This window comes from Haliotis cracherodii, unplaced genomic scaffold (assembly GCF_022045235.1).
Source record: "Haliotis cracherodii isolate W230 unplaced genomic scaffold, xgHalCrac1.p SCAF_7, whole genome shotgun sequence".
Classification (NCBI taxonomy): domain Eukaryota; kingdom Metazoa; phylum Mollusca; class Gastropoda; order Lepetellida; family Haliotidae; genus Haliotis; species Haliotis cracherodii.
Window position 1 is genome coordinate 10,023,068 of NW_027266330.1, and position 72,089 is coordinate 10,095,156.

The 72,089-nt window shown below is 42.6% G+C and overlaps 3 protein-coding genes across 3 annotated transcripts; 1 reads left to right on the forward strand and 2 right to left on the reverse strand.

Moving 5' to 3' along the window:
- Positions 1 to 7,440: 7,440 nt before the first annotated feature.
- Positions 7,441 to 15,894, reverse strand: LOC139447394 (uncharacterized). The gene is made up of 8 exons (XM_071228722.1): positions 15,834 to 15,894; positions 14,849 to 14,959; positions 14,123 to 14,296; positions 13,494 to 13,761; positions 10,989 to 11,160; positions 9,538 to 9,715; positions 7,683 to 7,787; positions 7,441 to 7,571 (listed from the first exon to the last, which is right to left on the reverse strand). The coding sequence occupies exons 1-8, from the start codon at positions 15,892 to 15,894 to the stop codon at positions 7,459 to 7,461; spliced, it is 1,182 nt and encodes a 393-aa protein (XP_071084823.1). The 3' UTR covers positions 7,441 to 7,458.
- A 7,429-nt stretch (positions 15,895 to 23,323) lies between these two features.
- Positions 23,324 to 38,272, reverse strand: LOC139448197 (uncharacterized). The gene is made up of 10 exons (XM_071229717.1): positions 38,172 to 38,272; positions 35,674 to 35,784; positions 32,524 to 32,697; positions 31,593 to 31,860; positions 28,515 to 28,686; positions 27,564 to 27,741; positions 27,149 to 27,277; positions 26,907 to 27,086; positions 26,689 to 26,802; positions 23,324 to 23,456 (listed from the first exon to the last, which is right to left on the reverse strand). The coding sequence occupies exons 1-10, from the start codon at positions 38,254 to 38,256 to the stop codon at positions 23,341 to 23,343; spliced, it is 1,527 nt and encodes a 508-aa protein (XP_071085818.1). The 5' UTR covers positions 38,257 to 38,272; the 3' UTR covers positions 23,324 to 23,340.
- Positions 38,273 to 55,579: 17,307 nt separating this feature from the next.
- On the forward strand, positions 55,580 to 65,643 carry LOC139448655 (COUP transcription factor 2-like). The gene is made up of 7 exons (XM_071230214.1): positions 55,580 to 55,670; positions 56,062 to 56,202; positions 57,356 to 57,448; positions 60,815 to 61,117; positions 63,949 to 64,172; positions 64,892 to 65,006; positions 65,364 to 65,643. Exons 1-7 carry the CDS (start codon positions 55,580 to 55,582, stop codon positions 65,594 to 65,596), a joined length of 1,200 nt encoding a protein of 399 aa, XP_071086315.1. The 3' UTR covers positions 65,597 to 65,643.
- The last annotated feature ends 6,446 nt before the right edge of the window (positions 65,644 to 72,089 follow it).

The following is a 72,089-nucleotide window of genomic DNA, read 5'->3' on the forward strand; positions in this document are numbered from 1 at the left end:
GAGTATGAGTGTACTTGGTGCAGGTGTTTGAGTGGACTTGATGCGGGAGTATGGGTGTACTTAGAGCGGAAGTATGAGTGGACTTGATGCTGGAGTATGGGTGGACTTGATGCGGGGGTATGAGTGGACTTAGAGTGGGAGTATGAGTGGACTTGATGCGGGAGTATGAGTGGACTTGATGCGGGAGTATGGGTATACTTAGAGTGGGAGTATGGGTAGACTTGATGCTGGAGTATGGGTGGACTTGATGCTGGAGTATGAGGGGACTTAGAGTGGGAGTATGGGTGGACTTGATGCGGGAGTATGAGTGGACTTGATGCGGGAGTATGGGTGGACTTGATGCGGGAGTATGAGTGGACTTGATGCGGGAGTATGGGTGGACTTGATGCGGGAGTATGGGTGGACTTGATGCTGGAGTATGAGGGGACTTAGAGTGGGAGTATGGGTGGACTTGATGCGGGAGTATGAGTGGACTTCATGCGGGAGTATGGGTGGACTTGATGCGGGAGTATGAGTGGACTTGATGCGGGAGTATGAGTGGACTTGATGCGGGAGTATGGGTGGAGTTGATGCGGGAGTATGAGTGTACTTGGTGCAGGTGTTTGAGTGGACTTGATGCGGGAGTATGGGTGTACTTAGAGCGGAAGTATGGGTGGACTTGATGCGGGAGTATGGGTGGACTTGATGCAGGGGTATGAGTGGACTTAGAGTGGGAGTATGAGTGGACTTGATGCGGGAGTATGAGTGGACTTGATGCGGGAGTATGGGTATACTTAGAGTGGGAGTATGGGTAGACTTGATGCTGGAGTATGGGTGGACTTGATGCTGGAGTATGAGGGGACTTAGAGTGGGAGTATGGGTGGACTTGATGCGGGAGTATGAGTGGACTTGATGCGGGAGTATGGGTGGACTTGATGCGGGAGTATGAGTGGACTTGATGCGGGAGTATGGGTGGACTTGATGCGGGAGTATGGGTGGACTTGATGCGGGAGTATGAGTGGATTTGATGCAGGAGTATGAGTGGACTTGATGCGGGAGTATGGGTGGACTTGATGCGGAAGTATGGGTGGACTTGATGCGGGAGTATGGGTGTACTTAGAACGGGAGTATGGGTGTACTTAGAGCGGGAGTATGAGTGGACTTGATGCAGGAGTATGAGTGGACTTGATGCTGGAGTATGAGTGGACTTGATGCTGGAGTATGAGTGGACTTGATGCGGGAGTATGGGTGTACTTAGAGCGGGAGTATGAGTGGACTTGATGCGGGAGTATAGGTGTACTTGGAGCGGGAGTATGAGTGGACTTGATGCGGGAGTATGAGTGGACTTGATGCGGGAGTATGAGTGGACTTAGAGTAGGAGTATGAGTGGACTTGATGCTGGAGTATGAGTGGACTTGATGCGGGAGTATGGATGGACTTGATGCGGGAGTATGGGTGGACTTGATGCGGGAGTATGGGTGGACTTGATGCGGGAGTATGAGTGGATTTGATGCGGGAGTATGAGTGGACTTGATTCGGTAGTATGGGTGGACTTGATGCGTGAGTATGGGTGTACTTAGAACGGGAGTATGGGTGTACTTAGAACGGGAGATTGGGTGGACTTGATGCGGGAGCAAGAGTGGACTTGATGCGGGAGTATGAGTGGACTTGATGCGGGAGTATGGGTGGACTTGATGCGGAAGTATGGGTGGACTTGATGCGGGAGTATGGGTGTACTTAGAACGGGAGTATGGGTGTACTTAGAGCGGGAGTATGAGTGGACTTGATGCAGGAGTATGAGTGGACTTGATGCTGGAGTATGAGTGGACTTGATGCTGGAGTATGAGTGGACTTGATGCGGGAGTATGGGTGTACTTAGAGCGGGAGTATGAGTGGACTTGATGCGGGAGTATAGGTGTACTTGGAGCGGGAGTATGAGTGGACTTGATGCGGGAGTATGAGTGGACTTGATGCGGGAGTATGAGTGGACTTAGAGTAGGAGTATGAGTGGACTTGATGCTGGAGTATGGGTGGACTTGATGCGGGAGTATGGGTGGACTTGATGCGGGAGTATGAGTGGATTTGATGCGGGAGTATGAGTGGACTTGATGCGGTAGTATGGGTGGACTTGATGCGGGAGTATGGGTGGACTTGATGCGGGAGTATGGGTGTACTTAGAACGGGAGTATGGGTGTACTTAGAACGGGAGATTGGGTGGACTTGATGCGGGAGTAAGAGTGGACTTGATGCGGGAGTATGAGTGGACTTGATGCGGGAGTATGGGTGCACTTGATGCGGAAGTATGGGTGTACTTGATGCGGGAGTATGGGTGTACTTAGAACGGGAGATTGGGTGGACTTGATGCGGGAGTAAGAGTGGACTTGATGCGGGAGTATGAGTGGACTTGATGCGGGAGTATGGGTGGACTTGATGCGGAAGTATGGGTGTACTTGATGCGGGAGTATTGGTGTACTTAGAACGGGAGTATGGGTGTACTTAGAGCGGGAGTATGAGTGGACTTGATGCGGGAGTATGATGTGACTTAGAGTGGGAGTATGGGTGGACTTGATGCGGGAGTATGGGAAGACTTGATGCGGCAGTATGGGTGTAGTTGATGCGATAATATGGGTGTATTTCGTTCGGTAGTATGGGTGTACTTGGTGCGGGAGTATGGGTGTACTTGGTGCGGGAGTATGGGTGTACTTAGAACGGGAGTATGGGTGGACTTGATGCGGGAGTATGAGTGGACTTGATGCGGGAGTATGGGTGGAGTTGATGCGGGAGTATGAGTGTACTTGGTGCAGGTGTTTGAGTGGACTTGATGCGGGAGTATGGGTGTACTTAGAGCGGAAGTATGGGTGGACTTGATGCGGGAGTATGGGTGGACTTGATGCGGGGGTATGAGTGGACTTAGAGTGGGAGTATGAGTGGACTTGATGCGGGAGTATGAGTGGACTTGATGCGGGAGTATGGGTATACTTAGAGTGGGAGTATGGGTAGACTTGATGCTGGAGTATGGGTGGACTTGATGCTGGAGTATGAGGGGACTTAGAGTGGGAGTATGGGTGGACTTGATGCGGGAGTATGAGTGGACTTGATGCGGGAGTATGGGTGGACTTGATGCGGGAGTATGAGTGGACTTGATGCGGGAGTATGGGTGGACTTGATGCGGGAGTATGGGTGGACTTGATGCGGGAGTATGAGTGGACTTGATGCGGGAGTATGGGTGGACTTGATGCGGGAGTATGAGTGGACTTGATGCGGGAGTATGAGTGGACTTGATGCGGGAGTATGGGTGGACTTGATGCGTGAGTATGGGTTGACTTGATGCGAGAGTATGAGTGGACTTGATGCGGGAGTATGGGTGGACTTAGAGCGGGAGTATGGGTGTACTTAGAGCGGGAGTATGAGTGGACTTGATGCAGGGGTAAGAGTGGACTTGATGCGGGAGTATGAGTGGACTTGATGCGGGGGTGTGAGTGGACTTGGTGCGGGAGTATGGGTGGACTTGATGCGGGAGTATGATTGGACTTGATGCGGGAGTATGTGTGGACTTGATGCGGGAGTATGAGTGGACTTGATGCGGGAGTATGAGTGGACTTGATGCAGGAGTATGAATGGACTTGATGCGGGAGTATGGGTGTACTTGATGAGGGAGTATGGGTGTACTTAGGGCGGGAGTATGGGTGTACTTAGAGCGGGAGTATGAGTGGACTTAGAGTGGGAGTATGGGTGGACTTGATCCGGAGTATGAGTGGACTTTATGCGGGAGTATGAGTGGACTTGATGCGGGAGTATGAGTGGACTTGATGCGGGAGTATGAGTGGACTTAGAGTAGGAGTATGAGTGGACTTGATGCTGGAGTATGGGTGGACTTGATGCGGGAGTATGGGTGGACTTGATGCGGGAGTATGAGTGGATTTGATGCGGGAGTATGAGTGGACTTGATGCGGTAGTATGGGTGGACTTGATGCGGGAGTATGGGTGGACTTGATGCGGGAGTATGGGTGTACTTAGAACGGGAGTATGGGTGTACTTAGAACGGGAGATTGGGTGGACTTGATGCGGGAGTAAGAGTGGACTTGATGCGGGAGTATGAGTGGACTTGATGCAGGAGTATGGGTGGACCTTATGCGGAAGTATGGGTGTACTTGATGCGGGAGTATGGGTGTACTTAGAACGGGAGTATGGGTGTACTTAGAGCGGAAGTATGAGTGGACTTGATGCGGGAGTATGATGTGACTTAGAGTGGGAGTATGGGTGGACTTGATGCGGGAGTATGGGAAGACTTGATGCGGCAGTATGGGTGTAGTTGATGCGATAATATGGGTGTATTTGGTTCGGTAGTATGGGTGTACTTGGTGCGGGAGTATGGGTGTACTTGGTGCGGGAGTATGGGTGTACTTAGAACGGGAGTATGGGTGGACTTGATGCGGGAGTATGAGTGGACTTGATGCGGGAGTATGGGTGGAGTTGATGCGGGAGTATGAGTGTACTTGGTGCAGGTGTTTGAGTGGACTTGATGCGGGAGTATGGGTGTACTTAGAGCGGAAGTATGGGTGGACTTGATGCGGGAGTATGGGTGGACTTGATGCGGGGGTATGAGTGGACTTAGAGTGGGAGTATGAGTGGACTTGATGCGGGAGTATGAGTGGACTTGATGCGGGAGTATGGGTATACTTAGAGTGGGAGTATGGGTAGACTTGATGCTGGAGTATGGGTGGACTTGATGCTGGAGTATGAGGGGACTTAGAGTGGGAGTATGGGTGGACTTGATGCGGGAGTATGAGTGGATTTGATGCGGGAGTATGGGTGGACTTGATGCGGGAGTATGAGTGGACTTGATGCGGGAGTATGGGTGGACTTGATGCGGGAGTATGGGTGGACTTGATGCGGGAGTATGAGTGGACTTGATGCGGGAGTATGGGTGGACTTGATGCGGGAGTATGAGTGGACTTGATGCGGGAGTATGAGTGGACTTGATGCGGGAGTATGGGTGTACTTGGTGCGGGAGTATGGGTGTACTTAGAGCGGGAGTATGAGTGGACTTGATGCGGGGGTAAGAGTGGACTTGATGCGGGAGTATGAGTGGACTTGATGCGGGGGTGTGAGTGGACTTGGTGCGGGAGTATGGGTGGACTTGATGCGGGAGTATGATTGGACTTGATGCGGGAGTATGTGTGGACTTGATGCGGGAGTATGAGTGGACTTGATGCGGGAGTATGAGTGGACTTGATGCAGGAGTATGAATGGACTTGATGCGGGAGTATGGGTGTACTTGATGCGGGAGTATGGGTGTACTTAGGGCGGGAGTATGGGTGTACTTAGAGCGGGAGTATGAGTGGACTTAGAGTGGGAGTATGGGTGGACTTGATCCGGAGTATGAGTGGACTTTATGCGGGAGTATGAGTGGACTTGATGCGGGAGTATGGGTGGACTTGGTTCGGATGTATGGGTGTACTTGGTGCGGGTGTATGAGTGTACTTGATGCGGGAGTATGGGTGTAAATGATTTTGGAGTATGGGCGGGAGTATGGGTGTACTTGGTGCTGGAGTTTGGGTGTACTTGCTGTGGGGGTATGGTTGTACTTGGTGCGGAAGTATGGGTGTACTTGATGCGGGTGTATGAGTGAACCTTGCGCGGGTGTATTGTTGTACTAAATGCGTAATGCGGAAGTATAGGTGTACTTGGTGCGGGAGTATGGTTGTACTTGGCGCGGGTGTATGGTTGTACTTGGCGCGGGTGTATGAGTGTACTTGGAGCGGAAGTATGGGTGTACTTGGAGCGGAAGTATGGGTGTACTTGATGCGGGTGTATGAGTGAACCTTGCGCGGCTGTATGGTTGTACTTAATGCGTAATGCGGAAGTATGGGTGTACTTGGTGCGGTAGTATGGGTGTACTTGGCGCGGGTGTATGGTTGTACTTGGTGCGGGTGTATGAGTGTACTTGGAGCGGAAGTATGGGTGTACTTGGCACGGGTGTATGGTTGTACTTGGTGCGGGTGTATGAGTGAACTTGGTGTGGAAGTATGAGTGTACTTGGTGCGGAAGTATGGCTGTACTTTGTGCGGGTGTATGGGTGTACTTGGTGCGGGTGTATGGGTGTACTTGATGCGGTAGTATGGGTGTAAATGATTTTGGAGTATGGGCGGGAGTATGGGTGTACTTGGTTCTGGAGTTTGGGTGTACTTGCTGTGGGTGTATGGGTGTACTTGTTTCGGGTGTATGGGTGTACTTTCTGCGAGAGTATGGGTGTACTTGGTGTGGGTGTAAGGGTGTGCTTGGTGCGGAAGTATGAGTGTACTTGGTGCGGGAGTATGGGTGTACTTGGCGCGAGTGTATAGGTGTACTTGGTTCGGGAGTATGGGTGTACTTGGCGCGGGTGTATGGTTGTACTTTGTGCGGGTATATGAGTGTACTTGCTGCGGAAGTATGGGTGTACTTGGTGCGGAAGTATGGGTGTACTTCGCGCGGGTGTATGGTTGTACTTGGTGTGGGTGTATGAGTGAACTTGGTGCGGAAGTATGAGTGTACTTTGTGCGGGAGTATGGGTGTACTTGGCGCGGGTGTATGGTTGTACTTGGTGCGGGTGTATGAGTGAACTTGGTGCGGAAGTATGGGTGTACTTTGTGCGGGAGTATGGTTGTACTTGGTGCGGGTGTATGAGTGTACGTTGTGCGGAAGTATGGGTGTACTTGGTGCGGAAATATGGTTGTACTTGGCGCGGGTGTATGGTTGTACTTTGCGCGGAAGTATGGTTGTACTTGGTGCGGGTGTATGAGTGTACTTGGTGCGGAAGTATGGGTGTACTTGGCGCGGGTGTATGGTTGTACTTGGTGCGGGTGTATGGGTGTACTTGGCGCGGGTGTATGGGTGTACTTGGTGCGGGTGTATGAGTGTACGTTGTGCGGAAGTATGGGTGTACTTGGTGCGGGAGTATGGTTGTACTTGGTGCGGGTGTATGAGTGTACGTTGTGCGGAAGTATGGGTGTACTTGGTGCGGAAGTATGGGTGTACTTGGCGCGGGTGTATGGTTGTACTTTGTGCGGGTATATGAGTGAACTTGGTGCGGAAGTATGAGTGTACTTGGTGCGGAAGTATGGGTGTACTTGGTGCGTGTCTATGGGTGTACTTGCTGCGGGTGTTGAGTGTATTAGGTGCGGGAGTATGGGGGAACGTGAGTAAATGGGATGTGGAAGCGTCGCAGATACGGTTAGAGTGTGATTTACGGGGTGCGAGGGTATGAGTTAATCCGGTACTGTAGGCATAACGTTATTTGTAACGTTACATATAGCACATTAACACCTTCAGATTGGAAGCTATAACCATATTGGAAATATGTCTACCTCCAATTTTAACGAAACATGTTGTGAGAGAGATTCGGGATTGAAACTAGCCTGCAAAGTCTGCAAATGACAAATGTAATGTCATAAAAGGACAACTAAACTGCATGTTGTTTGGTTTATTGCGTGGACACGATCAGCACTGGCCGCAGCTGCGTCTACACGAGGTCAACATGTAGTCGGGGTTCCCTTCACACTCTCCTTGCGACGCCCACGACCTGCAGTTGGAGTTGCTGTCCTCACACGTGCCTGGAATAGAGACATCTGGTATTTACTCAGGACAGATAATCTATCTAAATGTCTTGTAGCTTGTTACCTGCTCTTGAATTATAAACGCATCCTATTGGGTACTTTCCATACCTGAACCAGTTCCAGTTCCAGTTCCGGTTCCAGTTCCGGTTCCAGCTCCGGCTTCGGTGCCCCCGGGGTTACAATCCATCCTCAGTTGCTGGTTTTTCTCAGCACCTGCAACATCAGCAGCACATACGTCACAGCACACTACCAAACACCGTGGTAAGGGAAGAACTTGGAAACGCCTAGACATTAGCAGCACATACGTCACAGCACACTACCAAACACCGTGGTAAGGGAAGAACTTGAAAACGCCTAAACATTAGCAGCACATACGTCACAGCACACTACCAAACACTGTGGTAAGGGAAAAACTTGGAAACGTCTAAACATTAGCAGCACATACGTCACAGCACACTACCAAACACTGTGGTAAGGGAAAAACTTGGAAACGTCTAAACATTAGCAGCACATACGTCACAGCACACTACCAAACACTGTGGTAAGGGAAAAACTTGGAAACGCCTAGACATTAGCAGCACATACGTCACAGCACACTACCAAACACTGTGGTAAGGGAAAAACTTGGAAACGTCTAAACATTAGCAGCACATACGTCACAGCACACTACCAAACACTGTGGTAAGGGAAATACTTGGAAACGTCTAAACATTAGCAGCACATACGTCACAGCACACTACCAAACACCGTGGTGAGGGAAGAACTTGGAAACGTCTAAACATTAGCAGCACATACGTCACAGCACACTACCAAACACCTTGGTAAGGGAAAAACTTGGAAACGCCTAAACATTAGCAGCACATACGTCACAGCACACTACCAAACACTGTGGTAAGGGAAATACTTGGAAACGTCTAAACATTAGCAGCACATACGTCACAGCACACTACCAAACACCGTGGTAAGGGAAAAACTTGGAAACGCCTAAACATTAGCAGCACATACGTCACAGCACACTACCAAACACTGTGGTAAGGGAAAAACTTGGAAACGCCTAAACATTAGCAGCACATACGTCACAGCACACTACCAAACACTGTGGTAAGGGAAAAACTTGGAAACGTCTAAACATTAGCAGCACATACGTCACAGCACACTACCAAACACCGTGGTAAGGAAAGAACTTGGAAACGTCTAAACATTAGCAGCACATACGTCACAGCACACTACCAAACACTGTGGTAAGGGAAAAACTTGGAAACGCCTAAACATTAGCAGCACATACGTCACAGAACACTACCAAACACCGTGGTGAGGGAAAAACTTGGAAACGCCTAGACATTAGCAGCACATACGTCACAGCACACTACCAAACACCGTGGTGAGGGAAGAACTTGGAAACGTCTAAACATTAGCAGCACATACGTCACAGCACACTACCAAACACCGTGGTGAGGGAAGAACTTGGAAACGCCTAAACATTAGCAGCACATACGTCACAGCACACTACCAAACACCGTGGCTACGGAGGGACTTGGGAACAGCTGAAAAAAGACACACTATGTTATGTCCTGTTCACGTTTCGAACCGACGATCATAGGCTTCGGGCTCGCCTAATGGACGCAGCTCGACTTGTGGCGCCGAGGGCGGGTTTTGAATATACAAATCGGGTAGACAGTCTCTGTGATCTAATTGATTGCTTATCAGTTTGACAGATGGCGGAGAAAGCTGTTCATGATTTCAATATCTGGTTTACCTGGCCAAGATACGACTTGGCCAGGCCATCATATATTATGTGTGAGCAAAACTGAAGTATTGATGAAAACACAGGTACGGTGCGAACTATGCCGATCCGGGATCGTAAATAATGACCACCGGATCCTGGCAACTCTACGGCTTTTAAAACAACCAGACCAGTCGCACCCCATATACAAAAACACAATCAATATCACACGCTGCTTACGTCTGTTTGTACTGCATCGCTTCAGATACGTGTTCCCGCACGGGAATACCTCCTGTATGAGAGAGAACAGCTGGAGGTCGTACTGCTGCAGTTTGTCGTTGGTGTTCACGTCGTTGTGGACGCCGTTAGGGGTGACGGAGTAAGCGTTGACGTTGAAGTAGCTTTGTGTCCCTTCCGCCTGAGGAGAAAGGGTATCACATTGCCTACTCACGTGTTCTTTCTAGTTCTTTCCGTTGTTCTAGCCATAACCTAATGTTTGAAGAAAGTAGAAAAATGGTCTTTCTAGGGATGAACGCTTGTATCCATTTTGTTTAGTACGTGTAATTGAAACTGAGTATCATTTCTGCATTGAATGTCAATTTTACTCAGATCTAAGAAATAGTCTTATACCTAAGTATTACCATTTACAACCTTCATTTGATAAATTTTGCACTCTAATGTCTTGCCAAAATAAACATGTTATTAATAAATTAGCTAAATATATTTTTCTTGCTTTTAAGAAGCGACAACAGTTTTTCCAATGTATGCAATAATTCAATTGTTTCACTATGTATATCACTTATATTATCTGACGCCTGCTATTGGTGTAATCCGTTGTATCCATATTGTATAATGGACCGCTGGCCTGTTTACTGAAATAAACTCACTCACTCACTCACGTGTCAATATAAAAGAGAGAAGCCAGAGAACAACCAGTCTCGATTATCTGCCGAAATAGATTCCATTGAGACAGAAGGCATAATAGTGGTGAAAAATATGTAAATGGATGACTGAAAATCACTTGATATGACAGACTATCAAATTAACACCACAGAAAAATATACCGTCACTGGAAAGCCTTCTTTGGCCCTAAGGTGCGGTCGGGTAGCCTAGTGGTTAAAGCGTTCTCTCGTCACGCCGAAGACCCGGGTTCGATTCCCGACATGGGTACAATGTGTGAAGCCCATTTCTGGTGTCCCCCGGCGTGATATTGCTGGAATATTGCTAAAAGCGGCGTAAAACCATACTCACTCACTCACTCACTCTTTGGTCTTAAAATTGCACGGTTTACAATATGTGTCATGACAGCAGAGCCACAATCATATCCTAGTCACAATCATAACCTAGTCACAGTCACATGCACATTCAGGACTGTCCTAGTCACACACACCTCCCTCTTCACATTTCAATATCAGCATTCAATCAGAGTTGCTACATTATGAGAATTTATTGTCATAAAATGGTGTGCCATGGTCGCAGTGTGTGCAGTGATGCGCAATGACAGTGGTGCCTTAAAGATGACATGAGTAATACAAGCTCGATGACTGGCTGAGATTAGTTTACTTGGGTGTTCAGGGTCATCTACCCATGCTTGTGAGAACTGACTGACATGATTATAAGGTGGCCGATGTAGCAGTCCGCAAGCACGCATGCGCGCAGGCACGCACACATACTTTTCTGTTTCTACTTACAAAGTATTCCTCCACAGTACTCATGGCGTATGTATTGTTCCACCTTCCGGCAGCTTTGGCCTGGTCGTAGAGCGACTGTAGGCGACTCTGCCAGCCTGGAATGGCGTACTTGGCGCCCAGCAGATGGATGCCATGGGCGAATTCGTGCAGGAAGATGTCCTCGTTCCTATACCTGAAGGTATTTTATGTACATACATTTCCCTTGGTTTAAACTCATAGCTCTCGTCAGAATCTATTTTTCAAAGTGATCCCATAATAGTTTGAGGGATAGCCCGTTTTTTAGTTTGTATGGGAGTCTTCATATTGTTTGTTTTTGTCCTTATAACGTTTCAAAAGCATAGTTCTCATGGCAGTTAAAATTCCGGAATCTGAATTTTCTCAAAGTGATGCAATAAATGTTTGATCGATAGCGCCCATTCTTATTACATGAAACGCTCAGCGTCAAAACAATTCCTTGAGGAACACATCAACAGTTACCTCCCTTCCACAAATATCTTCTTGGGGTGGAGCGGTTATTTTATTGATAAAAGCTTTAAAGCAGATTTACCGATGGTAAAAACAAATAATGTTGATCTTTAAACATCTTTGTCAAATGTCGAGTTATCAGATCTGTATCCATGTGATTACAAACAAAATCTAACTCCTGCTGCAGATGAAGATATTGACGGCAAAGTGACGTTACTGATAACGTTGCTAGTATAGCTGGATTAGTAGTGGTGGTGTTGGTGGTAGTAGTAGTAGTAGTAGTAGTAGTAGTAGTAGTAGTAGTAGACAGACAGACTTTTATTTCAGTAACAGGCCACTGGCTCATAATACCTTAATATAGCATGCTAAATCAAAATCACGCATGCTAGAGTAAAATACTACATATTTGTGTGTGTGTGTGTGTATACATTCATGACAAGGTATTCGGAATTTCTTAATTAGTAGTGTTTTGCTTAGTAGATGACAATGTTTGCAGAAGCTGTGTGAATTTTATCAGACATGTGTACTCAGTGTTATGGCGAGAGATACTTTCTTGTTATAGTGACCTATCATTCACATTTAAACAGTACATGGTATTCATCTTCAATACATTTACAGTTCTTAGACAAACAGAAATCGAAAAAATTATGTGGAGTGTAATTGTGTCTTCCCAGATCCAGATTAAAGATAAATTATTACATCAAAATTTCGAAATACATATATACATACTCAACGAAAGTTCCTGTGACACCAATATATTAGTGTATTAGTTTGGTTTTCAATATTGTAGTAAATGTATGGAATCAAGTCACAAAAACGCAACTGCCATAGAAAAGCATGCATTCCATGCAAAAGTTGACGTTTATGCAAGCCCCATGCATTTCACTACCCAAGAATGGGTATAAAAACACGTGCTTTAACGGGATTCCATATGCATTGTTTAGCATCGTGCTGACAACAACCACTCAGAAAAACAACAAAATTACGCAATTATTCAACATTACGAAATGCCACGCCTGTCCGAAAATGAGCGTATGAGAGCCATTGGTATGCTTGAAGCAGGATCGAGTCAACGTGATGTTGCAAGGCAATTTAACGTCCACAGAAACACCATTTGGTGTTTATGGCAACGTTGGCAACAGACGAATGCAAGTCAGAGACCATCCATGGAGTGGCAGGCCACTCGTAACCAATAATCGACAAGATAACTGGATTCGAACAACACACCTATGCAATCGATTCCAGCCAGCAACAGTGACTTCAAGAAGCATCCCTGGCCTTCGACGAATATCTTCATAAACCGTACGTCGCCGCCTCAGAAGTGAAGGGATTGTCGCCAGAAGACACGCCAGACGTCCCATTTTGACAGGAAACCACCGTCAAGCACGTCTACAGTGGTGCAGACAGCGTCAACGCTGGACAGATATGAACAGATATCTCGCAGGACTTCGTGCGACGCCTGGTCCATTCCATGAGACGAAGATGTGTTGCTTGCATCGCAACCAGAGGTGGACACACACGCTATTGATTTGTAAATTGACATTTTGGCATGTTCATGTTTTTTTTTATGAAATCACGCATTTTCTGAAGTCAGTATGGCAAATTAAACCATTTGAACACTTACAGGAGTCTTTTATCTGTTGCAAACCGAAAATGTTTCAGATTTGGTAAAAAACATAACTTTGCATTAAACCTTATTCAATGTCACAGGATCTTTTGTTGTTCAGTATATATATATATTTCAATGTAATGTAGCCATTTGTTAAATAACGTTCTGTGTTCAACATAGATTTGTACTGAACATAGTAATTACATTTGGAAGATAATTCCATTGAGGAATGCCAGTTTTGATACAGGTTATCTGATAGGATTTACTGAAATACATTTTAGCATAATGTAACATTGCCGATTTCTTGTTGTAACCAGAACAGCCCCAAACCTAAACTGAACAAAATATTTTTAATTGATGCAGCCAATGTCCATGTAGTAGTAGTAGTAGTAGTAGTAGTAGTAGTAGTAGTAGTAGTAGTAGTGTCATACCTGTCCTCAGTGTAACACAGGATGTTCTCTTCGCTTCCCGTTGATACTGGGGCGTTTTCCGTTGCCCCAAGTCCACGTGCTCGGTCGTTCCAGGCGGGCCCCAGCCAAGCGTGTTCTGGAATAGACACTGTCCCTTCCCGAGCCCCGATCACTGCCACCCTCCCCGACAGTCGGAAGTAGGACTGTCGCACACCGCTGTGGTCGGCGAGGAGGAAGCGAAGGATGTAACAGGCGCGGCGGAGAGCTTTGTTGGGGACATTACCGGAAGCTGAGATACAGACGGGTATGTTTTTATTCTTTGACCTTTTTACAAAACTATAAACAATTATTAAAACAGAAATGGAAAATAAAATTGTGAAAAACACAAATCTCTTAAAAGTTGCATAAAAAGGTAAGTGTCAGTTTTTTTTGCTGTATGCCTGTACTGCTGCCATGCGACGGGGACCGGTAAAGAAACCAAACAATCAGGTGAAGGACCAGAAAACCAATCGACAAAACACACCCACTGTAAACGACACTGAGAAATGTGATGTTTTCAGTCACAAAAGTCGCCTCTTACGACAAGCGATAACCTATTCTTATAATGGTTTCTGTGGAGTAGTTAGATCTTCTAGTACATATTGCATCACCTAACACGGGTATCCCATACGCCTCTGTATACTTTTGGTAGAAATTCGACAATCCACTCGGCCCGATGTTGCTTGCGCTTCTCAGCTGCGCAGGAACTCCCCGGATGTTACTGCACGTGTTGGTGGAAGTGGAATGACCTGGCCGCCCGCCAGCTGCCCTCCTACGTCGAAAAGCTAAAGAAAAATCAGGTCAACGTAAATAAAAGCTTCAATGTCACAAAGGAATTATGTATCAAACTGGAAAAAGTGCAATAGCCAGTACCTTGCCTCTACAGTGACAGAATGGATTTTGACCGCAACATTACAAAGATTTCCAAAACAGTTACACATAAACGATCTAAAACAAAACAATAAGTAAGGATAAGATATAGGGATGAAAAACTTATTACTATTAGTGGTGAAGTTTTGGTGTAGGATCTAACACCGTTTTCAAGCAGGTGTTGTTAGAGCCTATACTCAGACGTGATTTTTCCTATTCGAATATATTATGCTATACGCGCAAACATTTATTTCCTGTGCAGGAAAATATGCTTCTAAACTACAAATTCTAACAAATACACCCACTCCACTTAGACTTCGCTTTGACCTTTTGCCCGGATTTTTCCTGTTATGCCCAAATATGTATAACCATCTGAAAACGACATTATTTACCCTAAAAATATTTCACATAAATAATGTCAAAGACAATATAAGAGACAACGGTGGCATGGAATAAAACAATCTTACCAGCGCCTTCTGTGGATTGATAATAATCAGCTTCCATTGAAGGTCCCCGAGGGTCCTCCCACTCAAAGGTCAAGGTCAGATTACTGCCCGGTACCTGGCGTCTGATCCGACCTTGGTTAAAAGTGAAACTGCCATTACATCACAGTTAAAGTGAAACATCTAAGTGCCTCGTTAAAAACAAGCGCGTCTCTTTCTTGTATGTTTGTTAAAGTGTTTTGGGAGAGTGTTGGTGTTGTATCGGCTTATTCCTTAAAATAAATAGCACGCCACTTAAAATTATGTCTTGTTTTTCTAACGTTCGAGGGGTCGGGGGGGGGGGGGGGCGGGGGGACGGGTGGCCCAGTCGTCTAAGGCGCCGCGATGAGCTGTGCAGAGTTGCGTCCCTTGGGCACGCCAGAAACCTACGATTGTGGGTTCGAATCCCGGTTCGCTGGATTATGTTTCTAGGTTTGTCAGCACCATACCCGTGCTCGTGGGTTTCACCGAAGTGGTAAACTTCTGAGACCTGCATCACTTCTGGCTTTCCTCCCACATTAAGCTGACACGCTGTAATATAAATGGAATACTGTTAAAAGCGGCGTTAAACCCAACTCACTCACTCACAGGGGCGGTCGGGTAGCCCCTGGAATATTGCTAAAAGCGGCAGAAAACCATACTCATTCACTCACTCACTCACAGACGTGTTTCACTCACAGACGTGTTGTATGAGTGGACTCGCGATTCCGAGGCTTGTAACTCAAAGCGAGTTTAGCGCCAAGACTGTGCGTCGAATATTGTAACGTGAAAGTCGTTTAGACCTGAGATTTTTTGAGAAATCGAAGTCAAATTCTGGATAAATGGGAAAAGGCGAAAATGGCACCACAGCAAAACGGAACCTTTTTCGGTTGACTAAACGACACCAAATTGGTTATAACGGAACCAAACTGGCTTGCTAAATGTCATGTCAAAAGACAAATTTTCAAACCATCTGATTATATGAACATACCCGAATGTGCAATCTGGACTCCAGCGAAGAAAATAACCAACATGCCTATGTGTAGATTCATGATGACTGTTATTCACATCCAAATGTTATGAGAATATATAGTACCCACAGGTGACGTGACAGATGTTTAAAATCCATATGTCACACGTGTGTCGTACAAGGATGATCTCGTTAAGTCGTTTTGATTGGATAACCGTGACCTCACTAAGGTGACACTGAAACTTTTTTCCTTCAAAAACAATAACGGGATTGGCACTTTATTAAACCTAACAAGCTCGCCACACGCATCAAATTGGATTTGCGTTCGATAGTAAGCCAATGACACACGAGGCAATTTTTATCACTCAACTTTCTTCGGTAAAATTAATTGAGGCGTGCATCACCCTTAAGGACTTTAATTTCACCTCATAGCAACTGTATGCGAGGACATTTTCAAGGAGTTTTAAAACTGTATTGACCGTGTGTCAATAATTGACAACGTGTCTGCATGAAAAGTTATTGCTTATTCTATTTTCATGATTTTCGCCTTATTGCCCAAATAAAAACTCTTCTTCTCCAATACATTCGGAAATATTCATTCTCTCACTCCTTGTTGATTTGCAAAAGTGACGTAATTAGCGTTTCCTGGCCGCCAAACTATATGGCGGGAATGTTTGAGGCTTTTGCCGCCTGAGAACCATAATGTCCTGTCACCACTTTTACAAGTTTTGAGTAAATGATATTATACAATTTGAAGTGTTGTAAAATATTAACTTATATATTAAAAAACAATATGCATTTATTTCAGATGAAATAAACAAATACAAAATATTTATATGTTTTTAAGTAAAAGTACTTATCCATCTTCTCGTTCACACATACATGTTATTTTGATGTAAGAGCACCAAAGAAGTTAGAATACATTGTTTTCAGATCCATACTGTTCTATCTCCATTAGTAAATTCAAATAGTGTATCCTGATTATTCTTGACCAAAGGTTTCACCCAAAGGAGAGATCACACACTTGAGACAGTTTATTGTGATGACGTCATGCTCTTTTATTCAGTATTTCAGCTGACAGATCACAAAATTCACTCCCAATGTTCACATTCTACAGTTGATAAATGATAACCAAATGGTTCTATCTTCAAATGATATGGAACTATGCAGTCCTCTCTCCTTGTCACGTGATCTGTGTCAAGAATTTGATTGGACACATGAATATTGACATGGACATAGAACAGGCTGGTTCTAGAAACTTATGAGTTTTAGGTCATCGAATCACTGAAGAACTACTTTCCAGCAACGGGGGCTTAATGAAATTTACATCAATGCTAGAAAAGCACCAATTTGGAAAGAAATGCAAAAACATCCTTGTTGGTCAAATGTTGACATAGAAATTTATATGCGCGACGGGTTTGTCGGCAGACTTTCTGGTGTCCTCTGACCAATGTAGCATGACATAAATTGTCTCGAGTGTCATGGACTTTAGTTGTGCATTGTTCTACGACAGATATTACATAGTCGAGCTGTATCGATGTATCATGTACCACAACAGTCAGATCGAGGTCGCCCCGTGAAGATCCGGGTTAGAAATGGTCTTCAGCAACCCATGCTTGTCGTAAGAGGCAACTGATAGGATCGGCTTGTCAGGTTCGCTGGTGCATGTCATCGTATCCAAATTGAGTGGATCAATGGATTATCTGGTCCAGACTCGATTATTGACTGACCGCCGTCATATATCTGCACTTTATCTGTGGGTGTTGTTAAACAACAAACAAACAAGTAGATCGGGGTCCCTATGATTTTGATGCACCAGACCACTGTCGTGACTTTCAATTTAATGTAAAACGTCCAGCGTGGCGAAATGAAGTCAGTTTAAAATATTTGAACTGATATTAAGATTTTTGTGGCACTGTTTCGGAAAGTCTTTGTTTATGAATGCTCAATCAAACTGAAGATTCCCGACACAGATTATACGAAAACTCCTTCTGAAATGAGAACAATAATATTCCGTATTGATGTCTAGTGTGAAAGCAGCCATAGCTAACGCAATGCATTAACATCCGGGTATAATGATCGGCTTGTCGACATCCGATGGGATCAGGGTGTGCGGTGATGTATTTCAAAATGTTGCTGTGTCGAGTGATAGCTACAGCGGCGGTTCTCGGAACTCGGATTTATGAATCGAATGATCGGATCCTGGTACAGACGAACCTTAGTTTCGGATGACGGAAGTGTAGCAATAGTGAGGATGAGTTGATGAGTCTAGATTTTTTGCAATGAATATATGCATGTGTGTTAGTTTAGGACTTCAAAGCCGTAAAAGTCGAGAGTGCGTCGGGATGCAAGGTAATTGACGTGTGTCGTGCGGGAATGTGGGTGAACGGTGGATTGGAGTAGAATAGAGCAGTGTAGTGTTTTAGTGTGGGAGTGATGGTGTGCTTAGTGGGGATGAATGGGTAAACCTGATGTGGGAGTATGGATGTACATGATGAGGATGGTGAGGGAGTCTTGTGCTGGAAGGAATATCCTCGGTGTGGACCTATTGACCTCATTATGACCAGATAACCGTGAAGATCCGGGTAGAAAAGGTCTTCAGCAACCCATGCTTGCCCTAAAAGGCGACTATGCTTGTGGTACGAGGCGACTAACGGGATCGGGTTGTCAGGCTCGCTGACTTGGTTGATGCATGTCATCGTATCCTGATTGCGTGGATCGATGGTCATGATGTCAATCACTTGATTGTCTGGTCCAGACTCGATCATTTACAGACCACCGTCATATAGCCAGAATATTGCTGAGTGCGGCGTTAAACAACAAACAAACAGTATGACCAGAAAAGATTGGATCGCGATTTTATCCAATTGAGCAGTCAACTTACTGTATTACTGTATATAATATTTATATATGTTTGTCCTGACGATGTAGAATGATCAAGACACCACATTTTAAAGCTTTATTTAGGTCCGTGCTTCAGGTACTCAGTCCACAGTAGATGTGGTAACAATGAAGACCACAGACAATCCTTGGCTGTAGATTAACACCAGCTATCTTTGTTACAAATGGAACTCATACCCCTTGTCTCCAGACTATAGTTATCCTATTTAAGTATATATTATTTTATGTGCAAAATATAAAATAGAATCCAAATGGAACCCAGGACAATGCTTAATTTCAGACTTGATGTGCCAAATCACAAGAGACAGGAGTTGGATTCGTTTTTTAATTGGTTCTTTAGTGTCTGGGAGACAGACTTTCCTTGTGTGTAGATGTTTCTACCAATAAAGATTCGTGTAAAAAACGTTTAAGAATCATATCTGGAAAATTATGTCGGTATGAACTGCATGCCGCATAGATATTTGTCAATATATTTGTCAAGTTTGATGTGCGTATATAGGTAAAGTAACAATACAACAGGCAGGAATTACGCATTAAGATTATTTTGCAGTTTTCCACGATGGAGATAGACATATTATACGTAAAATCAGTCAGGCGTGGTGAAGGGTTCACAATAGGGATACAGAGGTATTTCACTAAATGTTGTTTCCAAAGATTATAAATAGTCTACATCAAAGATATTGTGACTGTGAGTTTATGTAAGTTGTCACAGTGGCTTTGTGTCAATGCATGCGTGAGTGAGTGAGTGAGTATGGTTTTACGCTGCTTTTAGCAATATTCCAGCAATATCACGCCGGGGGACACCAGAAATGGGCTTCACACATAGTACTCATGTCGGGAATCGAACCCGGGTATTCGGCGTGACGAGCGTACGCTTTAACCACTAGGCCACGTCAATGCATGAACTGATGAGATTCATTATCATACCCCATTTAACTGGGTGCTTGACATGCCAGATAATTTAGTTTCATATACAGTCGGACCCCATTATCTTGAGATTCATTATCTCGAAAGTACAGATATGTCGAGCCTATTCCCACTTCGCTAAATAAAAAATATAAATTTGACCGCTTATCTCGAATTCGAGATAAAATACATAGCACTATCTCGAACTTTGTACTCGGTTTCAACCTTGATTTTATTATAGAATTGTGTACCTTTATCTCGAAGTTGGCATTTGCCACATTAACAGTTTTGAGAAGCACTCGCCTAATAAGCTTACTTGGCACAGGGGTTTGATATCAGGTTACAGCATACATACACACTCGATAATACCGACACATGTCCAATACATTTCAAACATCTGGAACTCTATGGAGACGTTACATAACAGGCAAACACTCCCACTCCACTTCCGCTCCATCACGTTCGGAGTAAATGTAAATAATCCTATTATTTGCATCACTTTCAAACCATATGGAAACAGTTGAGGAAGATCTTTTTATTCCCATTAATTTCACCATTAGGAATACGTGGGAATAATTCAGAGCCTACACTTCTAACATCTGGCGTATAAAGACGTGCAGATGTAACTGCGCATGTCAATATCATTTTTCGATGCGTGATGCAACAATTCCAAACCTTATTCCAACATGTGGTCACTCATGGAAATGCACTATTTCTCGCAGCGTGGACCACGGATGTTGGACACAAGGCGGATTCGATAGATGCGGAAGACTTCATCATTTTTTCTGGAACATCATCGATGTTGTACACAAACCATCTTCGTTATCTCTCTAGCAACTGAATATGAGTGTACTTGATGCGTGAGTATAGGGGTGCTTGGTGCGGGGGTATGAATGTACTTAATGTGGTAGTATGGGTGTACTTAATGCGGTAGTATGGGTGTACTTAATGCGGGAGTATGGGTGTACTTAATGCGGAAGTATGGGTGTACATAAAGCAGGGGTATGGGTGTAATAAATGCGGAAGCATGGGTGTACTGTGTGCGGGAGTATAAGTGTACTCAGTGCGGGAGTATGAGTGTAGTTGATGCGAGAGTATGGGTGTACTTGGTGTGGGAGTATTAATGTACTTAATGCGGAAGTATGGGTGTACTTGGTGCGGGATTATTAGTGTACTTAATGCGGAAGCATGGGTGTACTTGGTGCGGGAGTATTAGTGTACTTGGTGCCGGTGTGTGAGTGTACTTGGTGCGGGAGTATTAATGTACTTAATGCGGAAGTATGGGTGTACTTGGTGCAGGATTATTAGTGTACTTAATGCGGAAGTATGGGTGTACTTGGTGCGGTAGTATGAGTCTACTTAATGCGGCACCAATGTCTTTGGATGTTCCAGGAACATATATTCAATATGTTTAGTGTAGAATCAGTGTTATTTACATGAGTGCTGATGTAGACATTGTTGATGACCCCGTCGATGATGTCTCAGTGGGATTGGGTGATGATCGTGTCTGCGATTTCGTAACTGATGTCCAGTTCCTACACTGTCCCACTTGTCTGATTTGTGTGTCGTCGTCTCCCAGGACAAAAACTGAACCAGTTTATCGTAGCTCAAATAGGGAAACTTAGTACCTTTTTCTGGCTCTCATCGTGAAGGGAAACAATTCTGACCGAACCTCCCTCACTCTCTGGGTGTATTCTTCTGAAACCCTGTACTCTGCATTCCCCTTCAGGAACGTTCTGGCAGGTTCCATCACAACTGCTTTGTCCCTGTAGAATGAGAACTTGACAATTATCAGTCTACTTCCAGATTTTGAGTGCAGCCGGGGTGCGCTTTCTATGCTGATGGATTGAACTTCGATATTAAGGGTAACGTCCATAAAATCGTTGACACATGCCTCACGCTCTTCCTTTGTTTGACCCCTCTTTTTTGCAAACCGTGAAAGATTAAATTTGATCTTCGAGACTGTGCTCCAATACTGTCATTTCTGGATTCCAGGGCATCAAGTTTCTGTTTCAAACTGGTCATCATAGTCCTTTGTGAATCGGTCCATCTTGTCATCAAGGGAGGTAATCTGTGTTTGTATTGCTTTGAATGTAATAGCGAGTGAGTTGGGTTTAACGCCGCTTTTAACATTATATCACGGCGTGTCAGCTTAATGTGGGAGGAAAGCCCAATGTGATGCAGGTCTCAGACGTTTACCACTTCGGTGAAACCCACGAGCCCGGGTATGGTGCTGACAAACCTAGAAACATAATCGGGGCGAACCGGTTTGAGTGTAATAGCGATATCAAGCGTTGATTGGCTGTGTGATTGGTTTGTTGGTTTGTTGTTTAACGCCGCACTCCAGCAATATTCCAGCTATATGACGGCGATCTGTAAATAATCGAGTCTGGACCAGACAATCCAGTGATTGATATCATGAGCACCGATCCACGCAATTGGGATCGATGACATGCATCAACCAAGTCAGCGAGCCTGACCACCCTATCCCGTTAGTCGCCTTTTACGACAAGCATAGTTGCCTTTTAGGGCAAGCATGGGTTGCTGAAGACCTATTCTATCCCGGAATCTTCACGGGTCGATTGGCTGTGTGAAGTGTCGGGGGTCCAACATTGGCCAGAAACATTTTGTGCAGATATTCTAGTCTGTACTCTTTCTGAAGAAGGTGGTACTTTGGGTGGTCCTGGATTGGATTCAACGTCTCCAGCTATCAATAAGAGTGACAGGGATAATAGAGTGAGTGAGTGAGTGAGTATGGTTTTACTCCGCTTTTAGCAATATGCCAGCAATATCACGGCGGGGGACACCAGAAATGGGCTTCACACATTGTACCCATGTCGGGAATCGAACCCGGGTCTTCGGCGTGACGAGCGAACGATCGAGTGCAGGATCGAGTCAAACACAAAATATAGTTGTTGCAAGTTTTTCTGCTCGATGCTGTGTATACAGTATATCACATACAACACATTCAAATTGGATTGTAACCATTTTGTAAATAATTCCACCATTTTCCCTTTTAATGAAACACGCTGTATCAAAGTTCGTAAACTGTATCAAAGTATAAACTGTAAATAGACATCCGATCTTTGTGCTACCGGTACACAAAGATCTGAGTGAGGACATCCCATTCGTCACTACTCGCCTCTTTCCGTAAGCTGAAAGAAGATTCGTCTTGTCACACGAATAACACGAGTTGGTCATGAATGAGGACATCCCATTACAGCTCTTTACAACTTTGATCGACCAATAAAATCCCTAACATGAAGTCAGTCAGAAAGCAGCTTTCTCGAGCTTTATGAAACTGGGGACTTCCATTTAAGGCTCTCAACTGAAAGAAAATATCGATTCAAAATTTGAAAACTGAACAAACGAAAATTCTGAATTGTCTAATAGGTGGCCGAGATTGTATGGTAGTTTTTTACAGGGACTATGTATTTGTGTTTATCCCATTGACGATTTTGACAGTAGCGGTCGTACAGCCCGTAACTGTCGTTCGGAATATCCCGTGTTAACCTTTCGGGGTTACTTTCTCGATCTGGTAAACGACGCTCCGATGGTCGCATGAAAGGTCGTTCTGACGTGACCAGTAATGGGATATCCTCAGACCTTTGTTTAGCAGAAGCGAACGCTTAGACCTCATTTCAACGAGGTTCAAATGACAAATGTAATGTCATAAAATGACAACTAAACTGCATGTTGTTAGGTTTATTCGTGGACACGATCAGCACTGGCCGCAGCTGCGTCTACACGAGGTCAACATGTAGCCGGGGTTCCGTTCACACTCCCCCGTACTTGACCAGCTGCTACAGTCGGGGTTGGAATCCACACAAGACACACCTTAAAGGAGATTTACTGTAAACTATAAATATGAGAATAAATCATTTATAAAGCATATTAAAACAAGTATCTGGAAAGAAAACATTTCAAGGGAAATATTTGGGACAAAAAACGTTAAAACCTACTCGTATTCCGGAAATTACCGAGAGTAAACGAGCAACGTTGTCACCATGTGACGTGACGTAATAGTGGAGAGATGACTTGCAGACGATCACTATTTCTGAATAGTGCTTGGTAGATTACTAGCGTTCGCCATGACATCACCTGGCAATGCCATTGTTGAAATTTAGATCAGTGACCTTACACATATTAGTCCATATCGTTATGAGCCTGTGGTTTGTCAAAATAATCTTGACAGCAGCGAGGAAGCGAGGAAGTCTGATGTCAACACAGAAAGACTAGGGAACACAAACCTACTGGTTTTAACGCCACACTCAGCAATATTCAAGACATATCTGTAAATAATCGAATCTGGACCAGACAATCCAGTGATTGATATTATGAGCATCGATCCACGCAATTGGGATCGATGACATGCATCAACCAAGTCAGCGAGCCTGACCACCCGATCCCGTTAGTCGCCTCTTACTGACAAGCATAGTCTAGTGTTAAACGCTGTATTGACATTACTAAATAAAATGGACGTTTAGCAATAAAAAAATTATTTCGTGAGAGTTATTCTTGTGTAAAATATTACAGGTGTAGATTGACGCTTTGCATTGACAAAACATTGTTAATTGTGTTGTCTTTATGTCAAACAATAACAATAGTACAATTTAAGCTAAATTTGATTCCATACTAATGAATGTTATGTATTAAAAGTGTATTGTCCAGTGATGGTTTGTTCAGTGAACACTGCCATCTAAACAGTTATAATAATATGTACTTCACTGACCAGTAGCGGGGTATTAGTGGCAGGCATTTAGCTTACAACATGCACAGTGACTCTACTCGTCATGTTTGAAAAAAACATTCATCATTCTAACATAGACTACCAAATGCAGAATGAAATACATTTATTTAACAACATTTAACAACTAAAACTGACAATATTACACTAAAATACCTGTCACGTTATAATTTCTGACTGACAATATGACACTAAAATAATTGTTGTACGAGGGTAGTCAGTCCTGGATTATCTATAACAATGAATGTTATATTTATTTTCGAAACCAAGTTCGTATAGTCTGTGTGGATCTTTCGCTGACATCGCTTTATCCAAACTGTCCTGCTCGCTTAATCGGTCTTTTCGCTTGGAAAGTTCAAGAAATGACACTTGGTACTTTTGTTTGATGAACCAGTACACCCCCACGCCCACCCGATACCAACTGTTGCGTCTTCAATACGCCGAGAATAACGGAAAATCACTTCATTCTCGTGTAGATTAATGCACTGTCAAGAAAACAAATGGCGGACGTCTTTCCGTTATGAGGTCACAGCTACAGTTCCAGGTAGGATTTCAATATGTATACGCGCTGACTGAGGGATCAGGTTTAACATTCTCTATGAAGGTTTTTTCAATAAATCTCCTGACCCGTGAAGATATTGCTAAATGCGGCGTAAAACCATACTCACTCACTCACTCACTCTATTATCCCTGTCACTCTTATTGATAGCTGGAGACGTTGAATCCAATCCAGGACCACCCAAAGTACCACCTTCTTCAGAAAGAGTACAGACTAGAATATCTGCACAAAATGTTTCTGGCCAATGTTAGACCCCTGACACTTCACACAGCCAATCGACCCGTGAAGATTCCGGGGTAGAATAGGTCTTCAGCAACCCTTGCTTGCCGTAAAATGCGACTGTGCTTGTCGTAAGAGGCGACTAAGGGGGTCAGGTGGTCAGGCTCGCTGACTTGGTTGATGCATGTGATCGTATCCCAATTACGTGGATTGATGCTCATGATGTCAATCATTCGATTGTCTGGTCCAGACTCGATTATTTACAGACCGCCGTCATATAGCTGGTACATTGCTGAGTGCGGCGTTAAACAACATACAAACAAACAAACAAAACAGATCAAAACAGAATATATCTCCTTTAAATTATGAAACACAAAATGTATTCTCTTTTCGTGATAACTGCAATTTGTTCGACTAGAATTATTTTCACACCCAAGATGACACTTAAGTGGCATAAATGACACGTGGTATTAGGAAATCGGCAATTTCCGGTACTGATTGAAACTCTTCGGTTTGAAAATTCACGTAAGTCAGTCATTCGTCACCACTCGCCTCTTTCCGTAACCTGCAAGAAGACTCGTCCCCCTATCGATGAATGTTATGTGCGAAAATACGACACACCAATCAGAATGCGCGTATGATTTCAAGTTCTTCGTCATAGAATTCCTCAGAAATAATTTTTTGATTTTACATATGTCTTGCATCTTAAAACATACCCAAGGCACAGTTAAATGTGTTCAATCATACTGTATAATTCCGCATGTCCCGATATGCTTTAAATTGCATCTGAAATATATATGATATATGGGGAAATATATGTGAACAATTACGCAACTGACAATTGTTTTAGGTATGGGGGGCACGGGTGGCCCTGTCTAAGGCGCCTCGATTCGCTGTGCAGAGTTGCGTCCCTTGAGCACGCCAGAAACCTATGATTGTGGGTTCGAATCCCGGTTCAACTCGATTATGTTTCTAGGTTTGTCAGCACCATACCCGTGCTCGTGGGTTTCACCGAAGTGGTAAACGTCTGGGACCTGCATTACTTAGGGCTTTCCTCCCACGTTAAGCTGACACGCCGTGATATAACTGGAATACTGTTAAAAGCGGCGTTAAACCCCACTCACTCACTCACTCACTCAGTCAATTTTAAATATGACCGTTTTGCGCTAAGGCGGAACCCGGTCGGAAAAAATGGCCACGAGACGGACACGAGTCGCTACACGGCTTGTCCCGGAATAACACGAGTTGGTCACGAATGGTAAGTCAGTGAGTGAGTTATATGATTACGATGAGATAATTTTGTACACTAAATGTATGAAAATACTGTGTTTTCTCCTCATTTTACATTCAAAATTAAACTTTCTTACAGTGCGTGATTGATCAAGGATGAAAGAAGAAGGACGAGTTTGGTTTCAGGATTAATGTAGATTTTGTATGAACGACCATAGTATTCGGGTACGTCTAAGGGACGCAACTCTGCCAGGCGATGTTGACGCTTGGCTAAACTGCGAAATATTATTAGAAAAGAAAGCTTAATATCGAACCTCCACATCTGTTGCAACTTCGTCGACAGTACACGAGCATGAAGGCATGGTTGGAGTTACACTCCCCTTGAGACGCCCACGACCTGCAGTTGGAGTTGCTGTCTTGACACGTGCCTGAAACGGAGACAACTGGTATTTGCGGCAGGACATATCATTTGTGTAGATTTCTTGTAGCTTGATATTTGCTCTTGAATTGTAAAATTCGAGAGTGTCTGTACCTGAACCAGTTCCCGTTCCCGTTCCCGTTCCAGTTCCGCCTCCCCCTCGTCCGCACCTGTTGCAACTTCGTCTACAGGAGACGTGCATGTATGCAGGGTTGGAGCCACACTCCCCTTGAGACGCCCACGCCCTGCAGTTGGAGTTGTTGTCCTGACACGTGCCTGAAACGGAGGCAACGTGTATTGTACTCAGGACATATCATTTGTGGAGATTTCTTGTAGCTTGATAATTGCTCTTGAATTGTAAAATTCGAGAGTGTCTGTACCTGAACCAGTTCCAGTTCCAGTTCCAGTTCCAGTTCCAGTTCCTGTTCCTGTACCACCGCCCCCAGGGTTACAGTTCATCCTCAGTTGCTGGCTTCTCTCAGTACCTGCAACATTAGCAGCACATCCATCATAGCACACTGCCAACAGCTGATAATATTTATTTGATGCGCCTTGGAATAATCTAGTATTGTAGCCAGGTCCTGAGACTTGACAGTTTGACAGATGACTTAGAATGTTGCTCATTATTTCAATCTGTGGTTTGCCTGGCCTAGAAGCGATAATTTATTGATGTTGGAAAATCGATTCAGGTCTTGATGAAAACGTGACAGACAACTAGACCAGTCGCGCCCCCATGAAGCAAACGAACAATAAATATGACAAGCGGCTTACTTCTGGTTGCCATACATCTCCGGATGTACGTGTTCCCGCACGGGAATACCTCCTGTATGAGAGAGAAGAGCTGGGGGTCGTACTGCTGTAGTTTGTCGCGGGTGTTCACGTGGTTGTGGATGCCGTTAGGGACGATGGAGAAAGCGTTGACGTTGAAGTAGCTTTGTGTTCCTTCCGCCTGAAGAGAGGGGGTGACAAATTGTCTACTCACGTGTCAACATAAAACGTCAATGCCAGAGAATAGCCAGTCTCGATTATCTGCCTAAACAGATTCCATGGAAAACAATAGGCAAAATAGTGATGAAAAAGTATGTGAATGGATGACTGAAAATCATTCAATATGACAGACTATCAAATTAAAACCATAGTATAATATACACTTGAAAGCCTCCATTGATCCTAAATTGCTTGTTTTTATATGTGTCAAGACAGCAGAGTCACAATCATATCCTAGTCACAATCATATCCTAGTCACAGTCACATGCACAGTCCTGTCCTAGTCACACACATCTCCCTCTTCACATTTCAATATCAGCATTCAATCATATTTGCTACATTATGAGAATTTATTCTCATGAAATGGTGTGACATGGTCGCAATGTGTGCAGTGATTCACAATGACAGTGTTGCCTTAAAGATGATACGAGTACCACACACTTGATGATTGGTTGAGATTAGTTTAGCTGCTGCTACTGCTTGACTACCCATGCTAGTGAGGAACTGACTGACATGAGGATAGAGAGGCCGACTGCGTGTTAACGTTGTTGCCGGTGCTATCAAACACCAGTTTGCCAGACAACGACGTGATTATTTGGAAGCCGCCGTGATATTGCAGTGCAGTGCAGTGCAGTGCAGTGCAGTGCATGCACACACACACACACACACACGCGCGCGCGCGCGCACGCACACGCACACGCACACGCACATACACACTTTTCTGTTTCTACTTACAAAGTATTCCTCCACAGTACTCATGGCGTATGTGTTGCGCCACCTACCGGCAGCTCTGGCCTGGTAGTAGAGCGACTGTAGGCGACTCTGCCAGCCTGGGATGGCGTACTTGGCGCCCAGCAGATGGATGCCATGGGCGAACTCGTGCAGGAAGATGTCCTCGACCCGATACCTGTTGGTGTTTTATGTACAGGCAATACTTGAGTCTTTGACAATCTCTGGAGATAGTTCTAATTCTTGGATTTATTTGCTTCTTGTTCAATATCGTCATTCTCCACAGAATCATTTTGTTCAAAGTGATCTAAAACAGTACAATCGGTAGCCGAATTTTGTTTCAAATATTTCTTTAAGGCAGCAGCAGCGGTACCAGCTTAGTTTCTTGATGTAACGCGTCCCCAGACAGATTTTCATGGAGTTTGTTTTGTAAATAGATATTTTTATTCAATCTTAGTCAAATGTCGAGTTGTCCGATCAATATCTATGTGATAACAAACAAAATCTAAACTCCTGATGTATTGATAACGGGCGCCATACAATTGGATTTTTATCATCATCATCATCATCATCATCATCATCATTATTATTATTATTATGTACAGATTAAAAATAAAAAATGCAGCAAAGAGCTTGGGTGATCCTGGCACAGTCAGGCGGGTTAGGCTCATCATCAGCCCAGGGGCCTTGCCCCTCTACACGCAGCCCAGACAGCGAATGGGACTTCTCGCAGGAAGCGCTGCCTAGTCAAACCCACCTCGAAAGCGAGGTCTGCACATTTGCCATGTTTTTCATCAATCTTGTCAATCACATTAGTGTCAAAAGGGACAGAAAATTCAATGATATAAATGATTCCATTGAATTTATCAAAAAGGACAAGATCCGGTTTGTTGGCCTGGATAGGTATGAGGCTGTACACGGGCCTATTCCAAAGAATTCATATTCTGGGTCGTACCATGGACAAGCGAAGGACTCTGCAGGTTTGCTGATCATCTCAACACACCGCACATAAACTCAATGCAATGGTCGTTCAGATAGCCTCTTCTTGAAAAACTGAGTCTGGATCGATTGATGTGGCACTCAACTCTGTACCGTCCAGCAGTACAGATCCACCAACATAATCAACACTGACATTGAGATTTTGTCCCATATCCTTGGCTCGTTTACGAAAACTGTATAATGTCTTGACATGATTCACAAGAGGATCATTAGCTCATGGATGAGCGAGGGTGGAGGGATATATTGTCTAATTGTCTGAGTCTTCGTGTGAGTTTGTCAATACATTACATTGTAGGTAAAGGTAAGACCACGAGGACCCAGTGTCTAATCGTTGAAATGGTTAATTACACCACGCAGCGCATACTTACATCTTGCATGTAAAAAATCTTAAGGAAATCTTTGCTGTGGGAACACTGTGTGAGTCGGCCCTGTGTAAAATGTGTGCGAGCCTTTCGCACGTGCACCTGGCACTTAGCCGATATAGGTTATGAAATGCATGTCCCTTCAGGGCGGACTTCGCGTGTTCGAATCCCGACAAACGTTTTTCATGAAATTGGTCTATCATCAAGACAAATGATAGGGGAAAAAAGAAGTTCCGTCATTGCCAATGGTGTTTAACTGACAATTCAGTTAGTTAGACCACGAACAAAGACAAAGGAGCCATGGTTTAATACTAAATAATGCACCGTATATAATGTCTTCTCATAATCTAATTCCCTTTCCGTGTGTTTCAGATTATTATACTGAATATGTGGAATCCCATGTTGTGCGGGAATCGGGTGTTCAGGCTGGAGAGCCGCAAATGACACGCTGTTTGTGTGAGTGAGTGAGTGAGTTGGGTTTAACGCCGCTTTTAACATTATTACAGTTATATCAAGACGTGTCAGCTTAATGTGGGAGGAAAGCCCGAAGTGATGCAGGTCCAAGGCGTTTACCACTTCGGTGAAACCCACGAGCACGGGTATGGTGCTGACGAATCTAGAAACATAATCGGGGCGAACCGGGATTCGAACCCACAATCATAGGTTTCTCGCGTGCCAAAGGGACGCAACTCTGCACAGCGAATCGCAGCGCCTCAGACGACTGAGCCACCCGTGCCCACTCTTGCTGTTTGTATTCATGTTTTGACATACTGTTTGGCTGACAAGCCATTATAATACTGTACTTCATTTTCTGGAATGAACATTGGTCGAAATGTCGCTATCATAGATTTGAGAGGTAGCGACTTCTCATCGCTGTTTGTGAAATTGCGAACCATCGCTGAAGAGACGTTAAAATATTTGCAATTTGTGCGAATTGTGTTTGCTAATTTTCATGAGTCATGAGTATTTTTGCTGTAAACGCTCCCGTATTAACCCTTCGTTAAGGGAACACGGTTCCAGAGCTTTTCGTACAAAAGGTTGTTACCTTTGGTTTTACGTGTCGGGGAACAGTAAAGTGTATGGGTGTAACCGTGATAGGTGATGACAGTTGTGTGCCAGTGGGGGACTGGGCATGTATTGATGTTGTAATAAATTCGGCCGTGTATCGCACAGGGTGTTCCACTGTTAAATGTGTTGTGTTGTGATTCGACGTAACGGATGGGTACAGGAGAACCTGACTTTCTTGTTTCGTCCTATCAACAACACCAAATGAATATGAAAGGACTGGTACAGCATAAGTAGTAGTAGTAGTAGTAGTAGTAGTTGGTTGTTGGTTTGTTGTTTAACGCCGCACTCAGCAATGTACCAGCTATATGACGGCGGTCTGTAAATAATCGCGTCTGGACCAGACAATCCAGTGATTGACATCATGAGCATTGATCCACGCAATTGGGATCGATCCCGTTAGTCGCCTTTTTACGACAAGCATAGTCGCCTTTTACGGCAAGCATGGGTTGATGAAGACCTATTCTAATCCGGATTAGTCCACGATTTTTGCACTTATATGGCGACGTAGGTAGCAGTAGAAGTAGTAGTAGTAGTAGTAGTGGTAGTAGTAGTAGTAGTAGTAGTAGTAGTGGTAGTAGTAGTAGTAGTAGTAGTAGTAGTGGTAGTAGTAGTAGTAGTAGTAGTAGTAGTAGTAGTAGTAGTAGTAGTAGTATACCTGTCAATATTGTAACACAGGATGTTCTCTTCACCTCCCGTTGATACTGGGGCTTGTTCCGTTGCCCCAAGTCCACGTGCTCTGGCGTTCCAGGCGGGCCCCAGCCAAGCGTGTTCTGGAATAGACACTGTCCCTTCCCGAGCCCCGATCACTGCCACCCTCCCCGACAGTCGGTAGTAGGACTGTCGCACACCGCTGTGGTCGGCGAGGAGGAAGCGAAGGACGTAACAGGCGCGGCGGAGAGCGTCGTCGGGGACGTTACCGGAAGCTGCGACACAGACGGGTATTTCTCTGAACCCTTGACCTTTATGTCAATCTTTTTTTCAAAACCATAAACACTGATTGTAGAAATAGGAAACAATATGACTAAAAGAATTATTCTCATAAAACATAAAATCTGTACGGGATATATAAAAACGAAATGAAGGAAATGTGTTGTTTTCATTCACAGAGCGGCCCAATTCCCATCAACTCTTAATTGTTTTAATCATTGAAATTTATTTGCCTTATCGATGGAGAATAAAGCTGTCTTGTTTGAAAATCTTGATATCAATTTGTAAAATAAGGGTCTTCAAAGCAAGTACTAAAGACACCGACACGTAGCATAACAGCACCAGAAACTGTTTGTTTGGTTGGTTTGTGTTTCACGCCGCACTATTCCACCTATATGTCGGCGGTCTGTAAATAATCAAGTCTGGATGTATTCATAAACTTATGATAAACATCATGAGCGTCGATCTACGTTGTTGTTATTGTAAATAATCAAAACTGAGACAGAAGAACCAGTGGTTGATATTATGATCAACGTTTCAATCTGACCACCCGATCCACTTTAGTCGCCTGTTAAGACAAGCAATGAAGGGATCTATTGTTAGCCTGGTTCCCGCGAGGTTCAGGGGGTAATTAGATTTTACAGTACACATCATATTACCAAGCACGGGTATCCCATACGCCTCTGTATACTTCTGGTAGAAATACGATAATCCACTCGGCCCGATACTGCTTGCGCTCCTCAGCTGCGCAGGAACTCCCCGGATGTTGTTGCACGTGTTGTTGGAAGTGGAATGACCTGGCCGCCCTCCCAGTGCGCTCATGGGATTAAAGGCTGACGAAAAAACAGTTCAACGTAAATTAAAGCTTCAGTGTCATGCAGAAATTCTGCATCATACAGAACAAATGCACTACCCAATACCGTACCACTGTAGGAGGGCATCAGATGTTGAAAATCTATATCTCATTCAAATCAAATGTTTTACTCGGATTCATAACAGACGCCACACACAGATCTCTTGTGAAGAGGCAAAGAGCCGAACTTTAGTAAATATTTTTATTGTAAAGACTGACTTATAAGAGTTCAAAATGACAAAACACACCTTCGCTGAATGGTTTGTTATTTAACGCTGCACTCAGCAATATTCCAGCTGTATGACGACGGTCTGCAAATATCGAGTCTGGACCAGACAATTCATTGACTGATATCATGAGCATCCACGTAATTGGGATCGATGACATGCATCAACCAAGTCAGCGAGCCTGACCACCAGATCCCGTTAGTCGCCTTTTACGACAAGCATAGTCACCTTTTGCGGCAAGCATGGGTTGCTGAAGACCTATTCTATCCCGGAATCTTCACGGGTCTCACTGAATGGATTCAGCATATTATTAACTAACGCTAAACTGAGTGAAACATATTTTAGGTTCTGTCCAATTCCGTCCATATTTAGGCCATGTTACAAGAAAAAGGTTTCACTAAAAAATCTGTATAGTAACATTCACGAATTCATCTTCCGGAGGAAAGGGCGTTTACTGACTATAAAAGTCCAGTTTCCACCCTTGCCGAACTAGGCTGGAATTTCCAGGCTCGATGGCAGCGCCACCTGTGGTTATTACGCGTAATGTCCCTTCTGTGTGCCTCTTATTGACCAATCATATTCCATCTCTCTTATCACTTGCATTTGCTTTAAACAAAATGGCGGCGCCCAGTCAAACGATCTGATCGATAACCAAAAGCTATATGGTAATAAAACGGGTCAACCCTTCGAAGTGCATCAAATCACTTGAGCACCCTGATTAAAAACAGGAAAAGGTTTGGAACATAACTGTCGACGCCAAATGGACGGTACGTATGCTTTGCAAATCATTTGGATGTGTATCTCAGATGCTTGCAATCTTGGCGTTGTTACCATAGAAGGCAACCTCACAGGTTATCAGTACATCCGAGATGTCCTGGAGCCAGTTGTTGTGCCCCATTCCAACAATTAACCACTCGCAACAATACCACAGTTTTTAGATGATGAGGCCATCGTTCCACAAAGCGGTCTTAGCACTATAGTAAGCCAGTTTTAAAGTATGGGAGTTACGATCACCTTAGCGCTAAGATGGCTTTTCTTGAACGGGGCCCTGGTCCCATGATTCCAGGGCAGTAGCATCCGATGGAGCACATTTGGGACATCATTGGGTTTCGTTACAGGCATGGGAGCCTCTTGTACAGAATCGGAGGCAGCTTTGCATCTTGAAGGGCTTCGGTTGCCCGTTGATTAAATCCGACGTCTGACCGGAGGGATGAGACGGAGCCTGGAGGCCGTCATCCGGCACGTGGAGGGTTCACGCGCAACTAAAGACCGTGTCAAATGGAACCTCTGGTGGTGATCTGCATATAAGGGGCGCTTGATGGCTCTCTTTGACGCCGTTACTGCTGCTCTCGCGCTGTTCCGCAAATATTTTGAAGGACAGACGTCGACTTGAAAGCCATTGTCGCTTTAGGACGGGGGTGGGGCGGTGGGGTAGCCTATAGTGTTTAAAGCGTTTTCTCGTCACGCCAAAGACCCGGGTTCGCTGAAGACAATTTCTGGTTTCCTCCGTGATATTGACGGAATATTGCTAAAAACGGCGTAAAACCAAACTCATTCATCACCCAAGACGGGACTCGTTGCAAATGGCCGTTGTAGTAATCGAGGTAGTGCAATGTTTTCACGCTGGCGTCACAGGAGGCCATCCTCACCATAGAAGGTCCTTTACAGTCCTTTAAGGTTCCTTGACCATGTTTCCTCACCAATCGACTGAGTACTGTGTAGTGGTATCCCACTTGATGCCCAATGGCTTTGAAATCGGCCACATCTTTACGATGGAACAACATTCTTGTAATAATCATCGCATCATAGTCACTGCAGTTAACATTAATGGTGACATATTATAATTCATTATATTAGGGGGTCCTTTCAGATGTAGATTTAGAAGCATTTAAACTATACGTGAACGAACTATAAACAATATCTAATTTGGAAAAATATCTTCAGCGAAATCACAATTTACTAAGGGAAAGTGCCAAATCACAAACCACACCCCTTCTTATCCGAACTGTGATTTAATCAGCATGGTCGTGACAGGGGGGTATTTGTCCACCTGTACAGAAGTAGATGTTTATGTTTTATGTTTATGGAATTAACAACCAGCTACCAAGTTTAGACACATTTTCCCTCACACACAATCTGCATATATCATACTGCACATATCCCTCTATTAGGGGACGGGAGGCCCAGTCTTCTGAGGCGCCGCAGTTTGCTGTGCACGCGAGAAACCTATGATTGTTGGTTCGAATCCTTGTTCGCCCCGATTATGTTTTTTGGTTTCTCAGCACCACACCCGAGCTCGTGGGTTTTGCCAAAGTGGTAAACGTTTGAGACAGGTATAATTTCTGGCTTATTTAACACATTAAGCTGACACGCCGTGATGTAACTGGAATACTGTTCAAAGTGGCGTTAAGCCCAACTCACTCACTTACCTCGTACGCGTTGATGTGGGATGCAAAAAAAACCTGGAGTGTATTGTTTTATATAACGTATAAACTGACCTTTGCTCTTAACAAAAACCTTTTAAATTATATAAATGTCATTTCATAAAAGGTTGCCTTGTATGCAATCAAAGTTTTCCCTCGAGGCTCTCTCCTCCGCAGGGGGTGTATAATTCAAATCTTTAACTCACATACCCTGTATGACAATATCTACATTAGAATGTCCCAACCTGCCTCTAGCTTCACTTGTTGTATTTAAATTGCACTTCAACATGGATACAAGGATCTTACCAGCGCCATCGGTCGATTGATAATAATCAGCTTCCGTTAGCGGTCGCAGAGGGTCTTCCCACTCAAAGGTCAAGGTTAGATCACTGCCTGGAACGTGACGCCTGATCCGGCCTGTGTTGAAATGATAACTGACATTACATCATAGTCAAAGTGGAATATATGACCTTATTTGTACACGTTCAAAACATGCGCGTCTCTTTCTTGTATGTTTGTTAAAGTGTTATTTGAAATTTTGGACAAGGGTTTTGTTGTTGGTCTATTCTTTAAAATGAATAGCATAGGACACCAAATATTTAGTATATACGTTGTATTTCTACAACATAAAATGTTCGCTATGATTACATCCTCGACTGATACACTGATACTTTACAAAATACAACCTACATAGTGCAACAGCAAAGGAAGATGTTAATAGCAGTGTGTGTGTGTGTCCGTGTGTGTGTCCGTGTCCGTGTGTGTGTGTGTCCGTGTGTGTGCGTGCGTGCGTGCGTGCGTGCGTGCGTGCGTGCGTGCGTGTGTGTACTGGTCATTACTAGTGCCGGTTTTGTAGTGCTAGCCCACTGAGATACCATGCCACAGTTTAACAGGGATATCCCACTCAGACACAGAACACCGACTCCGAGCAGACCAGTCCTTATTTCATCCACCTAATGCCGAGCGCCAGGCTGGGTAACAACAAATACCATAGTTTAACGCCTAATGGTATGACGCGGCCAGGTATCGAACCACCGACCTTCCGCTCTCCTGACAGACGCCCAATCCACTTTGACCAAAAAGGCGTCTACTGGACTTGAAGCCTAGACGTATTCAACAAATAAGGAACACCACAAGTTTATGACCCGAGAAGATCCGGGGTAGAAAAGGTCTTCAGCAACCCATGCTTGCCATAAAAGGCGACTATGCTTGACGCAAAAGGCGACTAGCGGGATCGGGCGGGCGGGCTCGCTGACTTGGTTGATGCATGTCATCGTATCCCAATTGCGTGGATTGATGCTCATGATATCAATCACTGGATTGTCTAGTCCAGACTCGATTATCTACAGACCGCCGTCATATAGGTGGAATATTGCTGAGTGCGGCGTTACACAACAAACAAACCAACCAACCACAAGTTTATTTAAACATCTATTATGTACACATAAATATTTTCTGGTACCTCGCAAGCAACAGAACGTGTTCAGTAGTGTCTGATTATTGCTGTGATAATATATGTTTAAACATAATTTGATGTATTCAAAACTTGTTTTTATGATATCATAAAGTCTCGTGACTAAAACCCCACCGTTGAGACGGATAATGTCGACTCCCCGTTTGGGTACATCACACCTGACGGCTCGGGGTACACAGGTTCACACACAGGGTACATCACACCTAACGGCTCGGGATACATCGGCTCACACACAGGGTACATCACACCTGACGGCTCGGGGTACATAGGCTCACACACAGGGTACATCACACCTGACGGCTCGGGATACATAGGCTCACACACAAGGTACATCACACAAGACGGCTCGGGATACATAGGCTCACACACAGGGTACATCACACCAGACGGCTCGGGATACATAGGCTCACACACAGGGTACATCACACCTGACGGCTCGGGATACATGGGCTCACACACAGGGTACATCACACCTGACGGCTCGGGGTACATAGCCTCACACACAGGGTACATCACACCTGGCGGCTCGGGGTACATAGGCTCACACACAGGGTACATCACACATGACGGCTCGGGGTACATAGGCTCACACACAGGGTACATCACACCTCACGGCTCGGGGTACATAGGCTCACACACAGGGTACATCACACCTGACAGCTCGGCGTACATAGGCTCACACACAGGGTACATCACACCTGACGGCTCGGGATACATCGGCTCACACACTAGGTACATCACACCTGACGGCTCGGGGTACATATGGTCACACACAGGGTACATCACACCTGGCGGCTCGGGGTACATAGGCTCACACACAGGGTACATCACACAAGACGGCTCGGGGTACATAGGCTCACACACAGGGTACATCACACCTGACGGCTTGGGGTACATAGCCTCACACACAGGGTACATCACACCAGACGGCTCGGGGTACATCGGCTCACACACAGGGTACATCACACCTGACGGCACGGGGTACATAGGCTCACACACAGGGTACATCACACCAGACGGCACGGGGTACATAGGCTCACACACAGGGTACATCACACCACGTACCCCGAAGTTCAGTTGACAACTCATAATGGATTTGCTGAGAAATGCTAACCACACACGTGTAAGGAGGAATCGCGACAATTAAGACTGTTTCACAGAGCGAGTTTAGCGCCAATACGATTTCAACATATATCTCACATTTGTAATTAACAGTTTAAGGTATTACACTTGTAGCGCTAAGATCGGTTGCGAAATCGAGGCCAAACTCTGTGTGTAAAGGTCATGTTTAAAGAATAAAGGTGCAAAGCATTAGATGATATGAACTTACCAGAATGTACGATCTGAAATTCAGCGAAGTAAATAACCAGTACACATATGTGTAGATACATAGTGACTGTTGTTCTGGTCGGCATGTTCCCAGCTATATACTACTCCCCCGACAACTGGCATTCCCAGATTCCTGCACTGACATTCCGGTGACACTTGTCTCTCAAACAGGATGTAGTTACAACAATTAGATCTTCATTTAGGATCAAATCTGGTTGCTGTAATATAATTAAATACTGCATTTAACTCGAGTAGCCTATGTTTATCCCTATGAATTACAGTAGTCAAGACCCGCGAAGATCCGTAAAAGGCGACTATGCTTGTCGAAAGAGGCGACTAAAGGGATCGGGAGGTCAGGCTCACTGACTTTGTTGATGCATGCCAACGATACCAATTGCGTGTATGCTCATTATGTCAATACCTGGATTGTCTGGTCCAGACTCGATTATTTACAGACCGTCGTCATATAATTGGAATATTGCGGCGTTAAACAACAAACAAAACAACAATAGTCAAGTTCTTCCTCGTGAATCGAAGATCCGGGTTAGAATGCTTAGTGTTTTCTGTTAGGTTCCATCTAACCGTCATATTCTATAAACATATTCTTTGGCTGGAATATTGCTAAAAGTATGGCGTAAAATCATACTTACTAACTTACTATTAACTTATTCAATCATGTTTTACTTACTTTGACACGGGGCCTGAAACGCCATAAGGTAACGTTATGTAACTTGTAAGAGGCGACTGACGGGACCGGGTGGTCAATGGCATCCATCACTGGATTGTCTGGTCCAGACTCGATTACTTACAGACCGCCACCATATAGCTGCAATAATTCTCAGTGTGATGTATAATCCTGGATGCCCACGGTACATACACATATATGCAATCCACATTTTTGAAGTAGAATAAACTTCAACATACATCACGCACACATATACACTCACAGTTTTGTTTTCTGGCTGGCATTCCTTGTTCTGTGATATCACACACTGTCATTTCAGGCAAGTAAAATTTAGAAGAAAAAAAATCTGAAAATTAAATACATCGTAAATGTCGAAGTTTTAATACATAACTAAATCACCATTTACAGCGTTATTTTGTATATGTTTTGAAATCTGCATTTCGGATATTTGCGCTAAACAAAGGAATTCAAAATAGCATATTAGTGATCACGGGTATCTGTCTTTATCAAATCACCAATGATTCCAAAACATGGCGACCCGTGAAGATTCAGGGGTAGAATAGGTCTTCAGCAACCCATGCTTGCTGTAAAAGGCGACTATGCGTATCGTAAAAGGCGACTAACGGGATCGGGTGGTCAGGCTCGCTGACTTGGTTGATGCATGTCATCGGTCCCAATTGCGTGGATTGATGCTCATGATATTAACCATTGGATTGTCTGGTCCAGACTCGATTATTTACAGACCGCCTTCATATAGCTGGAATATTGCTGAGTGCGGCGTTAAACAACAAACCAACCAACCAACCAAAACATGGCAGATAACCTTAGAATAGTTAAGAATATTTTGGGAAATATGCAAACACGAGCGCCGCAGTGAACCTTCTGCCATATTGGATAGTGTTTACAAAATCTTGTTTTCCGTATGGCTGTTATGAAACTCCTATTACATACATCACGTGTTTCAAACTCAGGTGCGATACATACATCCTTGAATTCCTCATACATTTTAGAATCAAATGACAAATGGCCTTGTCCTGCAGTGTCCGTTGCTGTAGCAAATCGATTCCGAAGGTGATCCAACCGGATGTCCCGATCCTGAGCAGGGGAGGTCACTCTTGGTCTTCCACTTCTGGGATGATTTTGAGTCGAATTAGTGCGGGTATATCGTACCCATGCATAGTCTCGAGATATGGTGCTTTGGTGAACGTTGAAGTGTCTTGCAACGGCAGACTGGGACTCCACTGATTCCAAACGTCCAGTGGAGATATTTTGGTCAGCTGCAGTTAATCTTGGCATTTTTCGATCTCCGTTCACGTCAGAAAATTCGTAATGAACTGATGAAATTTGTACGGTCTTTTATAGTCAGTGTACTTTTGTTTCTATCATTTGGCACGTGCATTGTGCTGAAAACTTTTTCTGAAAGCAATTTCCGTGCATTTTTGCTGATAAATGTATATAAAAACATTTTGAGATGTGTTTGGGCGCAGTGCACAACAAACATGACATAATTAACGGGAATAAAACATAAGAATTGTCTTAATGACGATTGCTCGGAAAAAAATTTAATTGGAATTCTCAAAACACCTATGCGTTTCTTTGTTTGAAGAGTGTATATTTTAAAAAAACGAAATAGATTTGATTTCCATGATTTATTATAGATATGGACCATTACCACATTGAAAAATGAAACACATGTTGATCAATTTGTCAAACATTTAATCAGGTTAATAACAGATCAAAATATTAATGTTTTTATCATTCTTTTAAGATAAATAACGATTTGTGTTAAAATCCTGGTTATCAGCGACAGGAATTTCAACTTTTGGATTAATATGTCCTCATATGTGTATACATGTTGGTGTTTGACATTGGCGACAGCAAGTTTCACCTCTGACAACATCCCCGATGCAAGCACGTGGTGTGTTCAAACAGTGGACAACGTTTGCGGTACCCTGAACAAACACACAATCACGTCCCTGGTATAATCACTCAACACCAATGTCATAATTCATTGTTCTCATATTTCATTAGACACTTTAATTATCGGGCCATCTCTGGCTGTCTTCTAAAGTTTATTTGCTCCATTAAAACGCCATGACAGAAAATCTTCAAAATGGCTACAGCGCTTTGAATGTATTGATAATCGATGCGGTTATGGAGCGTTCGGGCACCTGTCTCGTAGGGTTTGTAAACTGAGATCGTTGGTTCTCTGAAGCAAAGGTTGCTGTAGGATTGTACTGTGCAGGAATTCCCTTGTCTCTTCCAGTGTGCAACTACGCCACCATTATTTAAAAATGCATTGTGACAAATCTTTTTGACATATGTACTTGTATCACTGATTATATTCTCAGGCACATGAAAAAGCCCCGTCCAATGAAACATCGCCATTTGATCACGTGGTTCCAGTTTCGCCTTTAACATAATGTCATGGTATTGTGCGCTGCACGTGCGTTCCATGGACTATATGATACTAGTATTTAAAGATACATTTACTGTGGGCAGTTTACTTCATTCCACTGTGTGTTGCACGAACAATCCATGTGACGTGTGACATTGTCTTGCGTGAGTAAAAATCCTGTGTCAGTAAAAATGTATCTGCATCAGTAAGTTTTATAAATGATGATAAAAGTGCAGTCACGAGTTGTCCGTTTCCTTTTAAAGCACAGCCAACTATGCATTTATGAACAGAATGCATTGTTTCACACAGGCGTGTGAAATGCGATATCAATCGGACAAATGTCGGAATATGATTTGTTCGTTTGTTGTTTCACGCCGCACTCAGCAATATTGTTACAGCTGATTGACAGCGGTCAGTAATATAATCGAGTCTGGACCAGACAATCCAGTGATTCACATCATGAGCATCGATCCACGCAGTTGGGATACGATGACATGCATCAACCAAGTCAACGAGCCTGACCACCCGATCCCGTTTACTATGCACAGTCGCCTTTTACGGCACGCATGAGTTGCTGAAGACCTATTCTAACCCTTCTTCACATGTCGGTCGGAATATGAATATGATCCACGTCGCACGACAAGAGTCTTTAGATTAACTTAAATACCAGTAGTTCAAGGTCATAGACCAGCAAATTTAAATCCAATCACCCAAACCCAGACGTCACCTGACAGCTGCTTTCTCTCGCAGTGCGGGCGTCCGTCGCGGCGAAATTCAGACTTTTCATTGTAATCTCCATCAACTCAATAACGAATAGAAATATAACCTCCCACAAATTTACGGATTTTCTTTTTGTCAGACTACTTTCAGAATCAATAAGTGAAAACATACAATGCAGACAATGCTTTCAATCGATACATCACCCGATACAGTGAAAAACAACACCGTCACACTGGAACGAAATCCTGAAAGCCTTTATCGTTTCGAATTATTGCTGGCTAAAGTTCGTTGATGGAACTGAGGGCATCAAGCTATTATGTATTCGCGCGAACGCTACACAGATATCGTCTGCTGACTTACCGTCGACGTCAGCGCCCCCTAGCGGCCGACTCTTCACGAGATTAACGTGGCAATTAGTGGTGTTCTGCGTGGATTAGACAGCTCAGCTGCGCCATCTGCCGGACTTGAGCCGAACTGGAGAGGTTTGGGAGCCGGTTATGACTTGGAGTGGCATGCATTCAATATAATCTCTCGTTGGGCATCGTGCGCCGCAAATCTCTTGTCCAGTGGCAGGCCAATGAAGTGACTGATTATGTTTCAAGGATGCAAGCTTTTTGAAGATTTGATTGGAAGAGGTGTGCGATGTTTTGATTATCGTGACAAGTTCCGATATTAGTTAACACACATAACGATGAATAGGTTGTGCGGATTTAATGTTCTGACTGTCATGAGTCAACGTGATACATGACATTAAAGCTTAACGATGGAGTTTAAAGAGGTCTAAATGATGGCTTTAATCGGCCTGTTAGTAAGAGGTACCAATAGGTTAAAACCGTTTCGTACATTGCGATATATGGTTAACTGGTGGTTGGGTGGGATGGATGATTCGGTGCCAGTACTGATGAATTGGTGGTTAGTAGGAAGGATAGATGGATGAATTGGTGAGTGGGATGGATAGATGGATGAATTGGTGGGTGGGTCGGATAGATGGGTGGATTGGTGGGTGGATAGATGGATGAATTGGTTGTGGGATGGATAGATGGTGAATTGGTGGGTGGGTTTGATAGATGGATGAATTGGTGGTGGGATGGATAGATGGATAAATTGGTGGGTGGGATGGATAGATGGGTGAATTGGTGGGTGGAAAGATAGATGGGTGGATTGGTGGGTGGATGGATAGATGGGTTGATTGGTGGGTGGGATAGGTAGATGGGTGGATTGGTGGGTGGGGTGGATAGATGGGTGAATTGGTGGGTGGAAAGATAGATGGGTGGATTGGTGGGTGGATGGATAGATGGGTTGATTGGTGGGTGGGATAGGTAGATGGGTGGATTGGTGGGTGGATGGATAGATGGGTTGATTGGTGGGTGGGATAGGTAGATGGGTGGATTGGTGGGTGGGGTGGATAGATGGGTGAACTGCAGGGTGGGATGGATAGAAGCGTTTATTGGTGGGTGGGATGGATAGATGGGTGAACTGGTGGGTAGAATGGATAGATGGGTGGGATGGATAGATGGGTGAACTGCAGGGTGGGATGGATAGAAGCGTGTATTGGTGGATGGGATGGATAGATGGGTGAACTGGTTGGTGGGATGGAAAGATGGATGGATTGGTGGGTGGGATGGATAGATGGGTGGATTGGTGGGTGGGAAGGATAGATGGGTGGGTTGATGGAGGGGTGGATAGATGGGTAAACAGGTTGGTGGGATGGATAGATGGGTTGATTGGTGATTGGGATGGATAGATGAGTGAATTGGTGGGTGGGATGGATAGATGGATGAGTTGGTGGGTGGGATGGATAGATGGATGAGTTGGTGGGTGGGGTGGATAGATTGATGGGTGGGGTTGATAGATTGGTGGGTGGGATGTATACATGGGTGGACTGGTCGTCTGGATGAATAGATTAGTGGATTGGGGTGGGATGGAAAGAGGGATGAATTGGTGTATGTGATGGATAATTGGGTGAATTAGTGGGTTTGATACATAGATGGGTGAATAGGCGGGTGGGATGAATAGAGGGATGAATTGGTGGGTGGAATGGACAGATGGATGAATGGGTGGGTAGACAGTTTGGATAGATTGATGAATTGGAGGGAAGATGGTTTGGATAGATAGGTGGATTTCTGATGGGATGGATATATGGATACATTGGTACGTTGTTAATGTATGAATGGTTGGGCGAAGAACCGAACTTTCACACACACACACACACACACACACACACACACACACACACACACACACACACACACACTCACTCACTCACTCACTCACTCACTCACTCACACAAGTCGCTGAAAGTGAAATAATTTTGACGTTAAACCTCATTTCACTCCACCTTATCTTTGGTACAGAAAACTGCTTTGTTTCCAATATCTCTTTCAACAGGGCATGTAAGATTGCACATGATGGACTAATCGATCCATGGTGGTTCTAAACGAGATAACATTTAGCAGATATCTTCCCTCATAATCCCGACGCTGATCCCAACCGTCAACCAACCATAGTTTATTCAAGGTTATTATGTTTTGAATGTTTGCGTCCTTGCTAAATATTTAAAAAAGAAATAAATAAAATGCAGTTAAATGTTTGTTTGCTTTCTGTGGCATATTTACTCATTATTGTTGTACACAAATATAATCTGTTGGCTGCCAGAACTTCGCAGTAATTTAACATCCCTTCTGAATAATATCTGATTATTCTCTATTCTTGAGTATATATTTGTTTGTGTATTAAATGCCACAAAAGACGTTTTTTCATTGTAAATGAAATACCGGGCAATGCATAAGTAATGAAATACCGGGCAAAATATAGTATACACATAAAACTGGATTTGACTCACAAATGACAAGCGTTATCTGATTGTCCACAGCCTGAAAACAGTCGCTGAAACACTACAAACCTTAGGTCCAAAACACAACAATGATACCCGTATCAAATACATCACCATTGAATGAACATTTCTTGTTTGTTTCAATTTTAGCCACCACCAAACATGGTGCATACTTACTTTTAGCCGGAAGTTTATATTACTTAATTTTGTAATTGTTGTTTCCTCCTCATCTGTATTTTGTTAAAAATACACAAAACACAACTGATAATGTTTTGTAAGTTTCAAGGTGCAAAACCTCTCATCAGTAATAAAATGAACATTATTCGTTAACTACATCGTCAAGCAATCAACAATTGTTATGTATGTACGATAAACACGAATACTAAAACATGTAAAAATGATAAACGCATTTATTTAAACACTTGCCTTGCAGTAAATATCGCAGTATAATATAAATTGCGAAATTTAATCTTATCAAACATTCCCAGTAGTTTATAATTATGTGCTCATGATTAATACCATCAAATACGATTTTTCATTCTAAATAGTTAACTAATAATTTAATTTGATCTTGCCTTATAATGTCAATCTTGTGATTTTTCTGGATGTTTTTTTTCGGAATATGTATTTTACCCGTGTTAAACTGTGTGATTAAAAGTGTAATCCTTAAAGTATTTGTCATCATTATTCGTGCACAAACGACAGCCCAACTTTGACCACTTCTAACTTTCACGAAGTTTTTATCCAAGATGGCGTCTTCGAGATTGAGCTGGTCCTGCTGCAACCCGAGCCTCATCTCCCCGTAGTGCTGTTGCTCAGCTGCGCAGGATCAGTCGTCAATGTCACTTCACCCAGCCCAGACTGAAACTAAAATGAGCTTAAGACGCTTTCAACCTTTGAGGGGATACAGTTTCTAAAATGGACATGTTCTTTATTGACTTCAGACGTTGAAGAGGTCGTGCAAAGATCGATAACTCTGCTCTCTGATGTTCGATGTTAACAGCGATGCGCAAAATATCTTTAATAACACGTCCTCCGCTTAATATATTTGTGCACCTGTTCGTTGATCGAAGCGGTGGGGTATATAGCTCTAGGATGTTTCGCTTGGTAGTTTCTGCAGATAATTTACAAGACTTTGAAGACATGGGTGAGCTATATTTTTTGACACTTTGCTGAAGTTAAAAAATGATATAATTTTACTTTTTGTGTCGATAAAATTAAGTTTCGTAATTCATGTTTTACTGCCATATATACTAAAAGGTAAGTCTTGAAAAATATGCCTTTGTCATTGTTGAATGTTGATTTATATTCGTAAAAAATTATGGTACATACATAACAATTGTTGATTGCTTAACGATGTGGTGAGTGAATAAGGATCATTTAAAAATTACCGAAGACGGCTTCTGAATCTTGAAACTGACAAAACATTGACAATTGTGTTTTGTGCATTTTTAACAAAATACAAATGAGGAGGACACGAAAATGACAAAATTGAGTAATATACACTGTCGGGCAAAAGAAAGTACAGTGTATACACCGTGTTTGGTGGTAGCTAAAATTGAAACAAACAAGAAATAGTTATTCGATGGTGATGTATTTGATACGGGTATCATAGTTGTGCTTTGGATCTAAGGTGTGCAGTGTTTCAACGACTGTTGTGAGCCTATTAGATAACGTTTGTCATTTGTGGGTCAAATCCAGTTTTCAAGTGTATACTTTCTTTCCACCGGCAGTTTATGTATTTATTACTTATATTCTTATAATTACTCTTCTTTTCGGTTTATTTTTCGTTTGATCTTAGCAATGCCATGAAGGGCGTACTTTCAAGGCGATTTATTAAAGAATTTTATGATTATTTTTTAATTAAATGAACAGGTGTTGGTTTCCTCTTTTCTGGTTTTATAAAAGTAATTTTAAGAATAGATTCTTTCACCATCAACCTTCGAACGTTCTGACTGTCCGACTCTCAGCTTTGTTCGCTCTGAAAGTCCGACTCTTGGTTTTGTTAACGTCAAAGTCAAGTATTTACATGTTGAATTCATAAATCAGATTTACAGAGCGATACAATAGTGTCTCCAAATTCACATTAATATTTTTAATCATCATATTTTTAGAAATTGTAGGAAAGTAATGTCCTGAACTGGTCAAAGAATATTTTTTTAACATTTTTGTGATCCCTGAACAGTATGTAAAACTGTGCCTTTAACATTTTGTTGGGTTCAAAATTTATATTTTCTAATTCATTCTATGGGTTTGACAAAGCCTGACATTGACATACCAACAGGCCACCCAGTGCAGCGACTCTTACAGACAATCTACTTCATGTGTCACAAATGCGATTACATCTTTCAGATGTAAATTTTAGAGAAAAAGTTTTAAAAAGTCGATTTTTGGCACAATTTGATCCATTGTCTCTTATAAAGACCCTCTCGAAATCTCTATCCTTACGCGAAGTCAAAGATAGCCCATAAAAGTGATCTTTTAAAATGTCACCCTCTTCTCTGTTGAAGGATGAGTTTTAAGAGCAGGGATTGTGTCACAACCATTACAACGTTTATCTCATTTGTACAACAGTATTAGCAAAACACGGCAACTTTAACGATTATTCTTATAATACAACAACATGTCTTAATGATAGCAAAACTCATTATAAACGATTCACGATAATATCTAAAATTCGATACTAAAACAGTTTGGAGACGGTCCCTTCATTTGAGACTAGGAAGCATGCTACATTTAATTGTAAAGCTGTACTTGTGTCTTCGAGACGCGTGACCAAGAGCTCATTGGCGTGGAATCGACTGTCATCGCGTCATTCAGAGACTTCAACAACAAAACCTGGATATTTTAGGTTGCGGTGAACCACAGCTTGAATGCATTTCAATGCCTTTAAACTCTATGACTCTATTGCGTAAACGATAGTGAACGTTATACAGTAGCGGGTTTAAAACTAAAGCATTATAAGCGACACTTAACACAACGAGTTAACTCCTCCTAGCTCTTCGACCAGACTGTCACAAGTATGCTGACGATGAATACACATAATTTCCCCTCGTTGAGAAGATAATAGTTTATTATATGTAGCGCGACGCGCGATCTTTGCACGCGGAAGTTGCGGACGGGGTGGTGTGTGTTAATTCTGTTGTGGTTGGCTACACGAGTTTTGCATAAGCTGATGAATAGATCAGCTTGCTCGTCGCGTTTCTTCCCGTTTAATGTTTCAGAATATTTAAATGAATTTCATTATAAAAGTGGTACAATGAATTTAAATGAAATAACGCATCAAGGGAAATTGTTCGCAAGTGGAACGATGTAATTTGATAAATGAATACACGATAAGGAAGGTTTTCTCAAGCGGTACGATGTAAATGAAAAAGATTGCAATAATGGTCTTAAACGGAACACAATATAATTGAATTGAATTTTGAAATACAAAAGAAAAGAGAAATAAGGTTTTAAAGCAATACAATGGACGAGTAATGCGGTAACTTGACAACGACGTTGTAGCAGAACAATGAAATTCAAATATGATTCAAATAAAATATGAAACAGAAAACAATTTTAAAGCGATAAGGTGTAATCTAGATAACTTAACTCGAAATTAAAAAAAAATATTTGTAGCGGTATAATGTAACTTAAAGCAACGCAGCAGGGAAAAGTATTGGTTCTTATAAGAATATAATATTAATACAATAACACGGACAGTTCCTGCAACAGTTTGAAAAAATAATCTGTGGCTGGGTAATTTTGTGTAAAAATAAATTGGTTCAATGGTAATTGGTAAATGGTTCAATTGGGTAAGAAATGAATTGGAACCACATGACCCCTACCCTGTTCGAAATTATGTAAATTTGTGAAGATAAAAGAAAAAAATATTGTTTTTCAAAGATAACATGTCCAGGATGCGAAATATTTTTATTTGATTTTAAAAAGTTTTAAACTTAATTATATTTTTAAAATAAAACCGCGTAGAAGTATTCTGTGAGTGCTGATTAAGCGCCAGTACAGTTCATATTTTTATTTGATATCGCTAACTTAAGACATTTTCAAATGAAATGAAATAGGGTTTAATGTCGCATTCAAGGTTACTGCACTTATATAGTGACATGCATTACTCAAGAAATATTGTCAGTGTTGACTTGAGGTTTACTTTCCTAAATTTTACATCTTTGTATAAAGGTGGGGTGAAATGAGGTTTAATGTCGCGTTCAAGATTCTTTCATTCATATAGTTGCCGTTGTTTTTTGCTTGTTTAACGCCCTCTTAGCAATGTTTCCCGCTATTTCACACATATAACGACGTGCATGCACGTACGCGCGCGCGTGTGTGTGGCTGCTTGTACTCGTCCAGACTAATACTGGTTTTGTAGTGTTTGTAGACACATTATGCTGACTCCGAGTCGACCAGTCGTTGTTCTATCCCCCAAATGCCGAGCGCAATGCAGGGTAACATTAAATACCATGTTTTAAACATATTTTGGCGTGACGCGGCTTGGAGATCGATCATTCGATCTTCCGATCTGCGATTAGATGCTCTATCCAACTTAAAAAGAGAGACCGTCGAGAAATTGTGCATTGAAACGTAAACAGCATATTAAACCTACAATGTAGCTGAAAAATCAACACGAAACAAAATAATTCCAAATAACATATTCTAGGATGTCACATGTTTAGGATGTCATAGCGGGCGAAATAGGACTATTTTCAAAACATAATTATTTTTCTAATTTGTAAGAATTTATATTTTAGCAGTTTTGCTATTGGTTCAATGCAATTAATATCATATGATATCGTTATAGTGTATTCAATACGTGCATATTGGCTGTGTCGCAGCTGCGTTCATTATGTAAGACTAGTACTTGTTGGAACACAGTGGCACCAAACATTACAGTAGTTTCAATTTCTAAAATAACAGCAAGATAAAAAGTAAAATGAATTTGGTTACGTTTTCTTTTTGTTAATGAAACAAAGAAGAATCTCATCAGATTATGTACCTCGAGTTCCTCGCACGCGTCACTTGAGAAACGGCCTACAAACTGACTCTTTGTTTTAATGGCGAGATGCTTCGTTCTTTTGAGATCGAGATAGGGCGAGTGCCAATAATTTGAATCAGGTCTGCACTTTTGTTACATTTGTAGTGAAGGTAAAACCGTTTATGCTTTGGAATATGTTCTTGTATTATCGACTCGCATGCGAGCAAAGTCCATTGCTAACGTACACTTTCTTTTGCCCGGTGTGGTATGATTAAATCACCCTTCTTAAATATCACTGTAGATGTATTCTGTCCCAGGATATTGACCTGATCCTAGAACTGACACTCTTGGGAGTGAAATTATCATGGGAATGAAAATCACTCCCCTCAGGATCAAAACACCCCCTTCACGATCAAATCAGTCCCCCGGAAAGGATGCAAAATACGCATATATTAATTTGGAAATAATATAACTCAAAAGGGGTACATAATGCCAAAGTCATTATTAACAGGGGTGTTATCATTATATCGGGTGTGTATGCAGTATGGGTGTGAGTATTCACGTGTTGGCGAATCACGTTTTCTTTACATAATATATGTTGTTTTTATGTTTAATTTTCAAACAAACCGCGCATAATTGTTGCAATCCCCAGAGGAAAAGGAAACCCCGATTCACATATTTTCCAGTTAAATTTTAATCAACAATTTATTTTTATCATTTATAATAAATCCAGATATTTTGAAGTAGGTTACCAAACCGTCCACTTGAATTTCAAAATATCCAAAACTCGGCCTATTAACTGCTGAATGTGAAACAGATTTATGGATGCTTTTTGGGGGTCACGAATAGGCTGATATACTTATGATATGATATCACATCAACAACATGATCGCTGTTGAACCACCTCAGCAAACTACATGTGTCATAGTGTTTCTTTTTGACAGATTAACACTTAGTTTCCAGCACTATGAACAGATTGTATCAAGTGTTCTGTCCGCAAACCACTCACTCTGTCAGACGTAAAGAAAACACCCCTGCAAACATTATAGTTTGTGAGTGATTTGTGTTTTTTACGCCGTTTTGTATTCAAGTTACATCATGGCGTGTCAGTTTAATGTGGGAGGAAAGCCCGAAGTGATGCAGGTCTCAGAGCACGGTGCTGACAAACCAAGAAACATAATCGGTGCGAACCGGGATTCGAACCCACAATCATAGGGTTCTGGCATGGCCAAGGGACGTAACTCTCCACAGCAAATTGCGGCGCCTTAGACGACTGCGTCACCCGTGCCCGCTGCAAACATTTGAGTATCTCTTCATGTAGTTAGAGTTATATTCACGTGAATCTAAAATGTCTGTGGCCAATTCATTGATAAACAAAGAAAACAACATTGGGCGTAATATACAACCCTGTTTCAGTCCAATAGGACACTCAAACAACTTAGACATGCACCGCTACATTTCAAGCATGGTTTCACAAAAGAATATATGGATTCAATTGTTTTCCTGTCTCCTTTTAACCGAGCTAACGATCGTAAGGTCAATGTAATTACGATGTATTTTATATTATTACAAATGTACTCCAAATACAACTCAATCGCGATATAACTCATCTTAATACATATGTACACCGTGTATGATGTTAACACACTATATTATATTTAATTATTACAGATATACTCCATGTACGATATAAACACACTATATTATATATAATTGTTACAGATGTACTCCATGTACGATGTAAACACACCATATTATATATAATTGTTACAGATATACACCGTGTACAATGTAAACACACTAAATTATATATCATTGTTATAGGTGTACTCAATGTACAATGAAAATAATATACATGTTTTAATTGTTACAGATATACTCCAAGCGAAACGTAGTCTAGATATATTTGATCTTGTTGCTAATGCACTCCATGTACAGTGTATTTACGATATATTTTCACGTGTTACAGATCTGGGACATTAGTTTCAACGAAATACGAATATTTAATACAAATGTAGGCTCTTTGTATCCTTAAACAAAAACTTCACGGCTGCCCGTAAGTATACGTTTGCGGGACTCTGTTACAGGATGTCACTCTGTTATAACGACGGTATTATCGTACAATCTGAACTTAATGTCGCTGTCTTTGTGTATCCTGGAAATGTGGGTGTACATGAGCTCATATTGCCTTACGTTGGATTTCCTATTTCCCCGATGCCTGATTGCAGAGTGTGCATTACTGAGAGAGGTGTCGGTTTAGAGAGGGTCAGTTTTAAACACTGACAATACGATTTACAAGTAAATCACGTGGAATATATTAATATCCCGAATAATAAACTGCATGTTGTAGTTACTTTCCTGCAAAGTTGTTAACGTCTGAGACCTGCATCACTTCGGGCCTACCTCTCACATCAAGCTGACACACTTGATATAACTGGAATACTGTTCATAGCGGCGTTAAACTCAACTCATTCAACGTACACCCAAACGCGTTGACGCGGGGTGCGGATTTTAAATCGCAGTAAACTTAAAATGTATTGATTTATCTACCATACAAGCCGACATTTGCACTTAACAAAAGCATTTCAAATTATATAAATGTACACCATAAAATAAAATTGTTGCCTCATATGCAGTCCTCCGCAAGGGGTGTACAATGCCAAGCCTAAACCCAGATGTTTTTTTTTTTTTTCAAAGCTTAGTAACTGTGGGGAAAACTATCAAATATGCCAAAATAAATTGCGAAAATATGTCGAGCAGAAACTATATGTCTGAATTGTTTGTGTCCGACGCAGACGTAGACTTGACAGGACACGACTTTCTCATGACAAGGATTTCCCAGATGTTTTGCTGAACAATGCCAAACTCAGTGTGTATCTTGCACATATCACCTTATGATAATTTACAAAAAGTCCACACTAGAAAAAATACATTATTATTTATTACACATTGCCAATATTAATGTCATACTTTTCCATGGCATGGAAACGCGCGACATGCGGGATAGAATAGATCCCCCGCATCCTCTGCTGGTCGTCAGAGGCGAGGGGGCACGGGTGGCCAGGTCGTCTAAAGCGCCACGATTCGCAGTGAAGAGTTGTGTCCCTTGGACACACCAGAAACCTATGATTGTGGGATCGAATCCCGGTTCGTCCCGATTATGTTTCCAGGTTTGTCGGCACTATACCCGTGCTCGTGAGTTTCACCGAAGTGGTAAACGTCTGAGACCTGCATTCGGGATATTACTGGAATAATGTTAAAAGCGGCGTTAAACCTAACTCACTCACCCAAGTAAGACTCAATGCCTTTTGATGAGTGTCATCGTTCCCGGCGGCGTGAGACGCTCCAGGTGAAATCAGTCAGTGGTTTATCTGAGACTCGATCGTACAGTCGCCGTCCCGTCACTGACATACTACTGCGTGTGGCGTTAAACAAGAAACAAACACACACTTTTCCCACATGTCATGCAATACAAAACCAGTATTTGACGGGGTTAAAAATATCAAGCCACACCCCAGTATCTGACAGGGTTAAAAATATCAAGCCACACCCTAACAACGGGAAATATTTTCAGAACTGTTCATGCAGGTGTATGGGCGGTTGATATAATTAAAGGTAGATGCGTGTGACACCAAACATGTAATTACAATGTTTGTAAACTCAGGGACCCCCCACCGTGATCTTGTACAGAATGTCTGCCTGAAGGACGGGAGATCAGTGGCTCGATCCCGGCCGCGTTATATCGTGAGGGGGTACTACACGGTAACTGTTGTTCCCCTGCCTGGCGCTCTGCACGTCACCATGTAGACATTACCATCGGGGCACACACCATTCGGCAAAGAAATGTCAATAATACACTTTTTTAAATGGAAATTATGATTTAGCATCAGAATATGTGTGCGTGCGTGCGTGCGTGCGTGCGTGCGTGCGTGCGTGCGTGCGTGTGTGTGTGTGTGAATATTGTGCAATATGTTATATCTTTGCGACAGTTTTGTAATTATCGCCGATGACAACCGTATAAACTGCCGGGCAAAAGAATGTATACACCTGTGTTTATTAAAGGTGGTTGAAAAGGATCTATTCAGAGAACGTTGACTAGTTAGACTTGACACTGGGTGACAACGTGTAATTAGTGAAACACAGGATGTGAGGGATTATTAATTCATCCCCGTACTGGCTGGTTTGACAACGTGTTGAAGTGAATTCAAGAAATATGCCCCTTTACGTCTTTTGTTTGTTGGTTTGCAAAAAATAACTGTCGTGAAACTACTGCGTTGTCGCAGTTTAGGCAGTACTTTGCTGCTTGCTAAACTTTCTCGATTTACAGTACACACGAAATGGTTATTCGATAGTGATTTATATGATGCGGATATCATAGTTGATCTTAAGAAACGTGTTCAATGGGTGTATTTCAAGAAAGATGAGTGTATATCTTGCAAGAGAAACCGAGACTGAGGCAAATTCCCAGCAATACATAAGTGAAATAATCTTGAACGCGACCTCGTGCCAGGGAATGATGCTGTAGCCAAAGATGAGAACTAATGTATGGAGTGAGGTGAGGTGGAATAGGGCTGGATGTCGCGTTCAAGATTAGTGCACTCATATGTGTGCGTGGCTGCTTCCACTGGCGCGGAAGGATGAGAAAGTCCATGGCCAAAGAAGCATTTTGTATAATCAGCTGTTCTCGTGTATCATATAGCTGTACAGTTTGTATCAGTAGTATAGGTAATGGGGGTTCTGCAGCAACCCCACTGGAGCCAGATTTATATACCTATACCACTACTACAGAGGGATTTTTTTGTGTAAAAACGATGATGCGATTCCACGATCGTCATGATTCGTTTTAAAAGAATCATCAATATTTATTAATAATGGATAAAATTCACTATAGCCCACGAGGATATTGGAAAGGTAAAGGAGCAATAAAAAAAAATTAGCCACTGCGGCTAAGGTTTTTAAAGATGTAGCCAAGAATTGGCATAAGAAACAAGCGATGTGGCAAATATACTTACTGGCACCACGTTATATACCGAGGAAGAAGTTTGATATTATTACAACGAATGAAGTTCACCAGCCTGACCTCTTGTTTCTTCCCCATTACCTATACTACTGTATCATATATCTATACTGTTTATATTATATATCTGTACTGTTTATATCATATATCTGTACTGTTTATATTATATACCTGTACTACTTATATTATATATCTGAATTGTTTATATTTACACCTCCAATGAAAATCAGCTTGGGGAAAGACTTGATCCATCTTCCCGAGGCAAAGGAGTCAACTGGCTATAGAAGATCAGTTCTATAGTCAGTAAACTCCTTTGCCTCGGGAAGATGGACTTTATCATGTTCAAATTATAAGAAAACGTTTTCTGAAAACCTCTAAAATTCTTATCCTTATCTATGCATTTTGTGTTGTCATAACTCTCAAACATTCAAACGGTGAAATGAACAAAGTCCGGTTTTAACTCGTATGAGCACAACTGATAATGTTCAAGCCAATTGCTAAAGGTTTTGCTCAATTCTTAAATAATGTGGGTCTTTTGGGCCAAATAAGACCCTTAACCCCCAGCTCGTCCTTTAATAATAGCTTTGGAATTAACAGTTAAGATTTTTCTCCATGGAAATTGAAAGAAAATTTAACGAAGAATATGACAGTGGTCAGGCGGTGTAGAAGATATAGATGATTAGACTTGTTTAGTCATTGTTGGCGATGTTGTAAAAATAACATGCCTCTTATCCTAGAAACTGCGATATGAAATGTGGTGATATTTTCATGAATGTTTATCACAATGTTCTTTGTCGGGGGCATGGTTGGCCCAGTCGTCAAAGTCGTTGCAGTTCGCCATGCGTCCCTTGGGCGCACAGGAAACATATATGATTGTGGGTTCGAATCCCGCTTCGCCTCGATTATGTTTCTAGGTTTGTCAGCACCATTTTTGTGCTTTTGGGTTTCACCAAAATGGTAAACGTCCGAGACATGCATCACCGGGAACTGTCCTCCGAAATTAAGCTGACACGCCATGATATAACTAGAATACTGTTCAGAGCGACGTTAAACCAAACTTTTTGACCTATAATGAATAGCATCTACTACACATCTACACTCTCGTTTCTTAACAGCTGGCAATTCCACTACGCATATCATTCAGCTCGCTTAAATGTACCTGGTATGTAATATGGTCTCCGTACTTATTTCATTGTGGAACATATTAATGTATATTGTATGTACAGACTTAATACATCACCTTCGTTACGACATTGATATATTCAGGTCGGACTCTGCCGGTGCCGGTGGCGTGCGAGGTGTGCGGCGACAAGAGCTACGGCAAACACTACGGCGTCTACTGCTGCGACGGCTGCAGCTGCTTCTTCAAGAGGAGCATCAGGAAGAGGATCTCCTACACCTGCATAGGTCAGTTTATACCTGCGTAGGTCAGTTTATACCTGCGTAGGTCAGTTTATACCTGCATAAGTCAGTTATACCTGTGTAGGTCAGTGTATACTCGTTTAGGTCAGTTGATACTTGTGTGGGTCAGTTTATACCTACATAGGTCAGTTGATACTTGTGTAGATCGGTTGATACTTGTTTTTGTTCAGTTTATACTTGTTTAGGTCGGTTGATACTTGTGTGGGTCAGTTGATACTTGTTTAGGTCGGTTGATACTTGTATGGGTCAGTTGATACTTGTTTAGGTCAGTTGATATTTGTGAAGGTCAGTTTATACCTGCATAGGTCAGTTTATTCCTGTTTAGGTCATTTGATACTTGTGGAGGTCAGTTTATACCTGCATAGGTCAGGTTATACGTGTTTGGGTCTGTTTATACTTGTGTTTGTCGGCTTAAGCTTGTTTAGGTTAGTGTTTACTGGTGAAATAAAAGCGACAAAACCCTCAGATTCTCTGCTGAAATCAGAGTCCATTGTACGATTCCAACTCTATCAATGAATCACTAATAATTATGATACAAGGTGTTTGAGACAAGGCGTGCCTATCCCGCCCCAACGTCGGCATCATTCCCAAAGGCATGCAAAAGCATGTCAACTGTTTAAATAAGTCGAAATATGAACTTGCATCAGATATAATTTTAATCAGTTTATACAGTAGGTTAGTTTATACTTGCATAGCTATATGGAATAATATATACTTATGAAGGTAAGTTCATATTTCAAAAGTCAGTATATATATTCATTTTCCAGTAAATGTGTTGGTTCGTCAGTACATATGGTTACGAAACTCGTCTAAGAATTCATGTATTACCCTCGCTCTCGCTCGAGAAATGCAAGAGTTCTGACGGTCGTTTCGTAAAATCAGTATCAAACACAGGCTCGCATCATAATCTCTATGTATTGGCAAGTTATTTAGTGTATACATGTAAACATGAATATATCTCCTAACGCGGAGCCTTACGTGTACAGGGGAAACTATCCTCAAACCAGTCGAACTCGTCATAAAGCCACATTCATAACCTTTTGTTCCATGAGCAATATTCAGTATCCATAAACGTTGAACTATTGCCCTCTGTGTATGTGTGGTCATGTGTGCTGACAGCTCGTGATTCTGCCCACAGGTAAAGGCGGCTGTGTGATCGACAAGGCACGGCGGAACTGGTGCCCATACTGCCGCCTACAGAAATGCTTTGCCGTCAACATGAATAAGAATGGTGAGTCCTATCGTCACATCCTTTACGTTCCGTGTCCTTCTCGGAGTTGTGTTCGCTCCTATTGTCACACCCTTTACGCCTTGTGCCCTGTCAGGGTTGTCTTCAGTCCTAGAGTCACATCCTTTACGCCTTGTGCCCTGTCAGGGTTGTCTTCAGCCCTAGAGTCACATCCTTTACGCCTTGTGCCCTGTCAGGGTTGTCTTCAGCCCTAGAGTCACATCCTTTACGCCTTGTGGCCTGTCAGGGTTGTCTTCAGTCCTAGAGTCACATCCTTTACGCCTTGTGCCCTGTCAGGGTTGTCTTCAGTCCTAGAGTCACATCCTTTACGCCTTGTGCCCTGTCAGGGTTGTCTTCAGTCCTAGAGTCACATCCTTTACGTCCTGTAAGTCTTGTGTCCCTCTCGGGGGTTGGGAATCTGGTCAGTTCTAGAGTCACATCCTTTACGCCCTGTGTCCCTCTCATGGTGGTTATCAGTTCCGGAGTCACATCCTTTACGCCCTGTGTACATGATCAGGGTGTGGTCAGTCCTAGAGTCACATCCTTTACGCCCTGTGTACATGATCAGGGTGTGGTCAGGCCTAGCGTCACATCCTTTACGTCTTTTGTACATGATCAGGGTGTGGTCAGGCCTAGCGTCACATCCTTTACGCCCTGTGTACATGATCAGGGTGTGGTCAGTCCTCGAGTCACATCCTTTACGCCCTGTGTACATGATCAGGGTGAGCACTGTGTTGCTTTGTAAATGTTGGTAAAGGGGGGGGGGGGGGGTTAATTGCTATGTATTGTTCTATAATTGTTTTGTATGTGCAAAATGCCGATCAATATTATTAGCAAGTTACAAATAAAACTGATATAGTGGCGTGTAACATTACTGGAATGTTCAATTAGTACTCCACACTGTTAGCGGGACTACATACTGTCCTTGCAATGATATCGACGGGTAAGCGATTGAGGCGTCTGGTTCTTTTCCTGGCGCGGTGCATAGTATGTGTGTAGACTTTATGGTCAAATGCACGGAGCGGACTAGCAGTCCGGGGTGATGGCATTGGCGTTGACTTCTGTATTATAATCACTTGAAAGTGTTGAAATCGATTTGTGCTGAGCTTGGGATTGGTTTGTACGGGATGTGATTTGTAACATGCTCTCGTGCGCATAGCAGATTAGACAACAGAGTGGATTACACAGAGGATGAAAACTATATTATTATTACTTAAAAGTGTTGAATTTGGTTTGTGCTGAGCTGTCGGTTTAATTGTATGGTATACATTGTCATACTGTGAAATCTCCGCGGAAACGCGGAAAATCGCGTTTTTTAAAACAGTAGTCCTCGGAAAAATCATCTTCCGCGTAAAAATATAATCAAAGATTTTTAAAAAGTACTCCGACAAATATTGTGTTTCCGGACAAACATCGCGGATTGTCTTGTTTTCGATCAGATCTTTCAGCATCAAACATGCATTTATTATTGTTCATAACACAATACTATTATCGTCGGACCTTAAGTTTCCGTACATCATACGTTTTCTATCACGAATACTTGCACTATAACGAGGGGTGTGGCGTCACACAGAAATTGTAAATACTCCGATGATGGCTTGCTTTTATGATAAAGTTATCTTTTATAAGTGAATGAGATGTTTTACAGTTGTTCATGTGAAAAAACTATGAATGTTTATTCAGCGTCCGAAAACCCATAACTAGGGGATATATGTTGTATTAATGTCTTATGTTTTACAAAAGGTAAGTAGGTACAAGGTAAGCTTTTCTCAATATGCTTTAACATGGGAAAGGGTCAGACATTGCAAGTTTGTAGCAGTATTGCTCCCAGACCTGGCAGGTAGCCGGTTGCGCTGAATCTATTCCCGATTTTTTAAAAGTACTGATTTAACTTCGAAATGTTACTGCATCCGCCATCTTTGTTCATTGGACTTATTGACTTTTGCCACTGACATATTACATTTGTTGGTATGAATATTGTCCAAAGGGCACGAATTTGCTTAAAATGCAATCAAACGTTTAAAAGAATTCTGGGGGCTCAGCCTCATATCGTTTGCAAAGTCAACAAACTACGACTGTAAATGAACTGTACAACAGACGCAAGAAAATTGATAAAAATGTTACAAATACAAATTATTAACAAATGGAATATGAATACTAAAACCTGTTATTTTAGGACAAGAAATTGACACATTGACGTATTCAGATTTAATGGATATTTTCTTTACTTATGTAAATGCAAATTGTTTTGTGTTTCTTCATCTACAATTCCACAAGGCACAAAACTTGCGTAAATTTAAAACAAATATTCAGTCAATGAGATACCCTGGTTATTGCGCAAAGAAGAATCCAGAACCAATGAAAGTGAACAGCATGCATGACCCGATGTTATACAAAGCAATCATATAACATATCGCAACTCATGGTTGTTAACAATCAGGCCGTCAACATGACGGTATCAGTGGGCACATCGTAGTTTTTTATGTTAAAAAATGATAACTTCATACTTATACTCATACTAAATGAACTCTTATTTTTGCACAGTAATTGAGTTCATGCTTTCATTGGCTACTTCAAGATATTAAATGAGATATATTGTGTATGATTAAAATAGATGAGGGAACAACAGTATCGCTCATTTCATACATAGAATACTAAATGATCCCCCGTGCCGTGCCGTGCCATTTCTAGGAAACGAGTGAACAGTTTGGTTTGGTTTGGTTTCGCTAGGTTCATAAAACATGGTATTACAAATAGGCTCGTTTCGTATTTTATTAATCGCCTCTTTTATGCAAACACAATTTTCGAAAACGAACGAAGAATTCCATGCTTGTTTGTCTGCGTGAGTGAAGATAATATATTTAATGTTTACTAACTAAGATATTAATTTATCGTCCAACCAGAATTCACAAATTACATATGTTAGCAGTTTAGGAAGTCATACACAGCATGTTGAAAATGAACAGAATGAAGAAGAATAGTTTATTTATGTGTCACTATTTAAGCACCCAACCATTTTGGCTTACGAGACATGGTAAAATATGGTGGCCCAGTCGTTTAAGGCGCCGCGATTCGCTGTAAAGAGTTGCGTCCCTTGGTCACGCCAGAAACCGCTCGTGGGTTTCACCGAAGTTGTAAACGTCTAAGACCTGCATCACTTCGGGCTCTCCTCCCACATTAAGCTGACACGCCGTGATATAAATGGAATACTGTTAAAAAGCGGCGTTAAACTTCACTCACTCATTTTATAAATAGCACAGTTGATAGCATATGAACACATTTTTTTAACAAATTTACAAACCAGTATCTCCAACAATTCGCTTCATGCCAATACTGTCAATTACTGGTCAAATCAAAATTCCGTTACAGCGGTCCAGGAGGAACGAGGGCCAAGAAAGAACAAAGGCTGTCGAAAGAATCCAACTTCTACCCCATCTCGCCGCACGGTTGCTATAGTAACGTCTACGTCATCATATATGCACCAAGGGGAACCACTCGACGCCAAATCGTTGCTAGGCGGCAACGTTCAACGTCTCGCGTGGAGCTCGTACTTCAGTGCTTTTAAACCCGTTGTACCACGTGGTTCGATTCCAACATGGCCGACACCCTATGCGATTCCCTATTGGATGTCGGGGGCGGCTGAGGGGTCAGAGGTCATGAAGCGAATTGAAGGTGAGAGCGGTAATGCAGCCTGATGTGTACGATATACGTAATTCCCGGAAGCCAAATGAACGGTAAAGCACTTGTACATACGCCCTGTATACCTATATTCAGTGAAGGAACATACGTTCTGATTGTGTGAGTGAGTGGAGTTGAGTTTAACGCCGCTGTATACAGTATTTCAGTTGTATCATGGCGCCTCTGATTAGTGAGTGAATAGCCGGCGGCAATGCAGGCTTCAGACGTTTGGTAAAACCCACGAGCAAGGATAAACAAGCCACTATCAGAGGGAGTCTAGAATTAGAAACAAGACAAGAATTGAGGCAGGATGGTAGACATCACTTGCTGGGAATATCAACAGGACGAGCCTTATCTTTAATGCTGCTTCACAGTCTTCTAAAACTCAAATCTTTTACTCCGATACGTTGCCTGTCTGTGTGAAGAATGGAGCATTCGTGACCAACTCGTGTTATTACGGGACAAGCCGAATAGCGACTCGTGCCCCTCTCATGGCCATTTTTGCGACCGGGTTCCGTCTTAGCGCAAACGGGCATACCTAAAACAATTGTCAACTCGTTGCGTAATGGTTCATGTATCTCATGTATCTCTCCCCATATATTATATATATTTCAGATGCAATTTAAAGCACATCGGGACATGCGAAATGAAACAGTATGATTGAACACATTTAACTGTGTCTTGGGTATATTCTTAGATGCAAGACATATGTAAAATCAAAAATTATTTTTGAGGTCGCTCAGGGTTTACAGATGCAAGTTTTTACGGAGGTGTCCTCCATTCTTCATTCGTCACCACTCGCCCCTTTCCGTAACCTGCAAGAAGACTCGTCCCCCTATCGATGAATGTTATGTGCGAAAATACGACAAACCAATCAGAATGCGCGTATGATTTCAAGTTCTTCTGAAATATATATAATATATGGGGAGAGATATATAATACGAGTTGGTCACGAATGAGAAATTGAACATGCTTATCTGAATGCAATCGTCCTGAGGATTTAGAATCCGAGACGCTGCCTGATCGATAACAAAGTTTCTTCAGCAACCCACCTGGCTCGTTGACTTGATCGATGCATGTTATCCAATCCCAATTGCGTAGATCGATGCTCATGATGTCAATCACTGGGTTGTCTGGTCCAGACTCGTTTATTCACAGACTACCATCATACAGCTTGAATATTGTTGACTCGTGAAACAGCATTTACACACTTACTCTGTAGAATTATATATCAACTTATTGTGTTGGCTCTCAGAGCTTACGACCCGTGAAGATCCGGGGTAGAATAGGTCTCCAGCAACCCATGCTTGCCGTAAAAGAGGACTATGCTTGTCGTAAAAGGCGACTAACGGGATCGGGTGGTCAGGCTCGCTGATTTGCTTGATGCATGTCATCGTATCCCAAATGCGTGGATAGATGCTCATGATGTCAATCACTGGATTGTCTGATCCAGACTCGATTACTTACAGACCGCCGTCATACAGATGAATTTGTTCTGAGTGTGGCGTTAAACAACAAACAAACAAACACAGAGGGGTGTTGTATCGGAGATATTTTATTTTAATGAGACTGTTTTGACATGCGTAACGTAGGGGTGAAGCCCAGACCGGATATGTTCACCAGTTCGGAGAAACATGACACAGAATATTTGCTGCAGACAGACCAAGGATGAAAATCCCGATCCTGACAGACAAAATCGTGTAAAAATGAGTGGGTTCACTTCGAATCACATGTCACGTGGAGTAAATAATGACATGAGAGTGAATGAGTATGATTTTACGCCGCTTCTCTCACAATTATAGTCAAATCACGACATGAACATCAGGAATGGGCTTCTCATTTTGTACCCATTTGACAACACGAACCCTGTTTTCAGGCCATCTTCCCGATGAAAGGATGTTAACTGACTATAAAAGTCCAGTTTCCACCCTTGCCGAACTAGACGGGAATTCCGGAGTTACATTTTGGCTGGAATAACGAGTCTATGCATATTTAAATCCAAATCGCGTGACGAACCGGACATCCAGTTCGTAAACGACATGCATTTCAGCGTGCAGATTTCGGTCGTCTGCAGGATTTGCAAAGCATGTGTACCGTCAACTGCGCTTCGACAGATATTTTTGCAAATCTTTTCATGTTTCCATCAAGGTGTTCAGGTGATTTTAAGCACTTCGCAGGGTAAGACCCGTATTTTTAACAATACGCATATTTGTTATGATCAGATCGTCTTGACTGGGCGCCGCCCTTTTGTTTGAAGCAAATGCAAGTGATATGAGAGATTAAATCTGATTGGTCAATAAATAGGACATTGAAGGGACATAACTCGCAATAGACACTGGTGGCGCTACGATTAGAAATTCCAGCCTAGTTCGGGAAGATTGGAAACTGGACTTTAACGGTCAGTTAACGCCTTTGCCTCGGGAAGATGTTTTCAGGCCTGACGAGACAACACCGTTCCCTCCCTACCATCTCCATTATTTTATCCAATAACGTTGACACGGGTCATAAAGTCTGTATAACACTTGGAAATGCTTTGTTACGAATGCATTAACCGATGAAGATGATCTGGGATAGAATATGTCTTCAGCAACCCATCCTTGCTGTAAAAGGCACTTAACGGGATCGAGTGGTCAGGCTCGCTGACTTGGTTGATGCATGTCATCGATCGATGCTTAGGATAGCAATTACTGGATTTTCTGGACTCCATTATTTACAGACCGCAGCCATATAGCTGGAGTATTGTGTGCGGCGTTAAACAACAAACAAACAAACCATTGCATTAAATATGCCATCAGTCTAACAAATTGTGAACACCTCTTCCCCAGGCTCCAACATCATGAGCGATCCCAACAGCCTGCTGTATTCCACGGCGCAACAAATTCTAGCCACGGCACTCCGCCGGACGCATTACAACCACATTTTCAAATCGCTACATCCGCACGACCAACTAGTTCTGCTGGAGAGCAAGTGGAGCGAGGTGTTCCTGTTTGCGGCGGCGTATTGGCCTATAGATATCTCCAGACTGGCCAGGAAGAACGCAGGCAAAGATGTAAGTACCAGTCTATTGTTATTTACTAACAGATAACATTGATCAGGGACGGTCAAAGGGGAAGTAATATTTAGTAAATCGCACTGAATGAAATGTGCTTTCCTTCACACAAGCCAGTTCACGAAGTCATTTTTTTCATTTGAAACATCAGGTTGCGCCTTTGTTTCCAAAATAAACTCAACGCCATTAAATCTTCAGGTATTCTATCTCTACTTTGAAAACACACAACAGTGGAGTCTGTCTAAACCGGATTTTCATGGAACTAAATCTTAGACAGAGGTGCGGATTAGTGAGATTATAGCTACAGGTTACGAAACAGGGAAAAACAGATAAGGTTGAAAACAATATTACCATTAATCGTAATAAATTCAGAACCATAATAATGGTTGATATTGACAGAACTCCGGATTAGCCAGAGTCTGGTTTTGACAGATTCCACTGTATGTATATCTCCTACTTCTGTCGGGACAAAAAATCTGCAATTACCCGTAGCTGGCAAGCTATTCTTTAACCGCTTCACGACGATATGCTATTCCACGCTAATCGCAAAAGGTGTGTCACCTTGCATCAGTTACTGCAGCTCTCCTCAACTGCTTCTCCGAGTTGTTTTATTTTTTATCAACGATTTCCAATAACTTTCCGTTTTTATTTACTTTTGACCCTCCCAATGTATCTGCCCAAGGATTAGCTCGCCTTCACTTGACATTGTTATATTCCAGAGTGACAGGGATGATGACCTTGCCAGCGTTCAGAAGGTCATCACCACGTGCCAGACGCTTCATGCAGACTCTACAGAGTTACCGTTCCTGGAAACAATTGTTCTTCTCCGGCAAGGTAAGCGCATTTCAAAATTTTAACACATGATGACATTTAACTTTCAATTCAAGATTTAAATTGAAAAGTTTAAAATGTAATATCCATTGAACGCGATACATTATATAGTCATTCTTGTTATTTCAAAGCATTTGAAATCGTTTCCGGATAGCGTCTGACGCAATGTGTTATCCTCGATCTCTACCATGGCATATAAGTTATCCTTACATGGCACTGAAGGAGGATCTAATTTGATTGGTTAATTTTACTTTCATTTGAAACGGAACGCGTTATCGCATTTAAATATTTTTTCATGTAGCGTGTAACGTATAAATATTGATAATCACGTTTTCTTTCAATGTTTGTTTCTGTTTATAGACCAGTCAGAGCGTCTGTTTGAACCAACCAAAGTAGAGACTCTCCAGGATCAAGCACAGCTCGCACTTGCACACTACGTCACACAAGCTCATCAGCATAATCCCGCGAGATTTGGAAAGATGCTCCTCACACTTCCTGTCTTACGCACTGTGGCAGCTGAAATGACAGAGAAACGCTTCTTTGGCGATATTTCCACCACTGTGAGACAATTGATAAGATCGTACTATTTGTAGTGCGGACAACCTATGGTATAACACACGGGATCAGGGACAGCCAATGACCAAGAATATATACTCTCACGTTACGACTCTCAGTGATATATAGTTGCAGAGATACCAACCTAAAAGGAAGCTTATATGACGGCGGTCTGTAAATAATCGAGTCTGGATCAGACAATCCAGTGCTTGACATCATCAGCATATATCTACGCAATTGGGATACGATGACATGCATCAACCAAGTCAGCCAGCCTGACCACCCAATTGGTCGCCTCTTACGACAAGCATAGTCGCCTATTACAAGAATGGGTTGCTGAATACCTATTCTACCCCGGATCTCCATGGGTCGAAGCTTTGGAGTACTTAGTTGGTTAAAAAGGCGTAATCTGATTTGAAAAAAAGTAATTCCAATTTCACCAACATGCAGGTTTTCGCTTCGACATTTTCGGTAGGCCTAGACGTAAGTGAAACCGGTTGTCTAAGCTCCACACGTTTATAAAATGTATCATGTGACACAAATTAACTGTAGTTTCAGAAAGACAACGTGGTGTTTCGTGTTCCGAAGTAATGTCAGCGTATATGCAACCAGTTCCCTCTCTGTACCCTTAAAGATCGATCGATAAAATGACTCGAGTGTGTTTTAACATAGCAACCAATCCAAAACCTCGTATCACCGAGTGATGGATACTTTAACACTATTTGAACACTGAATTGAAAGCATGACTTTCATTGGTCAGCATAGTCTCGCGTGCTTCGTGTCACCAGTTCATTGACAATTTGCAATCCGTGATGCAATTTAAGCTTGCAAATAGTTCGTGAATAAAAATGACCAAAAATCATTATTTACCGAACAACAAGTGTAATTTTAGCTTCCAAATCTTACCTCTTTCGTGAAAGTAGTAATGGCTGGCATCTCTGCAGTTACATCATACATGCCGGGACGTAGCATTGATGTTTATTGTAAATAAATAAATGCCTTGGCGGTATTTTGTTTTCATTTTGAATCAGATGATTGTGTTATGAGCCCACGTTGTTCGTGTCTGATTGTGTGATTGTGTTTTAATAATGCAGTCCCAGATATACCATGGCGGGCCGTAAGTGAGAGACTGAGTGAATATTGCTAAGCGCCGCACCAGTAATCATGAAGCTATTCGCGGCGAGGTCTGTGAATAATCAATCACGGAACATCGGCATCTGTCTTACGATATACACGTGTCACAAACTGGGTGCACGTGATGTTACTTGGTGTGCACGAACGTTCCGTGTCCGTACACCCAGCTGGCAACACATGTAACGAGGGTATGATTACGTGTTCGCCCGCCTCCGTGACCTAGTGGCAGAGCGTCCGACCAGAGAGTGGAAGGTCCGGGGTTCATACCTAAAGACGTTAAAATATGGCACTTGTTGTTACCCTGCCAGGCACTCGGCATTGAGGGTCTAAAACAATGACTGATGCAATTACGCTTGTATTTGTATACCGTGTCTGAGTGGGGTATTCATGTTAAACTGCGGCATGGTATCTCAGTGGCTAGTACTTTAAAATTGTCATTAGTCCGGACTAGTACAGGCAGCCACACACACACGTGCATGCACGTCGCTATAAAAGTGCAATGATCTTGGATGCGACGTTAAACCCCATTTCCCCTCATTACGTGTTCACAAGAACAGAAATATTGTATTCGGGGAAATATGTAGGTGTGACAAGATCAGATCTGTTGTACGACCACCAGTGGGTCGGTATGGAAACTCAAGATATGATTAGGGTCACCACAATACTATATATGCCACACAACACAACAAGGACGAAAGGCACTGCAGATGGTACCAGATGAGAGAGAGAAAACATGAGAGGGAGAGTGTGTGAGAGGGGGGAGAGGGAGAGACAGACCCATCTGACTCGACCATCAGGCGAGCATAGAAAACTAGGTCATGAGGGTGAGCATACAGAACTCCGTCATCTGATGAGCATATATCCAGAAATCGACCATCTGCTGAGCATAGAGAGCCGCGAGCCTCTTCATCAGTAAAGAACTGCGTCATCTGACCTTATAGAGCTCGGTCGTCAGGCAAACATAGGTTCCTGGCGTGCTCAAGGGATGCAAGTCTGCATAGCGAATCGCTGCGCCTAAGACGACTGCCCCCGCTGTCACTCAGAAGGAGCTGCATGTTGGAGTGGAGGAAGCTCTCAGTGTCAACACAGTAAGTTGATACTTAATCCTGGGAAGTAAGTGTGTGAACGTTGTTACACGAGTCAACAATATTCAAGCTGTATGACGGCGGTCTGTAAATAACCGAGTCTGAGCCAGACAATCCAGTGATTGACATCATGAGCATCGATCTACGCAACTGGGATACATCTTCTCGAGGCAAGTGACTTAACTGACAATAAAAGTCCAGTTAACTCACCCGCCTCGGGTTGGTTGGTTGGTTGGTTTTACGCAACACTCAGCAATATTCCAGCTGTATGAAGGCGGTCTGGAAATAGTCGAGTCAGGACCAGACAATCCAGTGATTGACATCATGAGCATCGATCCACGCAATTGGGATCGATGACATGCTTCAAGCAAGTCAGCGAGTCTGACCACCTGTTCCCGTTAGTCGCCTCTTACAACAAGCATAATTGCCTTATACAGCAAGCACCGAGGCAGTCATTTGGTGCATAAGCAACGATCGACGCCGCCACACTTAAGTCATACATGGGGTAAAATGGAACTTTTCGCATTCGGCATGGTCACCCGGATTGACAAATACACTTTCAGATGGCATGTTCTAGTATTCCAAGATGGTATCTCGATTAGCAGCACAATATAGTTCACCTTTCCTGCCTTTCTGTAGTTTGGATATGATAATTCTTATAGAGTACTCAGAGGACGGAACTAGTATTGCGATGTTTTTGCTTCTGGTTTTAACGCCTCACTATATGACGTCGTCCTGTAAATAATACAGCCAATCAAGTGATCGATTGCGCTCACAACGAATCACTAATTTCTAGTTTCCGCCGCCCTGATATTGCTGGAATATTGCAAAAGCAGCGTTAAGCAATACTCACAAAAGATGTTAATACCTCTCTCAACTTACCACGGAAATCAAGGAAAACATAGATTTTTCTCATTTTCAACACAAGAAAGATCTCATTTTGGATAAAGCAGTTTAATTTACAAAAATACAAATTGTAAATAATTCTTACATGCTTGACATAAATTTCACATGCAACGCAAAATCATAAAGGTGACTGTTTCTGGTTTATTTGTAAATAATAGAGCACATGTTCAGGTGCTTTCTAACAATCATTACATTTATACGCTCATCTTCGGTTATCACGAAGTCGGGTATAACAAACAGACAGTTATACCGAACACACTTTATTCCATGGGGCTTAATTCCTCAAAACGGTCTTAGCAATTTTTATGATACTGTAAATGAGTGAGTGAGTTGGGTTTAAAGCCGCTTAGAACAGTATTCAAGTTATATCACCGCGTGTGAGTTTGATGAGGGAGAAGACACCGAAGTGATGCCGATCTCAGACGTTGAGCACTTTAGTGAAACCCTCGAGCACATGAATGCATCCGTGAGCGTATGCCAGAAATACCCTCGATTATCCAGCCTATAATATCTCTTTTGTCTCCTGGTATACTCAATATATAATTATTGCATGGAAGAGAAAGGATGGATAATCGAGGATTCGTATAGGTTTTGCGACGGGGTTTAGAGTGGTAATAGAGTTCTTGTGTCAAAAAACAGCTTTGCAAAAAATGTTCCAACCTGCCCCTGAAAATAATCAAATGGTTAAGATTTTTAACCGACATCAATTTTGTTTAAATGTTCCCTAAACGTACCATGGAAAAGCACATGCAGGTTTGACTTTGGGCATCAATACCAGCTTAATTCTGACACATACCTTGACATTCACAGCAACAGCACCGACTCTGTGTCACTGAAGACATGAATCAGTGAGGTTTGCATAAGCGTCTGTGACTGTTTAACATTGAAATACATGAAACTTGACTCATGTACGAAGGGTGTATGTTCTGTGTTCAACACTGACCATTCATTCTAAGTGTCCCTGAATGTACTGTCAGGAAAAGCTAGGTACCATATAAACACCAATGTCTTCACACAATATGACAGTATTATTGGAGAGGTGTTATAACGAGGTAAACCAGGCTACCATATGAACACCAGTCTTCACACTGTATGACAGTATTATGGGAGAGGTGTTATAACGAGGTAAACCAGGCTACCATATGAACACCAATGTCTGGACGCAATATGACAGTATTATGGAAGAGGTGTTATAACGAGGTAAACCAGGCTACCATATGAACACCACTGTCTTCACACTGTATGACAGTATTATGAGGTAGGTGTTATAACGAGGTAAACCAGGCTACCATATGAACACCAATGTCTTCACACTGTATGACAGTATTATGGGAGAGGTGTTATAACGAGGTAAACCAGGCTACCATATGAACACCAATGTCTTCACTCTGTATGACAGTATTATGGGAGAGGTGTTATAACGAGGTAAACCAGGCTACCATATGAACACCAATGTCTTCACACTGTATGACAGTATTATGAGGGAGGTGTTATAACGAGGTAAACCAGGCTACCATATGAACACCAATGTCTTCACACAATATGACAGTATTATGGGAGAGGTGTTATAACGAGGTAAACCAGGCTACCATATGAACACCACTGTCTTCAAACTATATGACAGTATTATGGGAGAGGTGTTATAACGAGGTAAACCAGGCTACCATATGAACACCACTATCTTCACACAATATGACAGTATTATGGGAGAGGTGTTATAACGAGGTAAACCAGGCTACCATATGAACACCAATGTCTTCACACTGTATGCCTGTATTATGAGGTAGGTGTTATAACGAGGTAAACCAGGCTACCATATGAACACCAATGTCTTCACACTGTATGACAGTATTATGGGAGAGGTGTTATAACGAGGAAAACCAGGCTACCATATGAACACCACTGTCTTCACACAATATGACAGTATTATGGGAGAGGTGTTATAACGAGGTAAACCAGGCTACCATATGAACACCAATGTCTCCACACTGTATGACAGTATTATGGGAGAGGTGTTATAACGAGGTAAACCAGGCTACCATATGAACACCAATGTCTTCACTCTGTATGACAGTATTATGGGAGAGGTGTTATAACGAGGTAAACCAGGCTACCATATGAACACCAATGTCTTCACACTGTATGACAGTATTATGGGAGAGGTGTTATAACGAGGAAAACCAGGCTACCATATGAACACCACTGTCTTCACAATGTATGCCTGTATTATGAGGTAGGTGTTATAACGAGGTAGACCAGGCTACCATATGAACACCAATGTCTTCACACTGTATGACAGTATTATGGGAGAGGTGTTATAACGAGGTAAACCAGGCTACCATATGAACACCAATGTCTTCACTCTGTATGACAGTATTATGGGAGAGGTGTTATAACGAGGTAAACCAGGCTACCATATGAACACCAATGTCTTCACTCTGTATGACAGTATTATGGGAGAGGTGTTATAACGAGGTAAACCAGGCTACCATATGAACACCAATGTCTTCACACTGTATGACAGTATTATGGGAGAGGTGTTATAACGAGGAAAACCAGGCTACCATACGAACACCAATGTCTTCACACTGTATGACAGTATTATGGGAGAGGTGTTATAACGAGGAAAACCAGGCTACCATATGAACACCACTGTCTTCACACAATATGACAGTATTATGGGAGAGGTGTTATAACGAGGTAAACCAGTCTACCATATGAACACCAATGTCTCCACACTGTATGACAGTATTATGGGAGAGGTGTTATAACGAGGTAAACCAGGCTACCATATGAACACCAATGTCTTCACACTGTATGACAGTATTATGGGAGAGGTGTTATAACGAGGTAAACCAGGCTACCATATGAACACCAATGTCTTCACACTGTATGACAGTATTATGGGAGAGGTGTTATAACGAGGTAAACCAGGCTACCATATGAACACCAATGTCTTCACACTGTATGACAGTATTATGGGAGAGGTGTTATAACGAGGAAAACCAGGCTACCATATGAACACCACTGTCTTCACACAATATGACAGTATTATGGGAGAGGTGTTATAACGAGGTAAACCAGGCTACCATATGAACACCAATGTCTCCACACTGTATGACAGTATTATGGGAGAGGTGTTATAACGAGGTAAACCAGGCTACCATATGAACACCAATGTCTTCACACTGTATGACAGTATTATGGGAGAGGTGTTATAACGAGGTAAACCAGGCTACCATATAAACACCAATGTCTTCACACTGTATGACAAAATTATGGGAGAGGTGTTATAACGAGGTAAACCAGGCTACCATATGAACACCACTGTCTTCACCCTGTATGACAGTATTATGGGAGAGGTGTTATAACGAGGTAAACCAGGCTACCATATGAACACCAATGT

What these genes read in the sequence shown, in the direction of transcription:
- LOC139447394 (XM_071228722.1), bottom strand. Translation starts at nt 15,894, where the DNA reads ATGAATCTACACATAGGCATGTTGGTTATTTTCTTCGCTGGAGTCCAG. An exon ending in CTGTGTTACACTGAGGACAG is followed by an intron (nt 11,161 to 13,493) that starts GTATGACACTAC and finishes AAATACCTTCAG; the next exon opens with GTATAGGAACGAGGACATCT. An exon ending in TGGAACTGGAACTGGTTCAG is followed by an intron (nt 7,572 to 7,682) that starts GTATGGAAAGTA and finishes TCTCTATTCCAG; the next exon opens with GCACGTGTGAGGACAGCAAC.
- LOC139448197 (XM_071229717.1), bottom strand. Translation starts at nt 38,256, where the DNA reads ATGCCGACCAGAACAACAGTCACTATGTATCTACACATATGTGTACTG. An exon ending in CTGTGTTACAATATTGACAG is followed by an intron (nt 28,687 to 31,592) that starts GTATACTACTAC and finishes AAACACCAACAG; the next exon opens with GTATCGGGTCGAGGACATCT. An exon ending in GAGATGTATGGCAACCAGAA is followed by an intron (nt 27,278 to 27,563) that starts GTAAGCCGCTTG and finishes CTAATGTTGCAG; the next exon opens with GTACTGAGAGAAGCCAGCAA.
- LOC139448655 (XM_071230214.1), top strand. Translation starts at nt 55,580, where the DNA reads ATGTTCTTTGTCGGGGGCATGGTTGGCCCAGTCGTCAAAGTCGTTGCA. An exon ending in CACAGGAAACATATATGATT is followed by an intron (nt 55,671 to 56,061) that starts GTGGGTTCGAAT and finishes TGATATATTCAG; the next exon opens with GTCGGACTCTGCCGGTGCCG. An exon ending in GGAAGAACGCAGGCAAAGAT is followed by an intron (nt 64,173 to 64,891) that starts GTAAGTACCAGT and finishes GTTATATTCCAG; the next exon opens with AGTGACAGGGATGATGACCT.